Source organism: Streptopelia decaocto (assembly GCF_964273445.1).
Source record: "Streptopelia decaocto genome assembly, chromosome: 6".
NCBI lineage: Eukaryota > Metazoa > Chordata > Aves > Columbiformes > Columbidae > Streptopelia > Streptopelia decaocto.
This window is the reverse complement of record NC_138660.1, coordinates 25942874-26007722: the sequence shown is the minus strand read 5'-3', so window position 1 is coordinate 26007722 and position 64849 is coordinate 25942874. Positions and strand designations below refer to the sequence as shown.

Genomic DNA, 64849 nt, shown 5'->3' with positions numbered 1-64849 from the left:
TCCTGTACCTGTGGGGTGGAAAGGGGATAAAACAGGGCTGATGGTTTTGATCAGGAAAAGAGGGAGCACCAGACTGACATTTGGGAGCAGGAAGACGGGATTATCCTCGTGAACGTCCCTGAAGCATTCAGTGCGTGTGCTGGCGGCATCATCGCTGTTCTGGTCTAAACAAGCTCCGTTCTGAATTCCCCCAGACGTCACCTTGTCACAGACCCGGATTTTTTTGTCTCCGGCATCACCAGCTTTGGAAAATCCTTTTTAACCCGGGGCTGCGCTGGGGCGAGGGGATTTTTGCTCTCCCTGAGCAAAGGATGCTTATTTTGGAGCAACAAGATTTTTGGGGTGGAGGCTGTTTGGTATCTGCTTTCCCGCAAGCTCGTGGGAGAGCAGGCAGGTCCCTGGAAACATTGAACAGCGGAGGAAAGGGCTGTGCTGGAAAACACATCCCAGGCCAGGCTGGACGGGGCCCTGAGCAACCTGAGCTGGTGAAGATGTCCCTGCCCATGGCAGGGGGGGCACTGGGTGACCTTTGAAGGTCCCTTCAACCCAAACTATCTGTGATTCAGGAACATCGCAAATCTAAGCGTCCTCAGAGCAATTTTCTCCTGGCACCCGTCGCTTCTCCCCTCCCGTCTCCACCGCCTGTCTCTCAGGAACAGAAAAGTTTAGATATAGATAAGTGCTTTAAAATAACAAGCTTTTTGGAAAAAAAACACCACTGTGCTTGCTGAGAAGTTCCCATGGAGAAGAAATGGCTGTTTGGGAGCATTTTCACCCCCTGCCCACACTCAGGGATGCTCTGGGCAAGAAGTAAGTCAGGATTTGTTCCCTGCATGACTGAAACTGCAGCGAACAAACAAATCAGGCCAGGTCGCTCCTCAGGACCCACATACCCAGCGTCAAAACTCCTCAAAAGTTCCCTATTTGGTCTGGGATGGGCAATATGGCTTTAGGTGCAGTGATTTCTGGAAAAGCAGTTCTGAGCTGTTTGCACCAACATCTACAGCCACAACCTCCGAGGGGATCAAACCCCTTCAATTCAGAAATCACGATCTCATTTTAGCCACGCAAGGACGTATCCAAACATCCTCTTCTCCAACCACCGAGGACTCCTGGAAATACATTCAAGGCCAAGCGCTTTGCTGGAAGAACTGAACACCGCGCCTCCATCTAAACCATCAACAATCCTTGACTTGTGCGAGGATTCGGGGTAAAAGGGGACGAGGAAATTATTTGATCCAATTTAAGCTGGAAATAAAGACAGGATTCCCAGCTCGGAGGTTTCCACCTTCAGGATGCTACTTGGTCCTGAGCGTTTATCGGAAATAAAGGAATCTGTGTGTGCTGCGACTCACACCAGCTTGAGGTGATTGGAAGAGGGGACAGCGGGTGTCATGGCCACCAAAGAGCTTCTACGTCCCCCTGGTTGGGCAAACACCTCCTGACCCCCTGGAAGCTGTGGAACTTTCTTTAGGCAAACAGCAAACCCGAAACGAGTGGAAATGTTGGAAGGAGACGCCACTCGGAAAGCCCAGTGGCTTTGTCTGAAGGGGGGAGAAGCGGCAGACACGGCTCCGCACACCGAGACGGGGAGGAAAATGGAAGGAAACAGGGTTGTTTGCCCTGATTTGGGCTTTGCTTTGCTGTTTTTCTCCTCGCCCCAGTACGAGCTGGGGCTCTGAAGCTATTGTTGCTGTTCTGCATCCCACGGGCCTCGCCGTTCATACCCACAATGAAACAACAAAAAAACCCAACCACAGGAAGGAAAGGAATTAGCAGGGAAAGGAAAAGCAGCGGCAGGAACAAGCGCTCATGCCTGAAATAAACGCGCTGCTGGGGGTGCAGGTAACAATCACATCACCTTCTCCTGTGCAGAAGTCAAGACTTTGGGGTGAAATCGTGGCTTTTTGGCTTTATTACCGCAGGTGAGCGCTGGTGGAGTGTCGCGGGCCAGCAAAAGGTAGAAAGGGAATTGTCAAACAGAGCCCTGAGGGGCTGGGATAACAGGAACCAGGGAGACCGGGTTGCTCTAAAATCTGAGGTTTCTTAGAAATCCAAGTTAAGGAGGAGCGGGTACAGAGCTGCCTGCAGACACTGGGGAAGTTGGTCACCAAATAGGTAGCGGCTGCAATTAATGGCCAATGCTTACGGATTTTGAGGAAATGAGTGTTGAGGTGAAGAGTTTGGCGCCCCAAATTTGCCTCGCCCCCCCGCTCTGAGCTGTTCCCAAAGCCCCCGCTTTGCTCTGCCAAGGCAAACGTCCAAAGGATCCAACAGGAAACCTTCCCGGTGCTGCGGCTTCCGCTGGAGCCCAAGGGCTGGGTGGGACGTGGCTGGAGCGAGGGCAGAACACAGGGGCTCTGCAGCGCTCCCTGCTCACATCGGAGCTACAAAAGCCCACAATGGAAAAAAACAAACAACAAAGAGCAAAAAAACCCCTACCTCAAAAAAAACCTACCTTGGAAAAAGCTACTTGCTGCTAAGTGGAGATGAGTCTCTGGCAGGGATGCTCAAAGCTTCATGATGGACACCAGAGCAGCACAAGTGCCCTCGGTTCACAGAATCCCCAAGTGTCAGGGGTTGGAAGGGCCCTGGAAAGCCCATCCAGTGCAGTCCCCCCATGGAGCAGGAACACCCAGATGAGGTTACACAGGAAGGTGTCCAGGTGGGTTGGAATGTCTGCAGAGAAGGAGACTCCACAACCTCCCTGGGCAGCCTGGGCCAGGCTCTGCCACCCTCACCCCCAAGTTTCTTCTCATCTTTCAGTGGAACATCCTGTGTTCCAGTTTGCACCCATTGCCCCTTGTCCTGTCACTGGTTGTCACCCAGAAGAGCCTGGCTCCATCCTCCTGACACTCCCCCTTTCCATATTGATCCCCAGGAATGAGTCCCCCCTCAGTGTCCTCTTGTCCAGCTCCAGAGCCCCAGCTCCCTCAGCCTTTCCTCACACGGGAGATGCTCCACTCCCTTCAGCATCTTGGTGGCTGCGCTGGACTCTCTCCAGCAGTTCCCTGTCCTGCTGGAACTGAGGGGCCACAACTGGACACAAGATTCCAGGTGTGGTCTCCCCAGGGCAGAGCAGAGGGGCAGGAGAACCTCTCTGACCTACTGACCACCCCCTTCTAACCCACCCCAGGTACCATTGGCCTTCCTGGCCACAAGGGCCCAGTGCTGGCTCACGGTCACCCTGCTGTCCCCAGGACCCCCAGGTCCCTTTCCCCTATGCTGCTCTCTAATAGGTCATTCCCCAACTTACACTGGAACCTGGGGTTGTTCCTGCCCAGATTCAAGACTCTACACTTGCCCTTGTTCTATTTCATTAAATTTTTCCCACCCAGCTCTCCAGCCTGTCCAGGTCTCTGATGGCAGCACAGCTTCCAGTGTCAGCCGCTCCTCCCAGCTTGGTGTCAGCAGCAAACTTGCTGACGGTCACTCTGTTCCCTCATCCAAGTCATTGATGAATATATTGAACAATACCGGTCCCAGCACCGACCCCTGAGGCACTGCACTAGATACAGGCCTCAACTGGACTCTGCCCCATTGACCACGACTCTGTGCTGGAACGAGCAGCTCTTGTTTCACCCCTCACAGCAGCTCAGAGCTCAGACCCCTGAAGGGACTGTTCCTCATGTGTCCATCTTGCAGGTCTCCCAAGGTAAATGCTGCCCAAACACACAACCCGGTCATTTTTGCCATTCCAACTCAAAACTTTATTTCTGTGCTGTTATCATCACCCATCCTCACAGAGGACAGAGTGCAGGAGGTAAGTGGACTCTTCTAGACAAGCTCCTGGTTACATTTGGGGGCAAAAAGGAGCCAAGGCCATGAGGAACCATTCCCATTATTTTCCACATATCTCACCGTGAAAGTCTGAGGAGTCTTCTTGCCACTTGAAATTTAGAACCGAACATTAATTTTTGGGACAAGAGGACTACTTGGTAGTTAAGAGAGTGCACAGGAGCCTTAAGAGACCCTTTTCCTCTGTTTTCCCAGCCATACGTGGGGTCCAACATAATCCACGCCAGCCCACTCCCAACAGCGACCACCCCAGAAACGCAGACTCTGAACCAACCCCACGCTCTGGACTTGGATGGGAAGGGAAGGAAAGGCTGGGATTAACAAAAAAGCCCACCAAAACCAACGGGAACTTGGAAAAGACTGACACAAAGGACATAAAAAGCGGGAGAAGCTATGAAAATATGTTAGGATGGTCAAGAAAAGTCACATCAAAATATTTAAAAACCAGAGATTCCAATCTGCATGGAATTTAAAACTGCTTTCCCCACCTTTTTTTTTTTTTTCCCCTCAAGGAGTCTCTTTGTTGTTCCAGGATGTGGAACATGATAGGCAGCACCAGTTGTGTCCTGAAAAGGGTAGTATTTCCAACTCGTTTGAGCACTTCCACCATTTACAAAGAAAATAAAACTTATATAGACCTCAACAATTGCCCCACCCTCCCTGTTTTCCGTCCTACGGTGGGCAGGAGAAAAAGACTTGCAAACACATCTGACTTTTCACGTTAAGTCCCGTTTTGCCACAGGTCAATAGCCCTGCAATCCGTTGTACACCTTCTGCACCGGTCCTTGCTTCAGCAACTGTTTGAGACCTGCGAGAGAAAGGAAAGCGTTAGCGGAGAAGGGCTCTGAGTTTGTGGTACTCTGAGAGCATCGTGGAAAAGATGAAAATGAAAGGAAAAACGCCCCCAAACCCAGCGGTGCGACAGATTTGCTCCTGCTCCTTCGGCACCTCATCTGGGTGTTCCTGCTCCGGCGGGGGGATTGCACTGGATGAGCTTTCCAGGTCCCTCCTCCTCCGCCAGGGGAGATTGAGGTTGGATGTGGGAACAATTTCTTCCCCAAAGGGCTGTGGGGCATTGGAACAGGCTGCCCAGGGCAGTGCTGGAGTCACCATCCCTGGAGGGTTGGACAGACGGACATGAGGTTCTCAGGACACGGGGCAGTGCCAAGGGTGGATTGTGGTTGGACTCAATCTTAAGGGTCTCCTCCAAACAAAATGATTCTATACGGCCACAAAGCACTTAGGGTAGAAGATGTAGAGGGGAACAACCTTTCTCCTGATGCTGCCCAACACTCTTTACCCTTGATGGATTTTCACAAGTCTCACCTCCAAGAAAGTGGAAACAGGAGCTAGAAAACAGCTTGTAATCCCATCCCAGCACAGGCAGCGCAGAGAGAGGCTGAGCCCAGGACACCGTTCAGCTCAGACAGATGGCCGGCAACGAAACAAAGCGCCTGCAAACCTGCCAAGTGCTACATCCCAACCTAATCTGGTTCCCTACAACAGATTCCTACAAGGAGTAATGACACCGAGGTTACTGATGCTCTTCTGGCGCTTTCCTATACTTTTCGGGAGTATTTCCAGGGTCTAATTCACACAGCTCATCTTCCCAGCAGCCCAAGAGGATTCTGCTCATACAATGGGGAGAAAGCAACGTTTGAGTCCTTTGGACTTTCCAGCTCCAGAAACCCAGAGGAAGAATTAGAAAGCAGAGGTTTTCACACTGGAACAAGGTGCTTGGGGACACTCCTGTCCACTGAAAGCAACCCCTGAAGGCAAGTAAGAGAAGCAAACTTATTTGTGTGTTTAAGTATCCTACTGAACACTTGAAAATCTTCAGTCGAGATGACTTTACAAACACCACCTACCCCAGCTCTCCAAGCCCATTCATAAAACATTTCAATGAACCGGCTGCCCTGAGGTCCTGTGGGTATCAAATTCTTACCAGAGCAGAGTGAGTCAGCCCTTCAAAATGTAATATTATTAATAACAGCTCATCTCCTGGGGTCAGCACTGCCAGGGAAGGGCTGGCAAAGGGCTTCGCTGCTGCTTAAAGGGCGAATCCGCACAAAGTGGAGGAAACAGGTTGGTAAGAAGGGATGTATCACACTGTTTTTCCAGAGATAATCGGAGGGGACTCCCTTGTTAAAGTCAGCATGGTCACACACTGGACACGGGGTCCCTTGGGGCACAGCAGCTCAGGCCGGCCTTACAAAGGGCTCTCAGGAACCAAAACAGAGAGAAACACTCTCATTTTAGTTGGAAAACACCCTCAAGATCAAGTCCAACCACAACGCACCCCTGGCACTGCCCCATGTCCTGAGAACCTCATGTCCGTCTGTCCAACCCTCCAGGGATGGTGACTCCAGCACTGCCCTGGGCAGCCTGTTCCAATGCCCCACAGCCCTCTGGGGAAGAAATTGTTCCCCACATCCAACCTCAACCTCCCCTGGTGCAACTTGAGGCCATTTCCTCTGCTCCTGGCACTTGTTCCTGGGGAGAAAACCCTAGAAAATACCACAGCGGTTGTTAACTTTAAGTTAACACAGGCAGGGATAGGGAAGATCAGTAATTAAATCAACCAATCTGTTGTATATAAAAACCCCCAAGCTTCCAGGAAATCCAGCTAAAAGAGAGTGTGTCTCGCTGCAAACCTTGTCCTGCTTGTCTATCCTTAAATCATTCTGGCTACAAATGTCCTTTAAACCCACCAATTTGATGCATAAGGTTACGGTAGCCTCGTTAAAATACTGGAAAACTGTCCTGGAGGTCATCACTGGAACCAAGATGGCTCTTTGCCAGGCAAAAACTATTGACACCTCTTGCTTGCTGCCCAGAGATTCCTGAAGAGGAGAATCTCCTGAAGAGAATCCAGAGAAATCACTTCCCCCCCAGACAAAGGAAGCTCCAAGTCACTTCCCGGCTGACAAGGACAAGGATGTGGCTCCTGCATGTGCAGTTCTTTGAAAGGAAGGACATAGCTGGAGAAAGGTGAGCTCCAGGAACCCTGAAAAAAGCAGGATTCGCACCATTCCCGTACCTCGTTTCCTGCTAGCGAGCTCTAAGCAGTTGCTTGCTGGCCTGAAGGACACACTCATTAGCACACAGGATATTTCTGGTGCTCCGTCAGGAATTCCAGGCAGGATTCCTGATATTTGGCACTACTGCAGCCTCAGGCATTTTTTACTAGAGCAAACGTCAAGAATTTTCTAACGCTACCAACAGATGAGAGGTTACAACCCAGCCTGGACACTTTGCTGCCTCACTGAACACCCCAGAGTTAAAGCTTTGGATCCAAAGCTCCAAAAAGAAAGCGATAAACACATGGCAGTAGAGATGAACGGGGGATACGTCAAAGAGAAAGTCACCTCTGATCAACAGGCAATAAATTCCACCATGTCACACTGGCAGGAAAACAAGCATATTATTTCCCTGACTCTAAAGCTTCGGCTGACCAGAGCGGTGCCCTCGGAGTCAGAGTATCTTCTGACTGCCCCAGGAGCTGCACATATGGTGGGGAGATAAGAAATTAGGACCACCGCCAACAATAAGAAAAAAGGGATGTTTTGAATTGTGAAGCTTGCAGCCTTCCTTTGAATGAGTACGCTGAGCTGCTCCTGTACAATGTGGACAGACCTATTCCCTCCCAAAAACTCCTTCCATCGCTGGATGTTTGGAGGTTTTCTAGCACACAGCTGGCTGCCCACCCTGTTACCATCCCCTGGGACGTGGGGAATTGCATCAGGATGGGGTGAAACACCCAAAGGCTCCGTCTCTGAACGCACTCACGCCTGTACTATCACCTCTCTGTTTCCAGGAGATCTATAAAGGTGTGCAAGTGGTTTTCACAGACATTCAGGCTTATGTTGCTGCTCTTTGCCCAGTGGATTCACAAACCATCAAGAGCAACAGCTGGAAAAACCTCACATCTGTTTGAAAGGTGCTATCAACTTACAAAGCTTCAAGGAGGGCAGCAGAGCCTGGAATGGGACTTCACGCTGATGCCATTGTCGGGCACAACATGCTTGTGACCAGGAGGAAAAGCAACAGGGGCCAAAACACAAAGCAGGTTTACTCCAAGCACAGCCCAGAGGCACAGAACATCGCTCAGCGCTGGACAACTGATCTCTGAACAGTATCACAGTGTAACCAACACAGCAGAGAGTGTCACAGGGCTGAGAAAAGCTCACCCAGGGCTTGGCTTCCCTCTGCAAACACCAAGAGTCAAGGAAAGCTGCGTGTTTGCCTCTTTCTACCAGGACAGCTGCCAGAATCCACCTTTGGAAGAACAAAGTACAACAGGCCTGATGAGCAGGAAGAAGTTCTGGGGAAGGTAACTTTCCGAAAAGCTGCACTGGTACATGCCAGGAAATTTCTTTACCCTGTAGCAGAGGACATGGCCCTTGATGGCTCCTCTGGTGCCTTGCGCAGAGCAGCAGAACCTGCTGCAGAGGCTGCTGCAGCAAAGAGGAATTTCCAGCTACGAGTACAGCACAAACCCTCCTCTTAATTTTAGGATTTCCGTGCAGTTCGTTGAGTTTTAATTGACTGCTGAAGCTGAAGGGCAGATCTCTCCTACCACACATCCGCATTGTGCCCTTCTCCCAAGTAGCAAGTGACAGGATGACAGGAAACGGCCTCAAGTTGCGCCAGGGGAGGTTGAGGTTGGATGTGGGGAACAATTTCTTCCCCAAAGGGCTGTGGGGCATTGGAACAGGCTGCCCAGGGCAGTGCTGGAGTCACCATCCCTGGAGGGCTGGACAGACGGACATGAGGTTCTCAGGGACACGGGGCAGTGCCAGGGGTGGGGTATGGTTGGACTCAATCTTAAGGATCTCTTCCAACCAAGATGATTCTACACGGCCACAAAGTACTTAGGGTAGAAGATGTAGAGGGGAACAACCCTTCTCCTGATGCTGCCCAACACTCTTTACCTTTGACAGTAGATCGATTTTCAAAAGTCTTGCCTTCAAGAAAGTGGAAACAGGAGCTAGAAAACAGCTTGTGATCCCATCCCACCACAGGCAACACAGAGAGAGGCTGAGCCCAGGACACCGTTCAGCTCAGACAGATGGCCGGCAACGAAACAAAGCGCCTGCAAACCTGCCAAGTGCTACATCCCAGCCTAATCTGGTTCCCTACAACACCAACAGCCGACCTCGCTCGCTTCAAAGGGAAACGGAAGTTAATCTCAGGGCATCGGCCAACTGTGTTATGTTGCAGAAGGGGCACGGGGGAAGCAGAGCTCCTCCTGAGCGCAACGGGCTGCTGGTTCCGTCGTGCCAAATTCTTATCAGCTCTGGCGAGAGGTCTGTGCAGCCCCACTGCTGCGACGGAGCTTTAAAACACCCACCTTCCCGCTGGTCGTTTGTCAGCTGCTCTTTGGGGAACTCCACATCAAATGTTATTATTAGGGAGCCTTTGATATTATTGTTATCGAAATTTGGAAGACCTTCTCCTTTCTTCCACAGTTTGGCCCCTGGTTTTGTGATTTTATCCCGAGCAACATGAACCTAGAGACAGGAGAAATTTCCAATGTTACTAGTGTTGTGTGTGCACCCAATACCCCTTCCAACCCACCGAAAAGCTCTCAACTGATGTAAATTCTTTGCCAAAATCAATGATATTCAAGGGGCCCAAGCAATAATACTGTCAGGACACATGAGAACTAACAAAAATCACTGCTGTGACAGCTTTGTACCCAGACCCACATTGTGCACCCCTTGTTCTGAGCCTGTTTTGGATCCATGGAACTGGTCTGGAAGTCTCTAGCAAAACCCTCAGCACAAGAGACCTGCGGTTAAATCGGATTTACACACAACCCCTTGCCTCACCTTGTGCCCATCCAAGTGGGCGATATCCATTTCAAAGCCTGTAAGTGCCTCGACCAGCGAGATCGTCACATTTGTATACAAGTCATCTCCTCTTCTTTCAAAGACTGGGTGCCTGGGGAAATAAGAGACATTGGAACTTTCCTCCTTCCCCATAGGAAAATAGGTCCTTTAGCTTCCTCCCCTCTATTTTTGAGCTTGGAGAATTCACAAATTGGAGAGGAAGTGAAGAATGAATGATATTTAACTTCATTTTCCTGTGTGAGATATATACTACTAATAACCTTTCTATTTCTAGGGCCATGAGTGGTGAGGCGTGTCAAGAAGTTGTGACTCACACAGCTTCTTTAGTAGTGCATTTCCTTACAAAAGAGAGATATATGTTGATGGAAAAAGGAGATATTCCATGTGATTCACACAGGAGCTCCTTCTGCATGTCAGAATTCAAGCCAAACAAAATAAAAGCGGAATTATCGCAGCATCTTAAGACTGCTGAATCCAGCTACTGCAGCGGCATCAGGGTTTAACATCCTGCACAGCCCTGAGTATCAGACTCGCGGCTGCACCGAAGTTGCTGAAGGATAAAGCTACGTGAGAAACACTGGCCAGAAAGTTGCTTGCAAGCTTCCTTCCCAGTAAAACCAGAAAGAAGGGTCTAACTGGGCCAGTTACTTACTTAAGAACTTTTATTCGGAAGCGCAAATCACCTGGCTCCCCATCCACGTGGGGTTCACCTGTTGAAGAGAAAGAAAAGCTCTGTTTAAAGGAGATAGTTGGCAGCAACTGAAGAAACAAGCAGCATATTAAACACAAGAGAGATTTGCAGCTCACGTGCTAAAGGAAAAAAACAAGTTCATCTTCACATGACTAAAACCTGCCTTACACATACCTGTTATGAAAGAACCTAGGTCTTGGAGTATTTACTCACCGAGCTCATACCTCTCTGCTGTTCTAAAAGACTTGCCTGCATATTAATGATGTCCTTTCCATGTTGAAGGACTTGATCTCCTTGGGCAGAGGGGATTCCCTCACATACTCAACCCTGGAATAGATGTTCCTACTCAAGAGTTATCTAAACCATCACATTTAGAGCTTATTTCTGTGTGTGCCCTGAGTACCAGCAAAGGGAGTGGAACTTGGAGCGTCAATCAGATTAACAAAGAATCACAGAACAGTTTGAGGTGAAGGGACATTCCAAGCTCCCCCAGTGCCCCCCCTGCCATGAGCAGGGACATCTTCACCAGCTCAGGTTGCTCAGAGCCCCGTCCAGCCTGGCCTGGGATGTCTCCAGGGATGGTTCATCCACCACCTCTCTGCCCAACCTGGGCCAGGCTCTCTCCACCCTCAGGGACAACAATTTCTTCCTCATGTCCAGCCTGAACCTCCCTCCTTTAGTTTAAAACCATCGCCCCTTGTCCTGTCACAACAGGCCCTACTCAAAAGTCTGTCCCCATCTTTCTTATGGGCCCCTTTAAGTCCAGAAAGGCCACAATAAGGTCTCCCCAAAGCTTCCCTTTTCCAGCTGAACACCCCAGCTCTCTCAGCCTGTCCTCCCAGCAGAGCTGTTCCAGCCTCAGATCATTTCTGTGGCTCCTCTGGCCCCTCTCCAGCAGGTCCATGTCTGTCCTGTGCTGAGGACCCTAGAGCTGCAGGGGGTCTCAGCAGAGCAGAGCAGAGGGGCAGAATCCCCTCCCTCAACCTCTGGAATTTCCAAAGCCTGCAGAGGACACAGCACTTAAAACCAGCCGTGCTGACAGGTGACCCAAAGCAGGGCTTGGGCACTTTCACTGCTATAAAAACCAGCCTTGCGTGATGGAAAAGGAGCAAATCCAAGCTGAGCAGCTGTGCAGAGCCCACACACGTACCTTCCCCAATGAAAGGATACTCCATCCCATCCCTCACGCCGGGCTCGATCTCCACTTCCAGTGTCCGCTCCTCATTCACCAGCCTGTGAAGGGGAAGAGCAAGTGAGCACTAAGATCTCAACAGAAGGTGGACACACCAATTTACATCATTGGGGTAATGAGAACACCCCCACAAGTTAACACCTACTCTCTCCTTGCTCACATCTAAATCTGGAGGGCAAGTGCTGCCTTTCTTGTCTGCTGATACTCACCTAGTAGAGAAGGAAAAGGTTAAGCTCCTAAATGCACATTCAGCATCCAGATGTGCGACTGCACCACAGTATTCCAAGTCCAGCTGTTCCCAGCTGGGAACTCTTGGCTTTCCTGATTTTGCTTATTCACATTCAGTTGTGGAACTACCACTGGAGTTGTTCAAGGAGTAAGAGGCTGAAAGAGCAAATTGGGGAGCTCTACATCTAACAAAGCTGGCCATCTCTAAGAACAAAGTCCAGCTCCTTAGAAATATGAAGCTTAAGTTCTTCCAAATTCCCGGGGTCTTACTGGGAGTACAGATACTTTCCTCCATCTAGTGGCAGGTTTAGAATAAACACCCACAGAGCAGTAAAGAGCGTAAAACTCACTTGACGTTCGGACATTCATCACAAACGACTTCTTGAGTCATCTGGAAGCGTCCCGGACCCAACTGGGTGGTCCTCATCTCCTGCCGGCAATTGCATTTCCGCTTGCCGGGCGCCTGTCTCGCCACCGGCTTGTTCCTGACAACCTGCGGGGAAGAGGACGAGGTCAACACCAGCACTCCGGGGTCTCCCCAATGCTCTGGATTTCTCAAACAACCTGAACATCATTTGGTTTTGCATGTGCTGCCCCCATAGTAGCTCCAAACAGCCTCAGTGAAGCATTCTGATATTTTTCACCTTGCTGATCACACATTACATACCAGAAAAACTCTTTCCAACAGCACTATTGGCATTTTGTTTTTCCTGGACCTTTCTAGATAGGAAAGGTGACACTAAGATGAAACACCTCACACTTTGGTTATGATAGTTTCCTTGTCCCACATGACAGGCAAAATTATCTGGAGTTCCCCCATTAACACAATAAAAACTCAACACAAATTCTAACATGCAGAACAGCAGGGATTGTCAGCAGCAGAAATGTAGCTTGTTTAAAAAAAAATAAATTAAAAAGCCACCAAACATTTGCCGAGTGTGTAATCCACAAATTTACAGTGACACATTTGGCCATATAAAGAGGCCTCAGAAAATCTCAACAAGAATTGCAAAGGGAATTTGAGGCTTACGAACGGGCGCTCAATTATCACTGAGTTCTAGAGAGAGAACAATTACACCCTTTTCAACTGGGCTACTGCAATAAAAAAAGCTATAGGTGGCCACTGACAGCCAATTGTCACAAGAAGCATCTTTTTATAGAGAAATTGCCACATAGCACAGGTGAATAAATGTATTGCTGTGTGTTATTTGCTAGGAATAAACAGCCTCCACTGCCACTGCGAGGTATTGAGAAAACAAACCTCCATTTTTGCTCTGTTCTTTAGGAGAAGATATCGTTTCGAGCATGGCTAGGCATCTCAAACCTGAGGACACGCTGGGGACAGTGACAGGCAAGAGGTCCAACTTACTTCTACGAAGTTTCCTGAATACACCTCCTCCAGCGTAACCTCCAGGTCCACGATGATGTCGCTCCCTCGGGGAATGTTCCTGTCTTGTTGGCGAGGGTTCCCTCCAAACATGAACCCAAAGTCCCCAAAGAAGCTGTAGTAAAGCACATCAATTAGTTCAGGAAGGAATTTTGATTAAATAAGGTTTTGCTGAAAAAAGACAGCCAAGGCAGCAGCAATGTACTACTCGGCAAATCCTTCTAGACCCTGATAGAGCAGCACAAAAACACTGTAGTAAATCCAGATCCCACTTTTTGCTCCTCGAGGACACCCGCTAAATGCCTTCAAACAAAGCGGTCACTTTGGAAGAGTTTTCTGTACTAAAAAACCTGAATTTTGGAGCAGGACTTGAATGCCAACACGTCAAAATCTGCCCATGGTCTAAGGGAAGTCGTGTCCGTGCTGCAGTGTGGCTCAGCTACCAGCACAACGTGCAAACTCCGAGTAGTGCGTCATCTAGTCAATACTAACAGGTCAGTTTTCAGTAGTTTGAGGACAAGGGGGATGAAAATAAAACACCCTAGCAAGTCTGTGTATTTTTCCTCAAAACACATCAGAAGATTCTGCAAGTTCTCACCCAGAAGGACGACAGGAGAAGAGCAACTTTAAGAATTGTTAGTAAATTTGCGCCTAGCAGAACCAAAGGAGCCTTAAACAAACAGAAGATCAGTTTCTGCCTGAGCTACGTGCAAGTGCTTCCAGGTTTTAACGATCCAAAAATCTACAGTTGCTCTGAAATGTATTGCAAGTCGCTAAAGCATTACTGAGCAAAAGAAAAAGTGACTCCCAATGCGCACACATGATGTGTGACAACACGTTAAACATCAATTACACACCAGAGAACGGAAGTTCCTACATGTTTAATGCAGCTGCAGCACCTGTGAACTTGTTTCTTGAAGATTAGTGACTCCTCACTGCGTAAAAGCCCTTAACGTTGATTTTTGCCGGCGTCAAACATCATAAAATTAAAATTCCAATTGTAAGAAAGCCCTAAAGTGGCAAAAGCTCCTTACTGGGAGAAGATGTCTCCATGGGAGCTCTGGTGTCCGTCCTTCAGTCCCTCCTCGCCGTACGCATCGTACTGCTTCCGCTTCTCCTCGTCTGACAGCACCTGGCACAGGGAACAAGCAGACAGGACCTTAGTCTATTTAAACGTTAGTTTATTGAAGCAGCAGAAGCAACACAAAATATTAACAATACTGAGTTTATCTTAAAGATTAAAAAAGAATCTGAAGGCATAATTCAAACTGGTTCCTACAAAGCTGGACGTGCTGAAAACCCATATAATACCACCCTTGTTTCTCAGTTTGTTCTTCACACACACACAGAACGTGTATTTCTCTGGCTCCTATTTCGCAACAATTAGCAACGATGGCAAGTTTGCTACGAAGCTGAACCTACTCAGTATGGTAACTCTGCACCAGTTTGACTGCTGGGCCTCATTCCTAACGGCAGCAAAAGTTACAAGTAACTTCAGCACTGAGGCAGAATAACACAACCCAACACGCAGGGCTTTCTAGACTGTAAAGCTTTGAGTTTAATTCCTAAGTCTTGATCTCTGCTCTTTCCTCCCCCAGAGATTCAGAAGTTTCCCATCACATTTTGTCTTCCTTCCCCTTCCTCTCCCATTGATCGTGTTTGCGAAGGTTACAATTGCCAGGTTAGCCTTCAGGAGGCTAGAGAGGAGTGGAAAAGCAACTAAACAGGTGGAAAAGATGGTTCAACAATAAAAACCAGCCTCAAATTGTAAAGATTACAAGTTCTAGCAACAGGAAAAAAAAACCAACAGTGACTTTACTCGCTCCATCTAGTAGGTAAGAGCTCAATTCTCCCTTTGTCCCTTCAGGTTTTGCATTAAGAAGCACATTTCCCAAAACTGGGATAAGCTTTTCATTCCGTGATCTCTTGGTGTCAGAGCAAAATTCTTCCAGCAGAGTCCTGCACAATCCTGGCGATACCACTGGCAATACAACTAAGACGACAAAATATTTGCTTTTCCCTTCATTTTCCTTCTTCATGCAGCCTGTTGGAGATCACTACTCCAGAACACGATCTAGAGTATTTTGAGGAGAGTTCTTGTTTCTTTTACATGAGGTTGCCTTGTAAGTAAAGCTACCACAGCTTAGAAAAAATACCCTGGAAACTCCATCCCCAAAGCACCCTGAGGCTATTGATTGTACGTAGTGGAGTCTCAGTGCCCTCTCATGGGACTTGTCTCCTTTTGGTGTTCAGACCAGGGTGGAAATTCCTTTGGCTGTTAAAATGAAGACAGAGTAGTTTAATTAACCTACTTTCCCCACAATCTATTTGAAGGCTTTGCTAGAGATTTACATCAATACTGGATTTTAATATTCTGATGCATGTCCCCCAGCAAAACACACATGAATAAAGAATTTAAAGGGAAGTTTCTTAGTTTAATTTTCATCAGCACCTGACAAGAGCTCATTGCATGTGTTAACACAGAACTCCACACTCTATGTTGAACAAGGATGCTGTTGTGCAGCAATAATACCCTGGTTAGGGGGACGCAGATATGGTTATTGTGCATAAAATGAATATTCGGCTATTCCTGCCACCACAATCCCTACTGATTGGATTTTAGAACCACTTTCTCCCCAATGTTTTTAATAGAAAAAGTACTCTCAGCTGTTTAGACTTAAACTGGAGCTTGAGTAAGAGGGAGAGAAACACTCCCCATGCTTTAAATACTGTCAGATATGACAATCCCAACTCACAGAAATGACACCACAGCTTTGAAGTAAATCACATGCATCAATCTTTAGATGCTGCAAATGACAGCTGGCAAACACTTTTTTCCACCAAAAGAAATTCTTTACCTTCACCAATTTCCCTGCCAGAGTTCAGCCAGATAAGTCTGAACTAAAAAGAAGTCCTGGCTCTGATATAAAAATAAAGTGAATACAGGTTTTTTTTCCTGACCAAAGAGGAAAGCATTCAAGCTGTTTCTCTCACTTCCTCATTTATTTTATATTTGCATATCTGAGGAGCGTCAGGGATGGAAACACAAGCCAGGCTACAGCTGTGGACCGAGAACAGAAACCCTTCGCTTCGGAAGCTCGACTCCTTCAAAGGGACTCTATAAGTGATTTATATGCACTGGGCTATTAGTGTCAAGTATCATTTGTACACTACTATTTTATTATGCGAACAACAGACAGCCTCGTGCATTTGTGATTAACCTTTATTTTTCCCATCTTAACACCTTCTAAGAGGCAAACCAACCACCTTTCCCCTCCTATCAGCTCAGACTTACAGCCAGGCCCTATACATGCCAATACTTACAGTTGACACAACTCTATTTCTTCCCCAAAGAACTATTAATAACTCATAAATAACTTTAACTTGCTACCTTCACTTTCTCCTGGCTAAGTGAACTGAGGCCTCTTTTTGTCCGCTGACAGAAAGAGCTCTCTCATCAGCCTGACAGCCTCCCTACCTTTGTTTTTCACTTAGTAGAATGTCTGAAATTCAATATAAGGGAAGGAGGTATTGTGCCTGCACCTTATAGAAAGGTCTTTATATTTCCTAGAAGCTCTCCTTTCTCCTTCCCCAGAGTAAAGCCTCACGAGACAACTCATTGGGCAGGCTCAGCTTCATGCTGACAACATGTTTTACCATGAACCCCGTCCACCCTCCACAGCTTAAGAAGAACTGGGAGGACTTAGGGTCTCCAAATTCCTTACAACAGGGTCATGACTTCACTCTTCTCCTTCCCCTCAATGTTATAAAATAAAGCCTCACGACACAAGTTGATGGCCAAGCTCAGTTTTGTGTTCCCAGCATGTTTTATCATGAAGCGCATCTGCTCTCCACAACCTAAGAGCTGGGAGGACTTAGGGCTCTCCAAATTCCTTACACCAGGGTCATGACTTCTCTCCTTCCCCTGGATGTTACAGAGCCAAGCCTCATGGAACGTGTCATTGGCCAAGCTCAGCTTCATGCTCACAGTACATTTTATCATAAACCCCATCTACATTCCACACCTTGGGAAGGGTTGGGAGGTCTGGGGCTCCCCAAATTCCTTCCAACAGGGCCACAGCCTCAGCGCTCACCTTCCCCTGAACACTATATAGTGAAGCCTCATGAAACAAGTCATTGGCCAAGCTCAGCTTCATGCTCACAGCACGTTTTACCACGAACCCCGTCCACCCTCCACGACCTGGGAAGGGCTGAGAGGACTTAGAGCTCCCCAAATTCCTTCCAACAGAGTCACGACTTCACCCTTCCCCACAGCCCCCCGCAGGCGGGGGGGATCCCGCCGCCCCCGGCCTCACCTCATAGGCCGCCCCCAGGTCCTGGAACTTCTCCTGCGCCCGCGGGTCGTCGGGGTTCCTGTCGGGATGGAGCTGCAGCGCCAGTTTGCGATAGGCCTTCTTGATGTCCTTGATAGAGGCGCCGCGGGACACCCCCAGGATCTTGTAGAAGTCCCTCCTGAGGAGGGAGAAGAAAGAGAGGGGAGGGCAGCGGGGCCCTGTCAGCGCCGAGCCCGGAGTGCGGGCCCAGGCCCGGCGCTGAGGGAGGGAACACGCAGGCCCGGCGGCGCGGCCCGGCGCACTCACCCGGCGGCGGCCTCCTGGCAGAGGCAGAGCAGCAGGAGGCAGAGGCGGCCGAGCCAGCCGGGGGCCATGGCAGAGCGGCCGGACCTGCCCGGGACGGCGGGGCTGAGGGAAGCGGCGGCTCCAGGCGGGTCCGCGGCGCCACAACCACCCGCCCGGCCCGGCCACCATCAGACGGGAAACAGGGCCCGGCCAGCGCCGCCGGCCAATAGGAGAGCGGCGCGACCCCGCGCGCCGCGGGCCGCCACCCTATCATCTGCGCACACTTCACCACCGGCTCGACGCCGCCAGCCAATTGCCTGTCGGGGCGTCGGTTTGAGGCAGCTGGCCAATCGCGGTTCGGTCCGTCACGCCGCTCTCTATCCTATCGCCGTGCTGGAGGGTGAGTCCTCCAAGCGGGAGGGAAGGGCCGTCTCGTTGGTCGGCGCCTGGGCGGGCACCGGAAGCGGGCGGCGGTCGTCATGGAGGCGGCAGTGGCGGCGGCGCCGGTGCGGTTGTGGGTGCGGACGGAGCCGTTCCTGCTGGGGGCCCTGCCGGCCCCGCCGCCCGCCCGCCTCGCCCCGCACTACCTGCGGAAAGTGGCGGCGTACGCCCGGGCGCGAGCAGGCGAGGGCTGCTTCCCGCGGCTGGCGTGGCCCCGCTGGCGGCACATCGCCTGTGGGAAGCTGCAGCTGGGCCGCGGCCTGGCCTGGCTCTACTTCGAGCTCTTCCACAGCCTCCACCGGCGAGACCCGCACGCCAGACTCGAGTGGGCTGAGGCCGAGGCGGCGTGTGGCAGCGCCGAGGAGCTGGAGCAGGAGCGGAGCAAGGCAGGAGCTTGGGCGGGGGTCGGTTTAGGGGTGACCGGCCTGGCCTGGCCCAGCCTAACGTTTTGTCCCCTCTTGGCCAGCTCTCCGTGGACACTCTGCAGTTCCTGCTGTTCCTGTACGTGCAACAGGTTCACAAGGTGTCTCTGCGGAGGTCTCTGATTGGGGAGGAATGGCCCAGCCCCAGGACTAGGTCTCCCAGCCTGACTGGAAAATCTACCGGGGAGAATAAGGTATTTGCAGCTGTTGGATTCTTTCTTGTGTGGGAAACGGCAAAGTGCTGCCTTGGGGTGGGTTGGAAAGGGGCTGGTTTGTTCCTGGGAGGGTGTCACTGCCTGTAGTACAAATTGAGCTGGAATCACATTTGAGACACTTCACTTGACAGTAAATGAAATTAAGTTTACAGAATCCCAGAATGTCAGGGACTGGAAGGGACCTGGAAAGCTCATCCAGTGCAATCCCCCCATGGAGCAGGAACACCCAGATGAGGTTACACAGGAAGGTGTCCAGGCGGGTTGGAATGTCTGCAGAGAAGGAGACTCCACAACCTCCCTGGGCAGCCTGGGCCAGGCTCTGCCACCCTCACCTCACTGAGAAGAAGTTTCTTCTCATCTTTAAGTGCAACCTCTTGTGTTCCAGTTTGTACCCATTGCTCCTTGTCCTGTCATTGGTTGTCAGTTGATGTGTTCTGTCTAAAAGGCATCCACAGGAATTCCCCAGAGTCCAAAGGCAACCTGTGAAAGTTCTTTTAGGGCATGGGCAATTCTCTTTGTAAGAAGCAGCTGCCCCTGTGGTTTTTCTATTGCTTTTCTTACTCTGGCAGCTGCTTTCCTGTGATCCGCTATAGGATCCCAGGATGGTCCCTCCATTAAGTTATATTTCAGAAAGGGGGGTTGTTTGGTCAGCTGTGCATCAACCATGTCAAAAATGCCACTGTTTCCTTTGAAAATACTGACCAGTATTTTGAAAGAAGAGAAGTGAGTTGGATGTATCAGTTGCAGCTCTCTGTGTTTTAGAGTAAATTCCAGATTGGCAGCTGCAAAGCTGTGGGTTTCTATCATGATGATGTCGTTGTGAGCTGCATGAATTAGCGAAATGCAGCTTGGGGCACAGTGAAATAATTAAAAATAGGGACTGGGTAACTTTATACCGATTGAAGAAATGAAAAAAGAAATGAGAGGAACTTGTACAGGGTGGCTGTGGAGAGTCCAGCATTATTTAAAAGCTGATGTTAAGGTCTGCCATAATTCTAGCATTCTTTTTTTTAATGGTCTGGAGCCCTTTTAAGTGTGAACTAATGATTCCCTCAGAGGTTGTTTGGTTTATTGGTCTGCTTGCCTGGGAAGAAATGACCCTCCGCTTTTCCCCGCAGCGTCTCGGAAGGCAGCACTTAATCATCTCCGAAGGTCTGGAATAGACGCGGCCATTTTTCCAATCGAGCAGTTGTGAGACCTTGACTGTCAGTTATTGATTTGTTTCCAGGAATTTGTGTGGGAAGGGTTGTTGGCGAGTCTGTTTCTGCTTTCTAGAATGAAATATTTAGTACTTGGAGCTAGAATAAAATGTTTTCTCTTTTTTGCGGGGAGGTTGCTGATGAGTCCAGTTCCATTTCTGTGTTTCAGAAGCAGTGAACAGGTGACAGCACCGTGTTTTACTCACTTTCCCTCTTTTAGACTGAGTGTAAGCAACGATACATTGTATAATGTCAGTGCAGCTTGTCAGCTTGGTGAGAACTCATTTCCTTCTGTGTTTTTCTGCCCGCTAAGAACTGGAATGATCAGGAGCACCGCGCCTTTGTGCAGACCCGCCTCTCGGAACTGCTGGAGCTGCTGCTGGAGCCGGAGCAGCTCACGGCCTCGTCCCCTTCCACCCGCAGCAGCGTGGTGTCCTACGAAGCCGTCTGCGCCCTCAGCTTTCTCATCGAAGGGACCGTGACCAAGTCCAGGACGGTCCATCCCCTGCACGAGCTCGCGCTGTGGCCGCCCTGCCAGGCACAGAACGGCTACTCAAAGGTCTCCAAAACCTTCGCGTTCCCCAAGCTGGAGAGCTGGCTGCGGGCTTGCCTGACCACAAACCCTTTTGGGATGACTGCCTGCCTCAAGTCTGGGAAGAAACTTGCGTGGGCACAGCAAGGTAGCTTGATTTTCAGAAATAGTTTTCCAGCCTTGGCTTCTCTTGCTGTCCAGGATCTGGCAGGGGCCTGGGGAATTATTACCTTGTTTTCCTCCTGCTGTCAGTGTAGTGGACAGAGTGACAGTGTGGGGGCGAGTCTGCGGGACTAGAGGTACTGCGTGACACCTGTGTGTGTTTTTCTGGTCCTTGGAGCACTTCTGTGAGCAAATAGTAATGACTTTATTTTCATAGGTTCCCCTGAGTGAGGCCAGTATCGCTGTCCTCATTATTCAAGTAGAGCTGGACACAGAAAATAGATAATGTGATGTGTTTGTGGCAAACTGAAAACTGGTATGGGTTTTCTTGCCTTGAATCGCATTCCGTCACCCACAGGGATGTGACACCTTCCCCCTTAAGAGGAAAAAGGATCAGGTTAATGTTTTATTTCCTCTGACTGCACTAGTGCAGGAATGGCAGCGCGTTATGTAGGACAGGGAGGTTGCTCAAGGGTTGTACTGTAGAGGGAGCATTTTGCTGTCTTAAAATGTGCAATTCTTGTAAAGTGACAAAATTTGATGATACTGTCCTTGAAGTTTTGGGCTGATTATTTTCTTGAGGGATGTGAACAGTGAGCTATCATGTCTCTGTGTAGTCTTTTTATGCTTTTTAATTTTAAATGCATTGGTGAACTTGATTTTGCAGTTGAAGGAACAACCTGGAGAGCAAAGATTGCCTGCAATACTCGTGTGGTGCCCGAGGCGCTCCCCATGGTGATCATGAGCCAGGTTTACAAGCAGACACTGGCCAAGAGCTCGGACACCTTAGTGGGGGCTCATGTCAGAATTCATCGCTGCAACGAGTCCTTCATTTATCTCCTCTCTCCCCTCCGGTGAGTTTTAATTCTTCTGGGACACAGCTGGATGTGTTTTCACAGAATCCAAGAGTGTCAGGGGTTGGAAAGGACCTGGAAAGCTCATCCAGTGCAATCCCCCCATGGAGCAGGAACACCCAGATGAGGTTACACAGGAAGGTGTCCAGGCGGGTTGGAATGTCTGCAGAGAAGGAGACTCCACAACTTCCCTGGGCAGCCTGGGCCAGGCTCTGCCACCCTCACTGAGAAGAAGTTTCTTCTCAAATTTAAGTGGAACCTCCTGTGTTCCAGTTTGTACCCATTGTCCCTTGTCCTATCATTGGTTGTCACCGAGAAGAGCCTGGCTCCATCCTCCCTTATATATTGATAACAATGAATGAGGTCACCCCTCAGTCTCCTCCAGCTCCAGAGCCCCAGCTCCCTCAGCCTTTCCTCACACGGGAGATGCTCCACTTCCTTAATAATCTTTGTGGCTCTTCAGTAAGTTTGTTGAAGCACTAAGTTCGTGTTAGATGAAAAGTCTTGGTTTTGCTGTTTCCTGCTCACCATGTCCTTGTTTTGTTCCGCAGCTCCGTGACCATTGAGAAGTGCCGGAACAGCACGTTTGTCCTCGGCCCTGTCCAGGCCTCTGTTCACGTCCACAGCTGCGACAACGTCAAGGTCATCATGGTTTGCCATCGTTTGTCCCTTTCCTCCACTGCTGGCTGTACTTTTCACATCCTCACGCCCACGCAGCCTCTCATCCTCTCAGGGAACCATGCCATCAGCTTCGCCCCGTTCCATACCCACTACCCGATGCTGGAAGACCACATGGCTCAGGTGGGCTTGGCCACGCTGCCCAACCACTGGGACAACCCCATGCTGGTGTGCAAGGAGAGCGGTGACACCGGTGTCTTCCGCCTCCTGCCCCCCTCGGACTTCTACACCTTCGTGATTCCTTTCGAGATGGAAGGAGACACCACGGAGACGCCAGGGGGTTTGCCCCACGCTTATCAGAAAGCGCTGAGCCAGCGGGAGCAGAAGGTGCAGATCTGGCAGAAAATGGTGAAGGAGGCGGGTCTGACCAAGTAAGTGCGGCGCCCCGATGGCAACCTGGGAGCTGCCTCCCAGCTCGGCCGTACAAACAGGAGATTAATTTCATGTCGTTCAACAAAAATGCTGTACTAATGGGTTGGTTTGCATGAGCTTTGTCTTGCACGCCATTTCTAGAGTTGTAGTAATTAGCAGTCCTGGGATTCTGGTCTTCCGTATGAATATAGTGAGGAGAATAATGCTCAAAACCGTAACTCTGTGATATTGCGCTTTCCTGGCTTGCGAGGCTTGAGGAGACGCCTGGTTAGACGCTGCTGAGCGAGGAACTCACACCGCCCTTCGCGCTGCTGCTGCCTCTGCTGTCTCTGTTCTGCTCCCAGTGCTGCAGTGGGTGAGATCTGGGCGCGTGCCCTCAACAGCTTGACCTGTTACTGGCCTGTGGCTGATGGGTGATCGCTCTTAGCACAACCTTTACGTTGCGATTGAAGCTTTAAATTACTGTCCTGTCTGTTGCTGAGGTGAGCTAAGAATGGACTTGTGAACCGAGTAGATCACCTCATGGGCAGCAGCTTTTCAAGTTCTCTTTGTTAGATCGCGTGGAATCCTCTGCCCAGCTGTTTTTGTCCTAGCTAGGCCTGTCATAGCCTGTCTCACGTACCGATGCATGTCTGTTTGCTTTCCCAGTACCTGCTGCAGAGTTCTGGAAAAGTTTCCCTTTACTTCCTTTGTCACTGTGCTTTCTTCTGCAGCCAGCCAGGTCAGACAAGGGTGCAAATCTCTCCTGACTTCAGTTTAACTGCTTTTATCTTTTTGTGAACCTTTTTCGCTGCAGTAACCTGAAGAACCTGGCTTCCTTTGCGAATAAGAATGGGGACAGAAACCCAGATATTAGATTGTGAAAGCCTGAAGAGATGAGAACAGGTTTTGTTCTCTAAGCTGTGCTAGAGCCATGTAGATTTTTCTTTCTGTTCTGTACACATTCGATGGCTTGTAACGGTGCGTAACTGGGGGCTGATAAGTGGTGATCTCAGGGGGTTTATCCTCTGGAGAACACAGAATATGAAAACCTCTTGGGTCAAACTGTCAACACTCCCCATCACACCAGAGAAAGGCTTCTGGGGCAGGATTTTGGGAGGGTGGCCAAGCAGTAGTGACCCAGCAGGGGTGACAGAGTCATAAAACCTTCAAAACTCTGTCTTTGAGTCTTGAAAGGCAGCGGGAAGGGAAGTTGTGGCTTCAGCCCTTGTGTTAGTGTCATCTGTTGCGTCTATCAACCTCATCTAAGGTGTTTCTTTGCCCTCCAGCCGTGCTCCTCCCAGGGCTGCTGCTTCTCACCCCAGAGTTTTGCAAAGGCATTTGGTCTGTCAAAAATCTTCCTGTTAAAGAAATACGAGGTAACACGGATGATGTGCTTAGATTGAACAGCAGTCACAGGAGGTCAGGGCTTGGTACCGGAGTGGATTATTTCATGAAAGGGGGAAAACTGTGCCAGGTTCAGAAGCTTGCTGAAAAAGTGGGCAGCTGACGGTGTAAAATGTCTCTGTCTCCTGCAGGCAGGGAAACAGCGAGAGAGACAACCAGGAGGCTTAGAGCAAACAGGATATCAGGCTTGTAGAAAGAAAAAAGCTGCTGTGCTTGAACTGGGAGGTGAAAGAGACGGTTAGAAATAAGAAGAATGTCTTTCAAGAAGTTGAAGTTGTCTGAATGAGGAAAGTGGGGCAAAAAAAGAATGTAAATCCTGCCAGGCTGAAAGTAAAAACCCCGTAAGACAGGCCCAGTAAGACAGCTTGAGGAACAACTTGCAAAAGCATAAAATCCTGTTTATTCATTTTCCGAGCATATCAGACAGAAAGTCTTTCGGGGTCAGCAGCAGATCAACGTATATAAAAAGCACTCGGAGAAGATAAAACCCGAAGAGAAGAAAGAAGCGTCTGCCTTTGTGTTCACATTCACTGGGGAGGAATTTAAGTTTCTCTCCTAGAACCCTGTTTTCTGGGGAATGTCTCAAATGGAAGCGATAGTACAAAGAAGAGCCTTTAACTTGAGAAAAAGGGTCTGGGGACCCTGAGCCTCTGGGAAACCGAGTGGCACAAAAATGAATCTGGCTGGTTTGCTGCTTTTCCTGGTATGGGATGGGATCAGCACATCCAATTAGGAGTGAGTTCAAAGCAAAACCACTTGAAATGTGCACAGGATATTGAATATGTTCATGTTTTACATATGTCCCAAATGGAATCACGTAAGCTTATAGAAAATAACATGCAGCAGGAGTTAGTCAATACTCATGGTACCTTTGGCTTAAGAAATTCCAGAGCTGAGCTGATCCCAGTGGGCTGGGATCAGTTCTGGAGAAACTCTGTGAGCTGTACACCCTGTTAGTACTGGTCTTAACCAAAACCACCCCAAAAGTTATTTACCAGTAATGAGAATTATTTGAGGAGTGTTTAGATGCACATTTTGTTTCCCGATCTCCATCCTCTCTCAGACGCTGTCAGAACAGAGTTTAGTGTCTTCAGTGCTTAAACGCTGGTTACTAATCTTCTTTTTCTCCCTTTTCAGTCAGTTTTTAATCTGTGCTCTGAGCTGGGTTGCTGTGCCGGTGGGATGAGGAACTTTGTGTGACTTCTCTAATTCCGCCAAGCTCAGTCTTTGGGGTTCATTGTCATCACATTTACTTGGTAAAAACCTTCTCTTCCTAGAACAGGAAGTTCAAGAACCAAGCCCAGCTCTTAGCTGATATATTTGGAGCCTCATTTGGATACCAAAGGTGAGGTTTAGAAGTATAATATAATAATTAACGTGAGCTTGACATCCCTGCCGATCTTCCTTTGGTTTCAGGGATCAGAGGAAACAGTTCCAGGTGCTGGTAGAGAACAAATTCTACGAGTGGCTGGTTCAGACGGGGAACCGTCAGCAGCTGGACAGCCTGGTCCCCCCCGCCGCGGGCTCCAAGCAGGCAGCGGGGTAGCATCGCGGTCCTGGACAGCAGAAGGAAAAGAAAGGGTGAGTCAAGAACACATTTTGTGTGCACAGCCCAGGCAGAGGTGGGAGAAGCAGCCGGCTGTTCAGTGGACGTGCTCCCGAGAGCCTTGCATTTGATTTTTAGTTCTTATTTTGCAGCCAAAACCTCTTTTCAGGGTGAATCTGTTCACTGTGTACTCAGCACCTCCCTTGTTCTCCGCAGGTGTTGTGTTTGATTTGCTGGGGACACCCGTGTGCGCCTGTGCAGGTGCATTGTGCAGAATCTGACGGCAAAACCTATTTGAACAGCTGCTCTTTATGTATTTAAATCTGTTCTTACCTGCCTCACTTTGTGCTTAACAGAACTGACTGAAACTTCAAATAATTCTTACTTTGTAGCATCTTTCTCTTCCCAAGTAAAAGTGGTTTAGGAGTCGCAGACAAGCGCTTACTGGGTTTTTCTACCATTGTGTGTTTCAAACCATTTGAAAATTGATGTTTATTTTTTCTTTGGTCTTTGAGTTGCTTTTCCTTTGCTAGTGCTGGGAGTAAAATGTGCTCCTCTATTTTGTTACAGAGCCCTGGGAACAGGCAGCGTTACACCGAAAACAGTTGTCATTAAGACCGAACATGCTTGTCATGGACCGGCGACCGTCTGTCTGTCCACGTTGGGGTTTCTGATCGCCGCCACTTTCCCTGTAATGGCCCTGTTGGTGGGGGAGCGAGTGTGTGTCCATGAAGACGCTGTGTTGCAGATGCTGTAGTGGGGAAGCTGCCATCGTGGTTGGTGTCCACAGGGTGCAAGTATCCCACCAAGGAGCCCTTCCTGGCGCGAAGCCACACACAGGGCTTTGTGGTACGATCCGGCTGCGCTGGTTTTATAAATGTGACAAAGAAATTGTTGATTTATTTTTTTTATTAATGAATTGCAGTGGATGTTATTTTATATGAGATGGCACTTAAGCAATGGGATTTTATGGAATTAGCTTTATATACATTTGCGGCGTTTTGACAAATGTCAATAAAACGGAGTTCTGGGCTAAGCCTGGCGCGTGTCCTAGGGAAAGGGCTTTACCTGTGCGGCGGGTGTTAGTGGGACACGTCTTTACTGCTGAGTGAAATATGAACCAGCCAACTGAGATAAAACTGCTAATTTAGCAACAACCGTTGAGCTGGAGGTTTTCAGGCTTGATAGAAACACCATTTAATGTTTCTTGTAAAGAGTATTGAATTAAACAAGTACCATTCCCATGTGTTGGTGGAGCCTGTTTTGGGGAGATGCCCTCATAGCTGAGCACATAAATTAGGCAAAATGGGCAAAGGCATCTCTGTGGGGACCAAAGGCAGCAGCTGTGTGTGACTTGAGAAGAGTTATCCAAACTGAGAGCACTTTTAGTGCATGATATTGTGTTGCTAAAACTTTTCCGAAGGTCTCTGCTCCTGGGGAGGCAGGGGATGCCATACAAGGCGAGTTTATTCTATTTAACCCACTTTTCAAGGAGGGATGTTCAAATTGACTGCTGCGGAGCTTGGAGATGTCCCACTGAGTTGTCTTTCGATAGGACCCAGGTTATGGTTGGATTTCGATCTTTCTAAGGCAGAATTTGAATTAAAAAATGTATATCTATATGAAGCGGCCTCACAGCTTTGTAGCAGAAAGAGCTGTAAGCAGCAGCGCTGGGCGATTCAAGACGCCTAAAATGCAAGAGGCTGAGGTGCTGATGTCTCGCCGTGCGTGGAGCCGCTGTCGCGAGACTGCTTGTCCTGAGGGATTTGCAGCGGGCTCTGTGCGTTTCGGGCGCCGCTGGGCTGGATTTCGCGTCCCTTTGTGTCGCTAAGCCTTGGGGCCAGGCAGCGAAGAGCTGCAGAGGTGGTTTTATTTCACGCCGGGCTGGCGGGGGGTGCGGGTGGCCAGGAGCCAGCGATCTTCACCCTCCCCGCTCAGCAGGGCTGAGCATGGTTCAAATGAAAACTCTGTCAAACCGCAGGCAGCACTGTGAGAGTTTTGGGTTGAATTTGTGACACTGGCAGATTTTGTCGGAAATTTGAGCATCGTTCCTTACCCTTCGATGTCTGGAATTGCTCATTTTGGGGGTGTGTGGCCAGACATCATTATTTTTCTCGACATCAGGCACCATTTGGAGCGAGATAGCTCAAGCTGAGGGCGTGCTGTAAAAATCCACAGCCTCTTTGCTGTTTCCACTCTGTGTTTTTTGAAGCCGAAGCTGTTCTTTGCGAGCCCATCTGAGCATGTGTTCCCTGTTTTGTAGCTCCATCCTTCGCTGCGGGGCAATGTTCTCTGATAAATATCGAGTCTCTTCCTTACAAACGGCGCTGGGCTTTTAGAGCCAACAAGGATTTCTCCTTGTTTAACATGCTTGAAAGGGAGAGAGCAGCCAAATCGTCCCCCGTCTTCCAGGACTTGGCAGGGGGCTGCGTGTTTTGAGTGTGTTTTGGCCGAGTTTTGGTGTTCTGACTCAGCAAATGGTAACAAAGGAAGGATGGTGAAGCCTTTCTTTATTCCATAATCCTGTTTGCTTTTCTGGAAACGGGCTATAGCCTCAGAATCACTGACTCAAATTTTGGATCCCATTCTCATGACGAAGCGGCTGTCTGGTTTAAAACAAGCCTGTTATAAAAAGGGCGCCTGAGATCCTGGCTGTTTGTAACAGCTTCTGACGTTCCTCCAGCACCGGGGAGCTTGGCTGGAACGGAAAATGTCCAGAGCTGGAACCAAGGTAAGTTTATTTGCAGCCTATTCGCGATTGGGGCTCGGAGTACAGAATTTATTGGGGGTAAGTTGTGGAAAAGCTTGGTGGTTTTTGTTCTGCTGACAGCTTTCCCCTCTGTCAGTCGCTTGGCAAGAGGAGGTGCCCGAAACCCCTCCTGGGGCGGAGGGAACCCAGAGCTGAGCCCTCCCTAGTCTTTTCCCAGATCCTGGCTGTTTCCTCTAGGTCTGGCTCTGCGAGACGCTGGAGAGGAACACAGTGACTGGTGAGGGGATATTTTAAAATGCAGCAGGACCTGATGCCTTGTTAATTTGATGGCGGAAGCTTCTGTGCCAGCAGCGAATGTGATGAGCAGAGTCTCGTGGATGCTTCCTCGAGAGGAACCGAGTCCTGATGCCAGCAGCAGCCGCCACATCTTCGATGATAGAACAAAGGGTTTGCTACAACAGAAAGATGCCTGAAAACGTTCCCCGAGAGATGTGAACCGGCTTGGTGATGTGGTGGCATCGGCAGAGCTGAACTGGAACCGGAGCAGAAGGCAGATGAGGAAGCTCGGCTGCAGTTAGCGATGCGCATCAGTTGGGGATCCTGCTCCGATGCCGCGGTCTCGAAGTTCGCAGAGCCGGTTGGTCACGCAGACCTTGCTGCAGGTTGGGCTGGGCCAAATGGCTGGGAAAGAAGGGGGAGAACTTGGGGCTAGTGGCCAATTTCTCCTGTCAAATTTAAATAAGAGTTAAGAGGTTGTGGACAGATGTACATCTTTTTTTATTAGTTTTGCTTTTGGGTTCTGTTCCTTGTAGCCTGTGTTGACTGTAGGACCCAAGGGGCAGAGGGGTTTTGCAGATGCCGTGGAAGATCTAGATTCAGTCCCTGCTTCTCTACAGCTTTTTTCTGTGATCTTGGCTCAAAGCGATTTGGCTATTTCTGAGCAGGCGCTAGGAACCGAATGCAGTGTGCTGCTCCCTTCCGACCTGGGGGCTGTAGATCACAGTGCTACATTTTTTATGTCCCTGTACATAAGAAGGCGCTGGAGAAGTGCAACTGGTTCATGCTCAAGTCTCTTGTCCGCTTAAAGAGACTTAAACCTGTCCTATCTTTATCCTGCTGAGCGCCAGGTCCCTGCTGCAGGGAATGTGTTCACTATGTGCTGCTGTGGAGCAGCAAAATGTCCAGGAGGAGCAAATTCAGTGCAAATCACATCTTTTCTCTGTGCTGTGCTCTTGCCTCGCGTGTTCCAGGGAGAAGAAAAGGGTGAAGGAGAGAATTAAACGTTATTAAACGTTGTTACTGAAGGAAGGTGATTTGCGTTGGGGTAAGAAGTGACTGAAACAAAGCAATGAATCTGGAATTGAAATGGCTGGTTCATAATGGGAGATCCAGCTCTTGAAAATAAGAGGAAAATGTGAGGGAAATGACATTATCTAAATAAAAGTCTGTTAACAGGCCACAAGAGCAAGGACATAAATCCTCTGGCATGATTAGTCTGAGTCCCCAAACGCCTGGTCAGGCTGGTGGGACACGCTGACCAACCAGCTCTAAGCAAACTGCGGCTAAATTATTTATTAACACAAAGTGAATGGAAAACAAAATAGTAAGAGGGTTGTCTTATGTTGGAATTTGTCCCCTGGGTTGAAGCGGTGACAACGAACAGTGTTTTAACAGCACTGATGTTAGAGCAATGTCGGCAGCCAACTCACGTAGGTGACGTCCAACCAGCCAGGATCAAAAGGTGTTTGGATGTCTTAATGCTCAAGCTGTGGGAAAACTATGGGAAAACCGGATTACGAGGTTCTGCACGTTAGATGTTTAAATCGTGGTGGCTAGGGAAATTCTCTTGGCAAGTGGTGAAACGCTGTCTTGAGCGCGCGCTGCATTGGATCAACCAATTTTTACATCAGTTGAGTCAATGCAAGACTCTAGAAGATGCTGGAGTAATTAATGAAACTCCTGCTAAGCTGGAAGATGGGTGGGTGATTGGGTGCAGGTGAACGGGATCTGTTGAGATGAATTCATAGAATCATTTTGGTTGGAAAAGAGCTTTAAGATCATAGAGTCCAACCATTAAACACAAGCCTGGCACTAACCCATGTCCCTAAGAACCTCGTCTCTACGTCTGTTAAATAAACTATTGTAATTTCTTGTATGATCCGGCATCACAGTACCACAAGCAAGCAAAGGATAGAGTCAAAATAGACATGATGGTTCAGGATGCCTTATTGCGAAGAGCAGCTCTTGATGGTTAATTGTCATCTGGAAGGACGTGTGAAGGACCGGTCTGGGTCTAGGACCTAGCAATGTTTCCACAAAGGGCTTTCTGAAGAAAATGCGTCACCTCTCAGGGCTGGCTGTTTTGGTGATTCCTCGGCAAGAGGAATGGGGTTTCCTCTTGAGATCATTTCAGACTGGTTGTGAGCAAATAGGGAAAAAGTGTCCCTAAGCCAAGGGTGTTGCAGTCAGCTCTTGGGCAAGAAACATGGTGATGGGTCAGAAGTCTGTCAGCCGTATCACAAGCTTGCCGCAACCAAAGCAGGAGCAGCAAACACAATCTTCGTGTGTCTGAAGACCTGTGCTATCCACCATGTACCTGGAATGCTCCTGCAGTTTTATGTCCAGTTTTGGCGTTGACTTTCGAAGAAGCCAACTGGGGACCATTAGAGTGGGAACAAGGAGAATGATCAGGAGGCTGGAAGACAAGGCCCAGGAGGAAAGAGACACTTGGTAAAGGTCTAACTGCAAACGCTTAGTAACCCAGACTAAGTGAAGCTCCGCTTAGTACAGTCCATTGGCTACTCTTGGCTCCCTTGGCCATAATTTAGTGACTTCTGATCCTAGAGAAGGTGGGAGGTAAATGATTTCAGTGTTTTGCTGCAAAGAGGGCAAGGACTTCACCAAGGGAGCTTTGCGTTGGATTGGGATGGAACTGGGTGCTGCGAATTGTTGGCCGGGGTTTGTTGGTCCTGCTCAGTGGTTGGGCTTGGTGAGTTTTTGACATCTCAAGGGCTTTGTTTTCAGATATTTCACACTGTGATGTGGCTAGAATATGGATACAGGTGCGGGGTGATGAGGAAACTCCCTGCTTCCCTTCTTCTGCTTGTCTTTAGGTCACCTTCTATGAAGACAAGAATTTCCTAGGCCGTTACTATGAGTGCGACAGCGACTGCCCCGATTTTCACACCTACCTGAGCCGCTGCAACTCCATCCGGGTGGATGGAGGCACCTGGGTGGCCTATGAGAGACCCAACTTCTCTGGGAACATGTACGTTCTGACGCACGGCGAGTATCCCGACTACCACCAGTGGATGGGCCTCAACGACCGCCTCGGCTCCTGCAAAGCCGTCCAGATAGTAAGTGTGACCTCTTCCTGAGGGATATCTTAACTAGACACCTGTCATTTAAGGATTTTAGTGTGCTGGTGCAAATAGCAAGGCGTTTGTAACATGGAAGGGTTTGGTCTCTTCTCCCAAGGAACAAGCACCAGGACGAGAGGAAACGGCCTCAAGTTGCACCAGGGGAGGCTGAGGTTGGATCTGGGGAACAATTTCTTCCCCAAAGGGGTGTGGGGCATTGGAACAGGCTGCCCAGGGCAGTGCTGGAGTCACCATCCCTGGAGGGGTTGAAAATACACAAAGATGAGGTTCTCAGGACATGGGGCAGTGCCAGGGGTGGGGGAACGGTTGGGCTCAATGATCTTGAGGGGCTTTTCCAACCAAAGTGATTCTAAAAGTGGAGAAGATAAATTTCTTCCACTCTTATCACAGGTCCCTCAGAGCACCTTGTAGGTGGGTTTCTGGTAACAGCAGCAGTTTTATCTGCATGTTCTTCCAGAGACCTCAGTGTCCGGGCAAGTCGCTCTCCGGTTTGCTGCTGCTGACTGATCCAAATCTGCTGGTGGGAGCAAGGCCTGTCCCAGCGGGATGTGGGTTTTGCAGGAGCACTCAGACCAGTTTGTTCACTTCTAACCAGCCAGGGCTCCTTCTGACACAGGGAACTGAATGTGAGTGTCCCCACGTCCTTCTGGGCAGCATGGACATGGGGAGAACAGCCCTGGTGTCACCAGGAGTGGGAATGACACTTGAAACCATCCCGTTCCAGGGCTCTGGCACCTCCCAGCAAAGAAGTTTCTCCTCATGTTCAGATGGAGCCTCCTGTGTTTCAGTCTGTGCCCGTTGCCCCTCACCCTGGCGTTGGGCACCACTGAACAGAGTCTGGTCCATCCTCTGGCACCCACCCTGAGATATTGATCCATTGATCAGATCCCTCTCAGCTTCTCTTCTCCAGCTCAACAGCCCCAGCTCTCTCAGTGTCTCCTCAGCACAAAGATGTTCCAGACCCCTCAGCATCTTTGTGTCCCTGCACTGGACTCTCTCCAGTAATTCCTTGTCCTTCTAAACTGGGGAGCCCAGAACTGGACACAACTCCAGATGTGGCCTCACCAGGGCAGACCGGAGCGGGAGGAACAACCTCCAACCTCCCCCGACCTGCTGGTCACACTTTTCTTGATGCACCCCAGGTACCGTTGGCCTCTTGGCCACAAGGACACATTGGTGGCTCATGGTCACCCTGTTGTCCCCCAGAACTTCCAGGTCCTTCTCTGCAGAGCTGCTTTCCAGCAGGTCCCCCCCCAACCTGTACTGGTGCCTGTGGTTGTTCCTCCACACATCACTGACTTGAGCAGCACAGCTGTGGTGTCCCAGGTTTCACAGCTGGGAAGGGGTTTTGCAGGGACCATATCCAGCAGGTGCCTGGATTCCCCCCATGTTTGGGGGTGTGCATCGGGACCCCCAGAAAAGCTGCAGCATCAGTGCCTGGCTCTGAGATCCCCCACAGAGCTGGGCTGGGGGAGGCGGGGGGGAGATGCTGTCCAGGCAGCTGCAGATTAAAACCGCCGCGAGTGCCTTCAGGCAACACAGCGCTTCAAAACACAGTGGAAAATACCGGCGCCGCGTCCACCTGGAATAAACCCAGCTGGGGTCAGCAGCTCATTAAACTCCTGGTTGCCTGGAGGAGTGGGGAGCGGAAGGGGTCCCGTCTCTCCCGATGCTCACGCAGAGCTGAAGGGTTTGCGGCAGCAGCGGGACTGAGCCCAGGACCCGCTGACGTGGCCTCATCTCCCCCTGCAAAACTGGGGCCGTGCTGGGGCTTTGAGCCCCAAATGCTCTGGGGCTCAGTACTTTAATGCTTTCTTTGCACGGGAATTACTGCAGGTGCCTCCCCACCATGCTTTTGGGGGCTGTTCAGCTGTCCTGGGGCAGGGGGGGTGGTGCCTGGTCCCAGTCTGACCAAGCATCAGCTCTGCTCCCACCCGCTGATGATGGGCAAAGCTGGGGACACATTGATTCCGTTTTTCTCCTCCCTTTTTCTAGCCAAGTGGAGGCCGGGGCCACATCCAACTCTTTGAGAAGGGTGATTTTGGCGGGCAGATGTTTGAAGCCACCGAAGACTGCCCTTCCATCATGGAGAAGTGGCACATGAGGGAGGTCCATGCCTGCAGGGTCCTGGAGGGCGTCTGGGTTTTCTACGAGCATCCCAACTACCGGGGCCGGCAGTACCTGCTCACCAAGGGTGAATACCGCAAGCCCGTGGAGTGGGGGGCGGCCAGTCCCGCCGTCCAGTCCTTCCGCAGCATCGCCGAGTGAGGCAGCCCGGGGACGGGGCTGCTGGGGGCGTCAATAAAGCAACTGAGTCACTCAGCTCCGCCTGTCCTGCTTGTTCCTGGGGGAGACCTTATTTCAGCCTTTCTGTACTTAAAAGGGGCCGATAAGAAAGATGGGGATGACTTTTTAGCAGGGCCTGTTGTGGTAGGACAAGAGGTGATGGTTTTAAACTAAAGGAGGGAGATTCAGGTTGGATAAAGGGAAATTGTCACCCCTGAGGGTGGTGAGAGCCTGGCCCAGGTTGGCCAGAGCGGTGGTGGCTGAACCATCCCTGGAGACATCCCAGGCCAGGCTGGACGGGGCTCTGAGCAACCTTAGCTGGTGAGGATGTCCCTGCTCATGGCAGGGGTGGCACTTGGGGAGCTTTAGAGGTCCCTTCAACCCAAACTGTTCTGCGATGATTCTATGAGGAGATCTGCAGGCGCCTGAGGAGCAGAGGGAGCTGTTGGCTTCCCCAGTTTGCCCCAATTTGCCCAGTGCCGCTAGATGTCAGGCTGGGCCTGTGCCACAACCATGCAGCAATAACCGATGTTCTCCTGGGGACCTGCAGCCCGTTTGCATATCGAGCCAAGGGCCCTTGTGCTAATGATGCTGATGCGGCAGCAGAGCTGGTCCGGCCGCGCTCCCCGGGCTCTCCCTGCTGATGTATGAGGTTATTACGGAGCGGTGAGGCACGTTAAGCGATGCTTGTCAAGCTGCAGTGCCGTGACCCCCCCGGAACGCAGCTGCCAAGAGGGGCAGCTCCAGCCCCATGGGCTTCCCCTGGCACAAAGATGGGATGAAGAGAGTCGCTTTCCTCCTCCTGCACTTGAACCCTCCAACCTCAGCCCCCTGCCACATTCCAGCCCTTTGTAAAGGGGGATGCATCATCTCCTTGACCAGCCTCTGTCCCCCCCTTGCTGCTCTCCTCCATCACGGCTTGGTGGGCTACAGGATGCAGATAATTCAGCGTTATGGTTGGGTTTTGGTGCATTTTTTCCCCCAAATATTTCTCCAAAGCTCTCCAGGCTCTGAGGGCTGTAAGGCACCAGCTTGAGCATGCCCTAGCTGCTGTTTTTTGCGGGGAGCCTGTTACCATCCCCATTTTTGAAGGAAAACATCCTGTAGGTAGGTATACTCTGGTTGGTACCCTGATTTTGGGGGGATGTTTACCTGGGCAACTCTTTTCCCTGTCTTACATCCCCCATGGTGGGAACTTTCCATCCCCACGCTGGGATTTGTCCCTCCCTGGGGTGGGATTTGTCCCACCACTAGACCCACAGCTGGCAGATTTGGGGTGCTGCACTCTGGCGCTGCTGGTGAACACCCACTCGAGCATCGGAGGAACCAGACCTGGTTCTGGTTTGTCCTCACGGTGACATTTCCTCCCTGTGTCCTTCCCTTGATCTACCCACCGCAAAAACACAATTATCCCAACTCTTTTCCCCCTCCTCCTCCTCCTCCTCCTGCTGGCTCTTGCCCTCTGGTGAATTTTACATTGTGCCCCGAATGTTAGCAACCGAGGCGAACAACAATAAAATATACTAGTTGGGTGGAGTTTTTAAAAATTTTTATTTTAATTTTAAAAAAATTATTATTCTAGATGACATTTTCCATTGGGGACCCCCTTGTCGTGGCCACACGCCGAACGGGGCGCAGACGGACCCGAGCGGGAGCGCAGGAGATCCAAACCCAACGCGCCGCCGCCGCTTTTCGCTTGACAGCTCATTTCCATTTCTCGGTATCAGGGGGTCTGCTCCAGTAATTGGCATGCAGATTGTGTCTGATGGGCCTGGTACACACCAGAAAAAGGCTCCGCTCGTTAGAATAAGCCAACCCCAGGCTGATGGATGGGGCGTAAGGAGGTCATTGCGAGAGAGAACGCACGCACACGCCGACGAAATTTCATATTTTGTGCCCTCCCCCCTCTCCTACTTTCTTTATCCGGCAAACTCTAATCTCTCCTATTTCATTGAGACAAATCCTGCTCCATTTCTCTCTCTTTCCCTTTTCCCTTTAAGGGAAATGTGATGGAACCCACTCCTGGATTTAATAAGAAGACGGTGCGGCATAGCAGGAATTAAAGCGGTGCCATGCTTCATTAACAGCTGGGGATCGCACCGAGCCGGCCCGGATGTTAATTACACTTTGGGAATTAATTGCTATAAGGCGTTCCTCTCCTCCATCAGCCGCAGTCCGGTGGGTGTGCAAGGATTTTTGGAAGCAGAGCCCACTGTGCTGGGTCTATCCCCCCTCCTCGGCGCCAGCTGTGACCGAGGGCACGAAATCTTGAAGCCGCCTTGATTTCCATCCCCTCGGTGCCCAAAACCCGCTGCTGTTTTTCCCTCTTTTTCTCCCTGTGTTGCTCTTCTCCAAACTTTTTCTCCATCAGCCGCGGAGAAGCGGGTCCAGGTGGGACGTGGTGATATTTGGAAGGAGGACATAGTGTCCCCTTCAGAGCTGGATGTCCCCAGGGGACCTCAGGACACACTGGGGGTGGTGGTTTCTCTTTCTCCTGCTCCTTGACCCATCTTTGTTCTCCTGTCCCCTTCCTCTCTGGGTATGGGAGAGTCTCCCCCTACCCCACAGCATCTCCCTGCTGCCGAAACCCCCCAAATTCTCAAAATAAACCGGTCTCTGGTTTCTTCCCTCCCCTTTTCCACCTTCGATTCAACCCCATGAAATATAAAAGCTGCTAAAAAGGTGGTGGTGGGGGGACTTTTTGCCAGAGGGCAGAAATGACGTGCTTGGAAATGAAGAATATTGCTCTGAATGCTGCTGATTTGTTCCTTTTCGGAGCCGGTGGGTGGCAGCCCAGCGTGGGGCACGGTTATCGCTGCGCCAAAGCATCGTATCTGCCTGGGTTTGGAGAGATTGCTGCATGAATTCAGCTTTGTCCCCCCAAAAAATCCCTCCCAGGCTGGGCTGGAGCTGTCACCACGGTGCGTGTGACATGAGCAGCCCGTGCTCCAGTGTTCGCCCTCCGCTTTTGGGCTTTCCAGCGGCGACGCTCCCGGGTTGCAGCAGAAATTCTGGCCCAACGTTGCCCATTGGGGTTTTCTGGGGCTTCTCTTCCGTCTAGAGCCATCAGACAACTTGATGGCACCTTGATTGGCCAGCAAAGGTCATTCATGTCACTTCAGTGCAACACTTTGTTGCTGTTTGGTCCCCTTGGAGCCCTTCTCGCTGAAACCAAAGGCTCTGTGGGTTCAGCTACTTCTTCGGACCGGACCTGAAGGTTATCATAGGACCTGGTGGTTATCATAGAATCATTTTGGTTGGAAAAGCCCCCGAAGATCGAGTCCAACTGTTCCCCCATGTCCCTGAGAACCTCATCTCCGTCTGTTCAACCCCTCCAGGGATGGTGGCTCCACCACTGCTCTGACCCACGCTTTGGTTTTGCCAGTGTGACCCTTTCAAAAATCCTCTTTTCTTCTGTTTTATGTGCAAACCACCCCTATTGGCCCCTGCTGAAGCACAGAGGTTACACAAAGTGTTTCAGGATGAGCTGGTCCCTCTGGTTTGAGCTCATGCGCCAAGTCCGGCCCAGCTCAGGGCACACGGAGCTGTCAAGCTGCAAACAAGTAGGAGCTTGTTCGTATCTCACACGCATCTACACACCCATAAACATGCCCTGGAGACCCCTCCGGTGTCTGCTCACCACCGTGCACGTCCTCTTGGCCAGATGTGGTGGCCACAAACAGACGTCATGGGCAAGAGGTGACTCTCTGAGACATCTGGGTGATGATGGGGGGTTGCTGCTGTGCTGGCACCCCAACCTGCGGCTCCCCAAAAACTGCGGAGGGAGAGGGAGAAGGAAAGCAAAGCAGCACCCAGGGATCATCGTTCTCTGTGCCAGTCCCCAGCAGAGGGCAATAGAAGCAAATGGAAGAGATGAGACCTTGCAAGAGGAGCAGTTTTCAAGGCCCAAGAGGGGACGATGCGCAGCAGGAGCCATGTGCGGTGGGACGGGTGTTTTTGGGGTCTCAGAAGGTGGTCAAAGCACAACAGAGCAACTAAAAGATATTTTGACAGGAGTTAAAGCAAAGCGATGCTTGCAAGAGTTCAAAACTACCAGGTTTGGGTTTGGCTGGAGAAGAAAGGGGAGATAGTTAACCCTTTTGGTTAAACTTGCTTGATTTTAGGTCTGTTTTAAAGTGAAAACTGAGGGTCATGGCTGAGCAGCTCCGGTGCGGGGCGATGGAAGGAAAAGCTCTGAGATTTCCCAGTGGTGATTCTATTCCATGTGGTCAATTTGTGTGACCGACACGAGCTCAGTCTCTGGGTCTCTGGATGCTCTTGGAGAGCAAATTCTACCATAGGCAGAGCAGGTTTCATACCTGAGATTTTTCAGCTTTTCTTTTGTCCCAAACTGCTTGGGCTGTTTCAGCAAGGAGAGCTTTCCAGGGCAGGAACAAGAGGCCCACCCAGCCAGGACAAGACACCTGCACAGACCCCATAGGGATGTCTTTCCTGAGTGCAGAGCCGAGACCTGATCTATTTTGGGGAGGGAAAAAAGCAAGATTTCAAAAGGAAGGGCAAAATCCCTGTGTCAGTGAGCACCCTGGATGACGGGTGCTCAGGGGGGGCCGGACACCCCACGGGGGGTTATTTGGGCAGCGACCCACGCCATTCTATGATTTTTTGGGGCGGGCTTTTTGTTGAGATGCTGCCGCTTGGAGAGGGCACAGCCCCAAAGGAGGGGGACGAAGGGACTGCACCACCTTTGCTCCGCATTAAACCCGTCCTTGCTGAGTTGCAATCTCCCCATCTCGGTGTTATCTCCCCATCTGCCTCCTCTACTCTCGCGCTTCCAGATGCTCCTTATCTCCTCTCACCTTCCCCAGAAACCCTGACCGGAGGCAGAGCCTCTTCCACCCACCGTCTCTTATCAGCCCTCTGGAGTTTTGATTCTCAAAGTCAAAGGGATTTTTGGCAGGGCCGGCGCGCCCAAGGACGTCGGCGGGGACGAAGTCAGCGACCGCGCTCTTCCCTCCACCCTATTCTCCAGGTAGCGCCTATCCCCTTTATTCTCCCACATTATCAATTACATTGGGATTATTATTACTCAGCGAGTCGGCAGACAGCGATTTCCTAATGGGGGAATGTTACAGGCGACTTATTAACGAACAATGCGTCATTAAGGGGGGAGAGCTTCAAAGGCTCCTAAAACGCCGTTTCAAAGGACACAATGCGAGCGGCGCCTGCCATGGCATATCTGGGGGACATGGGCGAAATTTGTAACAAGGAATATACTGGGCCCAATGTAATTAACTAATTCTCGATCAAAGGGGTTTTAGAACTGAATGGTCAGGGAATTCAATTATGGGTTTCCTAATGAAGCGCTGTGTGCCAAGGCGGGGGGATGTTTTCTGCGGGAGAAGCAGGGCTGAGGATCAGGGATTTGCAGGGAGGTTTGGGGAGAGAAGCACCAAAAAAGCTCAATCCCCAGTGGATTTGGTACGGGGGGGACCGAGCGATGCTCCACGGGGGGGAACACACCGTCCCGGTCCCCTGTGACAACTGTTTGTCCCCAGGATGGCCCAGGTGGTGGGACACGTTCACCCTGTGTCTGATCTGGGGCAGACAGACACATCTTTTGGAGCCAAGGCTGGTGGAACCGCCTTGGAAATCCAGGTTTCCTCCTCTGCCCTCCAAATCCAGCCTCCCGTACAAAGAACATCATCCTCTGTTTATGAAAGGAGCATCTCGTCCTCCACTACTTTCTCCTATTATTGAAAGTTGGTTTGCTCACTTTACAAAGGCAAATATATTATGAATTTTCCCTTCATTCCCCCCCCCTTTTTTTTTTCCCACGTCGAACAACCGATTTGTGTGTTGCATGAAAGTTACACAGTTCTTTAGATGCATTTGCTATTTTATTTTCTTTCATTCAAAAATATGTCAGTAATCTTTTTGTTAACATGAAAGATAAAGGATTAGTAATGCAAGATGCAGTTTTCTTGTAACCTTCTTGAAAGCAGACTATAGTTTCTTATCTGGCTCTAACATTCATTTTCCTGAAATGAAGAAAAAAAATAAAAAGGCTTCTTAAAATGAAATAAACTACATTCAATTCAGACGAGCGGCGTTAGTGAAGAAATTTATTGCAGCCGGCAGAACGGAGCGGCTGTGGAGACGTTTCTGTCGCAGCAGCAAGGACCTTCCCCAAAAAATCGTGTACACCATGTGGAAAACGCCACTGCCGAGACAGCGCCATGGCCAAATATCACAAAAATATCCCCAAATGTGCCTGTCCAAGCAGCGGTGGCACTTGCCCTGGGGACATCCGTGAGCAAGACCCTGTTGTGTCCCAAACTGGAGGTGTCCCCCTTAAAAGGGACCTGTAAGATCAGGACAGTTTTTAGGGGGGCGTGTTGTGATAGGACAAGGGGTGATGGTTTTAAACTAAAGGAGGGAGATTCAGGCTGGACATGAGGAAGGAATTGTTGCCCCTGAGGGTGGTGAGAGCCTGGCCCAGGCTGGGCAGAGAGGTGGTGGATGAACCATCCCTGGAGACATCCCAGGCCAGGCTGGACGGGGCTCTGAGCAACCTGAGCTGGTGAGGATGTCCCAGCCCATAGCAGGGGGGGCACTGGGGGACCTGGGAAGGTCCCTTCACCCCAAACTATCGTGACGAGTCTATGAGGAGCGCAGTTGATGCACCTAGCGGCCCTTCAGCACCCCCTGTCCCGCTCAGGAGCCGGCGACTCCTCCCCCGGCTGAAGGGAAAACAGGAAGGGCGGGACCTCCGGTTAACAGACAGGGCGCTCAGCCAATCAGAGACCCAGGCGCAGAGAAGCTTCTGGAGCGGCCCGTAATGGCCGCAGCGGGTCCCACGGGATATAAAATGGCGGTCACGTGGTCGTTGATTCCTTTGGAGGGGTGTTCGGGGAGCAACAGCGGGTGAGCAGAGACCTGCCGGAGATCAGGGACCATCTAAGGAGACTTCCAAGGACTGAGAGCTCTCACGTCTTCTTTGGCGAGTGTTTTTATTATTTTCTTATTTTCCTGGAAGTATGTTTTAGTGTGCCCTTGTTTCCCCCGTCCCACACAATCGATTATTCCTTCTGGTACCCTTGAGTATAAGCGGCCTCTAGTTCCGCTTTTTTGTGAGTGATTGTGTGCACTTTGTGGGTTGTAGTTATTCTTATGAGGTGGTGCTACAGTAGTTTCCTCAACTGGTGTCTGAACCTGTGTTTTGTGTTGTTGGAGTACTAAGTAATTTGGATTAAACCCTGGTTGTAGTTGGCTTCTTGGCTAAACTATTGTCACCAGAATAAAGCCTGTTTGGAGCTCATTGCCTGACTGAATTGCCTTTTGGGGTGTCTCTGTGGTATGTGGCAAGCTGAGCTGTGGTGTAAAGTTATTTATTTTTGCTTTTTTGGGGCTGTCTCTGCCATTCCCGTTAGACTCCAGCAACCTCCATCTCAGCAGCTTCCTCTCATGAGCAAACAGGGGTTTGCAGCCCTGCTTGGCTTCTCATTAATTACATTGTAGGATTGTTTTGGTTGGAAATTACCTTTAAGGTCATCAAGTCCAACTATAATCCAATGCTGGTACTGACCTATATCTCTGCGAACCTCATCTCTGCATCTGTTCAACCCCTTCAGGGATGGTGATTCTGCTATTTCCCTGGTGCACTGGGTGGAAAGGACACAGAAAAACACCAAGAAGGGGGGAAAAAAGAGAAAAGGGGAAAAAATTGGGACAGGAGTCATAGGTGTGGGAGCAGTTGGGGATGCTGTGAGGGGCTACCAGGGGCCAGCAGGTCTGGGAGCATCACCTGCTGAAGCGAACGACTTAAATTGCATGTGTAAAAGTGGAAATTGTCTTTTTGTAGATGCAGAGAATGAAAGCCCTCTGCAACCAGTGACAGCTCCACCAGGGTTAAATCATTATATAAACCGCTGGATTTCTATGGCAATTAGCTAATGGGCCCTCAGCATGTAAAACAAAGTACTTTCACCCCCCACTGTCAGGTGGATTTGGTGAATATTGACTTGGCATAATAAGGAGCTGGTGTTCACAACTTTGTTTATAACCCCATTTGCAGGGAATAGGTTGTTTTGCTTGGGAGAAACTTGATCTTTTTCTGTTGCGCACGGCATGGATTGTGTTCTGCTCCTTTGCAGGGCTGAACAATTAAAATAAAGAGCGTCAACTTTTGGGCTTAAATCTTCACCTTTAAAGTTTAATGGGTCTGTTGTCCTGTGCTGACAGATCATGGTTTCATTTGAGGAAAAGTGTGTTTTCATATCAAAGGAGCCCCCCCGCACTGACCCAGCCTTCCCTCCCCCTCTCTCTGCCCCAGCACACACACTATTTTAATATTTCATATATTTCATAAGCTTTTATGCCTCTAAAAGAGAAGTGAATTTGTGGAGAGTTGAGCTCTCCAGAGCTGTACTTCAGAGCTGGGAAGTAATTCAGGGTGAAGCCTGTATTAATCTCAGGTGAGAGAGATATTTAAATTCAGGCTACCAGTGTGAATATAAAATGGGGATCTCTTTACAAAAATTTTAAATTGTAATATGCAAAGCTTAAAGAAAAGAAACCCCAAGGGAACAGCTTTCTTCTAGAACATTTTGTTCCAACCATCATCTCTTTGCCTTTATTTTTTTATTTTAAAAAACCCTCCCTTTGCCATTTTGTATTTTTTAAATGAAATCTTTCAGTTTTTCAAATGAAATTCCTTATTGCTGGGAGATAGTGGTGGTGGTGGGGGGTGGAATATAAGTACCTGGCTGTGGAAAAAAATGGTGTATGGGCTCAGATTTTAGCAGGAGCAGAAGGGGAAATAAAGCCCTTCGTGGTTGTCCCCAGGAATGTGTCCATGTCACCTCCTGCAGCATCCTTGGGCTGAACTGCTCCATCACCATCTGGCGCAAGTTCAGCTTTCCTCTTTAAAGCAGATAAAATGTTAATATTGATTTGTGATTCTGGACAGCAGGTGGTTAATTTGTGTGTGTTTTGGCAGGGATGGGGATCAGCTTGGGGACGTCTTTACCTGAACCCCATGGTACCGCTCCTGGGTTTGCGTCCCTGGCGAAATCCTGAGGCTGCAGCCAGCTCCCGGGTCAGGAGAAATGGTGACAGATGACATGCTATTATCAGCTGTGTCAATTAATTAAATTATACATTATGCTTATGAGGGTGATATACTGAGCCACTCTAGATTAAGTGTCTCAATTAAGTCTTTAATTTAGATTTAATAAGTAAGTTATTATATGTTAATAAAAGATCAATTAGTTGCTAAAAGAGCATTGATCCAGGTACAGGGAGTGCGGCAGGGAGACACGGAGCTGACAGCGAAGACACGGGGAGATTGCCTGAACAACATGTGTACAATTAAGTTTTTAATATGCTCCAACGGGAGTGGACACGGGGCATCTGGCACTGTATATAAATGTGTATAACTGGTGTATCGCGGTGTCTTTCCACAAGCATGATGCATAGCCCATCCAGACCCTCTTTTTTGGTGATTTCGGGCTAAGGTGGCTCATTCCCATGGGCAAATTTTGGGGGGTGGAACCTGTAGTTGGGCTTCCAGAGGGAGGGGAGAGAAGCGCTGGGCTCCGGTGGAGCCGAGATTTCAGCTGAATATGGATGACATCATTATACGGGTGATCCTTTCAGCAACAGCGAGCCGGGTTTTAAAGTAGCGACCTACAGCATACAAATGATGGGTTTAAAGGAAATAAAAAAAGAGATGATTTGAATAGCATACATTTATAGAAGAATAAGCCTTTCCCCCCCCTCCCTGCTTCAATTTCTAATATCTTTCTATGGGGCAGGCGCTGTGCATTCGAAAAGAAATTAAAACGCTCCTCCTAAATACACTCCAGGCAGTAACAATGGCAAAGTTAAGAAGGTTACGAGACTTAGTTGTCCCAGCAACATGTCATCAAGTTGAAATGAGCAGGAAACATAGATAACGTAAGAAAGGGGAGCGGGGGAGAGGAAGAATAAAACCACAGGAGGAAAAAATGCCAAGAGATTGAGAAAGAAAAGGGAAAACCCTTTTTATTTGCTGTTTCATTAGGATGAATCTGATTTTGTAGTCTCTAAAAGAGGCTAAAATATAATCTCCTTTTGTGTAATGTGCGTGTTAGGAAAATGTGTCATCAGCAATTCTTCTGTACACTACAGCAATATTCAAAAAATTAGCAGGGATATTCAAGGCGAGCTACAAAGAGAAACAAACAGACGACTCACATTTCAAGCCTGAGCTGTCATTTAAGAACGTTTTCAACTTTTTATTAACCTTTTTGATTGTCCCTTATGGTTTTTCTCTGCTGCAGCAAAAGAGCTCTGAGTTTCCAAAGGAAGACAAAGCAGCCTAGAGAAGGAGGTTTGAGATGCAGCTCTGGTGAGCCTGGGGCTCTCCTTGCTCTTCAGCATGGAGGTTTTTTTTGCTGTATGTGGGCACAGAATCTTCGATTAGTGAGATGTTTTGGGGTGAAGGGAAGTTCCCAGCTCCCCCAGTGCCCCCCCTGCCATGGGCAGGGACATCTGCACCAGCTCAGGTTGCTCAGAGCCCCGTCCAGCCTGGCCTGGGATGTCTCCAGGGATGGTTCATCCACCACCTCTCTGCCCAACCTGGGCCAGGCTCTCACCACCCTCAGGGACAACAATTCCTTCCTCACATCTATCCTGAGTCTCCCCTCCACCACTTCCCTGTGCATCGTGTATTTTGGGGTGCTGCAGTAGGACGCGTGTCCGCTTATTGACTTGACATTGTCATGTCCCCCTGATGTTGCAGTTTGATCCCTGGCTAGAGTTACTAGGCAAAACTCTAATTAAAACAGCGATTAATCAGAAGAGGGAAAAATTAAAGCTGATGGTCAGTTCCTGCTGGCAGAGCGAGGGGGCTGTGGAGAAGCCCCTCTAACAATGCACCAAACACAGCATCCCCCGACTGAGCCACAGAGCTGGTTTCATGCTGAGTTGGGTGAGTGATAAAGAGGATTAAAAACCAGTGTTGGCCATGCTGTGGGGGAATGGCCTTCATGGTCCCAGGGAGCTTTTCTAATTATATGTCCCTAAATGTGGACTAAGGAACCTAATTTTATGTACTACTTTTAAAAATCATCTTTGTGTGTGTGCCTCCAAACTCATGACAGCCCGAGTCCCTCGGCTACATTTTAAAACCTCAGTGGTATGTCTTAGCGTGTTCCTTGCTGAGATATTTTTAGTGCTTGTACATTCCATGTAACTACCCCAAATTATTCTGCTTTCTGATAACAATCTCTCCTCTTTCCTTCCCACCCTTTTCTTCCACAAAAATATTTATTTGTTGTGCCTCTTTTTTAATTGTCTCTTGCTGTGGTTTCTTGTTGTGGATTATATTTTAAAGCAAGGATTGATTTAGATAATTGATGGAGAGCTTTGCCTGTGAGGATTTCATAATCCTTGCTATTTTATCTTTGCAATAATTGCTGTGTTTGCGATTATTTCAAAGGACTAAGAAAAAGCAAGACAACAAGAAAACAAGCTCATCCACTCCTGTTTTGCAGCTTCTTCAGGCACCTGGGTGGGCTTCTCCTCTGCAACATGTTCTGTGTGCTCAGGGAAGACAACCAAATGATGCAGGGGGTGAGATGCTGGGGAATGTGAGGGCCTGGGCACCTGGGGCAGGCAAAGCTCTGTCATTAGGGTCACTTAGGGCTTTGGTGGCATGCTGACACTGAGGATGAAGCCCATCCTTCTGGGGGACAATGGGATAGAGCCACCGAGGAGACCCTGGGACCCATATCACAACCACACTTGGCCATGGGTGGTGTGTAACTGCACCAGGGTGAAGGGCAGTGGAGGAGTTGTACCCTTTCATGTCACCTTGCTGCTGGGATGTCATTGTCACACCTCACATGTCCATGCAGCTGGGGCAAGGGCCTGTCCCATGCGTCTGGACCATTTCTGGACAGGTTTGTTCCGGCCCACGCAAAGGCAAGTGTGATCGTGCTGTTGAAAAGCTGCTTTTTTTTTTGGTAAAAAGGGTATTGTTTATGTCCTTCTGGCTTTGGGCCAACTGTGAATCCCTGTGGGCTCAGATCTGCTGGAGGGGACAACGGTGACACGCTGTGTGAATGCAAAGCCATGCTTATGTTTGCTATGGGACTTCGGATGTGAGGCCATGTTGGTATTTGCTGTGGGACGTCAAATATGAAGCCACACCAGTGTTCGCTGTGGGACGTTGGACGTGAGGCCACACTGCTGTTCGCTGTGGGACGTTGGACATGAGACCACACCGGTGTTCACCATGGGACGTTGGACGTGAGGCCGCACCAGGTTTCACTGTGGGATGCTGGATGTGAGGCCACACTGGAGTTCACTGTGGGTCATCAAACATGAAACCAGACTGGTGTTCACCGTGGGACATTGAATGTGAGACCACATCGATGTTTGCCATACGATGTTGGCCCTGAGGCCAAACTGGAATTCACTGTGGGCCATCAAACATGAAGCCAGACTGGCGTTTTGCTGTGGGATGCCAGACACAAAGCCACGCTGGCGTTTGCTGTGGGACGTTGGACATGAGGCTGCGCTTGTGTTTGCTGTGGAACGCCGGATGCGGATGTTGTTTGCCAGCTGGCCGCTGGAGGCTGCTGCTGGCTTTGCAGTCACTGGCAGCTGCCTGCGGTCCCCCAGCACCCACTGGCAGCTGCCTACGGTCCCTGAGCACCCACTGGCAGCTCTGCCCGGCAAACACGGGGCTGAGCGGGACAGCGGAGCATCCTTCTCATCTTTCTTTCCTTCATAGGAAGGAAGGCAACAGGCTGGGAAGGGGTCTAAGGATGGGAGAGGGGTCTCTGTACCACTCTGAAGAAGCAGGGTTCTAATTTATCAGTGGCCAGGTGTATTCTTATAAGAAAGCTGGAGTTTTCAGTGTTCTGTGTGTTTTCTTAGCTTTAGAAACCATTTAAAAAAGGGTCACAGCCCTGGTGTTGCAGACATGCCAGGGCCCTGAGTGCACTAATAGACTTTAATTAACTTGAGCCGGCTCAGCTGGGACTCTCACCCACATACCCCTTACTCTTAAGACTCAGGAGCCGCATTTAAGCCCAGACCTGGGCCTTTACTCCTGGCCTGAGCTCTGCTGTAGATGTGCTTGTCCCCAGTCTTGCCTTTGGCTTCTCTTCTGGGTGAGTCTTGAATGTAAATTGTATTTGGCTTGTTTCTGCCTCCCACCTTAAACCTGCTCTGTATGTGAGAGACCAAAACACATTCTAAGGTGTTTTCCTAACAATTTGTCAGTGACCAAAGGTGTGCTCAGAGTTGTGACTCCACTGTAATCAGAAAAAGGTGATGCCCGTGGTGTTGCCCAGGTCATCTTGAGTTTTCTGCTGTTGTCTGGAGAAGTAAGAAGGGAATGATGTGCTGATTTTCAAGAGTTTGCATAGATGTGATGAGTGCAGGGCAGGTAAATCATTAAAATCATATAGTAATTGTTAGTAGAGGACACAAAGTCCTGGAAAGATTTCATAGCTTGCAAGGGTGCTAGTAACTTGCATTTATCTCTTTGACTGTTGGGATAACGTTTTCCCTGTGGGCTGAGAGAGACAGTATCACTGAAGGGTATCGGTGCATGCAAGGAAAACACTTCTCTAATTCTCCAGATTTCCTTTGAATTAGTCCTCTGGGCTTTTTCGCCTGTTCTAATTTGATCCAAGGCCTTGGAATACATGGAAAAGCACCTTAAATTACACAGGTCCCACATCTTGCACCCAAACGATGTGAAGTCTGCCAAGCTTTCAGCAATTGCAGGGGATGTTTGTCACCCAAGTGCTCTCGATCTCAGCCTCTCTGCAGCATCCTGCTCTGGTTTGTACCCAGCTCCTCATCACCTTGTGTGCCCCTGATGTGCTGGGAATGTCATTGCTGGGTGGATGCTCAGTGGCACTGAGCAGGAGGGGGCACGGTGGGATTTGGGGGCTCTCCCAGCCCCTCTGTGAAGCAGAACTGTGTGGGGATTGAGAGCTCAGGACGCAGGAGGGGGCCTTGAGCAGCCTGAGCAGACTGGATTAGCTCCTGGCAGTTCTTACTGGGTCAGTCCCCTCCTGCTGCTGCTTTGGATACATGTTCCTGGTGCTCAATTCAGGAAAGTAAAGTCTGGTGATGCGATTGCAGGAACGGAGCTCAGCTTTGTTGGTTCCAAAGCCCACTTGCTCAAGTCCTATGTTTTTCCTAAACCTGTGAGAGCTAAAATTGCTGAAGACACTCCTGAGTTTAAGACTTAACACCTGGACATCTGTGCATTCAAATCAGCTGCTGTACCTGGAAGAAAGTAGCATCAGGCTTATCTTTGGGCCCTAATCTCAAGATCACCTCCCTCAATGTTGGGGAAAGAGGTTGAGTCAACTGTTGGTCACAGCTCTGTGTGAGACAGGACTAACAAACATGGCTCTAACAAGAAAAGCTGATGATCTTTTGAGGTCCCTTCTGATCCCTAACATTCTGTGATTCTCTTGATGTACTAGGATGCCTCTGTTCGGAGTTTTGTCAATGTGCTTTAGGAATCAACCTCAAAAAAACCCCAGGTGTTTGGGTACTAAACGGTGAGAATGGATGCTGTGATGCTGCAATGTAGAGGCTGAACTGGGGAGAGAAGATGGCTTTTGGTAATGAAGAGGGATGGTATTGGAAGAGAGGGGGGTGCCTTGGAGTGTAAATCCCCAGGGCAAGGGGGAGAACAGCTGGGGTTGGTTGGATATTCCTCTTTAGGTCCCACTCAACGGATGGACATCACCAAGGTCCTTGATTCCAGTTCCTCCCACTTAACTGCAGATGGATCCCAGAAGTATTTAATCCACCGCAGCCTCTCTTACATGCAAACTTGGTTCCAACACCTGTAGTGAATAAGTGATGGCCACATTTCTGTGCACTGATGGTGACCCCCTGAACTTCTGGCTTTGCTCCTGAAGCTGAGCCTGACTTGGAGGTGAGCAGGGAGAGCTTTTTATGAATAAAAATCAAATAAGCTGCTGGAATCTGTGCTGAGAAAGACTGATCATGACAGAGAGGTAGTGGAGGCTCATGCAGTAGCTCTGCCAGCATCATGAGAGACTCGCTCCTTCCAGCATCTCTTTGGCATCACAGAACTGCTCCCAGTAAGAAAAACCTGGCATTTGAGGCAGCTTCTTTTCTGGCAGAGGTGTTTTATTTTCTTTTTTTCCCTCAGTGGGATGAATTTATATGCAAAATGCTGGCTACAATTGACTCCTTGCCTTTAGGCATGTAGGTAATAGCTAAAAGAGATGCAGAACACAGGAGGCAGCGAGTGTGGAGCGATGCGGTGGGCTGAGATGTAGCACTGCGAGAGCAGCTTCCCAGCAACTTCATGTTCCCAGAGGTTTTGGAATCTGGGGTCTCTTCCAATACGAGGGGCCTCAGATGACTCTAGGAAAGAAACAGATTCAAAATGTGTTTGCACAGTGTGCATTTAAGCTGCTGGGTGATCATCCGGGGTGTCCTGGGTTTTCTGGATCAATTCCTGTGTGACCCTAATGCTAAGCAGGGATGGCATGGTCCCTGCTTGGTCCCAGTGGTATTTTGAGTGTCCCAGAGCTGCAAATACCTTTTGTCTTGGCACATAAAGAGGGAAAAAGTGCATTGCATTCCCCGGAAGTGCCTTTCTTTTCTAACCCAGGCTCTGACCCCACTCTTTGCGTACTGGAGTCCTTAATGTTTGTCCTGCTTCATCTTCCTGGGCTTTGCATCTGGCACTTGCAGCGTTGAGCCATTTCCCAAAAGCCTCAAGCACTTGGGCAGCTGTTTCCTGCGTGTTTCCTTCCACTCCATTTCCTCCTTGGTGGGTGAGCGGTAGGGGATGGTGGAACCAGCACTGCTATGGTTTGGAAGCAGGGGTAGAAAACTGTTTTTCATCCCCAGGGGCAGCCCCTCCATCGCTTTTTTTACACCCTGGGGAAGGAGGGGAGTAGGGAAGGAAACCTCATTAAAGCCCTTGCTGTTGAGTGGCTCATTAGAGTTGGCAAAATGACTCGTTTCCTCTCAGTAGGTTTTTTCTAGGAACTCTGGAGAGAAGGAGTTCATTTAAAAACAAATATACGTGCCTGCAGGGCACAATATTCCAGCACAGGGCTTCTATCCCATTGCCAAGGGAAGAGCTTGACGGTCATTTCTGAAAGGGAAACGGAGCAGTAGGTGTTGGGCTTTGGATTTGGCTGTTGCTTCATTCCTGTCTCAAATCGTGTAAGGAATGGCTGGGTCTCTGCTGGAAATGGTGTGGAAAGAAAAAGGGGAGGAATAGGTAAAGTGTGGGGGGCGAAACTCCTTTCCCAGCACACGCGATGGCTGCGGTCGTGCTGCTCCTGCCAACAGAAACTTAAAGACGGGGGGGGGGGAGAGACGGCGAGAGACAGCGAGCGTACTTATCAAGTGGCTTGGACCGTAGCCGATTTGAAATATTACTAACCTTGCATTTTCAAATTTGATGCACAACAACCAAGATGCTAATACTTTCCTTAGTTTAGAAAAAAAAATCCTTTCACCCATCTCTTCTAGCCGAAGATTAGGAGAGAAGCTTTAAGAAGATTTAAAAAAAAAATCAACTTCTGAGCAGCGGAAAAAATGGTTTGTGATTCAGGGGCTCCGGGCAATTCATCATGGAAATTGGGTTTCTTAGCCGACATCATGTGAATCCTTTCGGCCCTGTCAACTTTTTAATACATTACATTGAGAATGTAAATCGTGTTGGTGAGGGGGAAAGAAGAGGGGAGAGAAAGAGAAAAAAGAGAGCTGCTTCATTTTGGGTTTAGAGGGGAGGCAGCTTGAGGCCTGTAATTCATATTAGCTAAATAATAATGCTTAAAAAAAAACCCACCTCTTTAAATATACAGATATGTATATACACCTAGGGAGGGAGGGGGGAGGGAAGTGAAGGAGACAGACCAAAATTGAAATCATTTTATCCTTTTGAAGGGTGAGTATTTGAAAGGGGTTTGTTATGGATTTATTTTTATTTTCTTTATATTTCTTTTTATTTGGGTTTATTTTATCCCTTTCTCTGCTCGAGCTGGTTCTATCAAAGAGAGGAGCAAAATGAATGTTTTGGAGGTGGAAGAAGATGGAGGACACGGAAAAGGGGGAAAATGCAACAGCAGCCTGGGATCTTTTCAGAGTTGGGCTGTTTGCTTTGCTCGTGTGCTGTATTCTGGTGATCTTGATTAACTCTTTAGTGGCTGGTGAAAGCTAATGCAAATTTATTGACATATTCCAGAGGGTGAAAGGAAAGCAGCGGATGGCGAGGCTGCAGTAGCGCTGCGGGATCTCCGAGACAGGGCTGCATGTACATTGAAGCATGAAGCTTGCAGAGCGTTTTCTCTCCGAAGGCGTCTTTTTGGAGGTTCTATCTGAGCTACACGCAGCACAAAGGCTCTGCTTAAACCCCTGGGTAGGGCTTAGCCGCTGTACAGGCTCCCAGCCAGCTGGGCGATGGGGAATCCTCACCAAACACATACTTCTTAGAGCTGGTTGCTTCCCCTGTGCCTTGAAATATTACTAGAAAAGTGGGTTTGATCATAATCTAAAAGAGGCTGCCTTTATTTTTTGTCATTGGATGTTGCAGCATGATAGAGAGATTTTATACCAGTCATAAAATAATTTAGGTTGGAAGGGACTTTTGCAGGTCTCTGTGGATGTCCTGCTTGGAGCTTGGCATCCAAAACCCATGTGCAAGGGCAGCTCTGGAAGAAAACAGTGAGACAAAGGTGTCAAAGCAAATAGGACAAAGAATTGGCTGTTTTCAACACAAGTTCTGAGAATCTAGAAGGCTACATAGGAAAGTTGTTGCAAGTGGGAATTGTAGCTGGAGCACATCTAGAAAAATCAGGAAAATGAGCTCTGCTGAAGACTTCTTGGTGAACATCTGGAAAGATTAAACTGTTAGAAAAGCCGCATGTGGCACTAGGCTTGGGGAAATGCTCTCAGGTTTTCAGACAGATCCAGCACCTGAGTCGTGCTTAACCAAACCGCTGCTTCACAAAGGGCTGGTTAGGACGTGGGTGTGTTTTAACCAGTGTTTTCAGCTCCTTCTGGCTAATGACATCTAACAGTTCATCTCCCCCATTGTGTTTCAGCTGTAATAGGATCAAGGGAGCGCTCTCCACCTCTCCCACGTGAGAACTGGTTGATCTGCCTTCCTTGCTCAGCGTGCGCCTAAGTCCCGAGATGCTGATGTGAAGCTGAACCTGTTCTCTTGACTGAGAAATGTGATTTAATAAATGCAATTTAACTCTTATTTGAATAGTGCCCTAAAAAAAACCCTGAACGCTTCTATTAGTGTTAAGAATCCTCAGTGTTATTCTAGAATCAGGTGCTACTCTATGCGCGTAGCTCAGATTTGCAACATAACTGCTTGCAAATGGTGATTCTTCCATTTTCTTAGAGACATTTGCAGGTAATTTGTGGATACATATGTGTAGACCGTGCAGCATGCGAATCTGGAGGGGGGTTGATATTAATAATGCACAAGGAAGAGGTTGTGTGAAGGTGCTTCACGCAGTTGTTATTTTTATGCACAAGAATATTCCTGAGTGCTGCATGTGATTTTACTGAATACCAGACTATAGTCAAGCAGCTGATATCATCAAGGTATTTTTTAGCTGGTGTCTGCAGTTGAGTACAGCATTTCCAGAGGGATTTTCTGGGCCTGGTGTCCTTCAGAATGAATTCATTTATCTTTTTTCTCCTCCCAGGCCTGTGCTTCTGCACAGCTGCAGTTCTGCTCTTGGAAAACAACAGTTATGTCTCTCTTCCATTTGGGTTCTGCACCCAGGCCCAGAACCTAATCCTGGATGTCTCTCTAAATCCTGCTCTGTCCCACCATTAAAAAGCCCCAGAAGGGTGAAATCAAGCCTCTGTGGTAGTACACTAACAAAATATTGGAGTAGGTGGAAACTTTCTTGATGGGGTCACCTCTGAGAGTCCAGGTAAATGATTTGCAGCCTGTCTCTGGGTGGTGCAGAAGGGCCAAATCTCAGCAACCAAGAAGGAGATTGAGGTTTGACCTGTGAGCGGTGAAGGTTTTATGCAACTCCACTCAACCTTGGAGACATCTTTGCCTGAATGCCCCTGCGCAACCCTTATGGTGGCTTCCAGACCTTGTGCATCCTCACAGATGAAGGCACTTGTTCCCAGGTTGCTTCTAGGGAAGCTTGAGGCAGGTTGCTTGGGGCTTTTTTTTGCCCCCACTCCTTCAGTCCTTAATCACCACCTGCTCAGGTCTTGGAAATGAATTGTTGAGGCTGTCAGGACTGTAGGACACATAATAAAGTGCACGCACCTACATATATACATATATATGTGGGCTGGTTTACATTGTCATGCTTACAGCTTAATTAGGACATAATTCAGACACCTGGGCCTATGCCTAAACTGGAGGGTTTTCTTTATTCTTTCTAGGTTTTCTCATTTAGGTTTTAGTCAGATTCCCAAGTGAAAGAAACAAAAGGCTAATTGCTTTTGGGTTTTAATTACCACTGCAATACCTGGGCTTATTGTATGAATTGTGTCTTATAGGTGGCTAAAGGACACCACTAGCAAGTGACAGATTCTCAGCTGACAACAGCAGTGTTTAAACCAAAGTAATTCATTGCAGTGGGATCCAAAGGACAGCACACATATTAATTTGCTAAACTCCTAATTTTTTGTTGTAGAATGTAACTTCAAGACTTGGCTGACTTTTAAACATGATATAATTAAGCATGCCTGTATTTTTTTTTAAAGACAAAAGTAGAACCACTTTATAATCCAGAGTGTTAAGTCTCTTCAAAATTCCTTGAGTAGTTACATTTCTGCTTTAGTTTGGGGTGGCACAGCACACTCCTAATTTGTAATAAATGACTCTTCACACACAGTGACTCAATTACTACAGCTGTTGAGTTCATATCTAGCTGTTTTTAATGCCTTAACCCATATATGCTTCTGTATGCTTCTTACTTAGCCAGGTGGGTTATTCCACTGATTTTTAAGTATATAAAATGCAAGGCAAATCCTCATTCTCCATCCACTTATTAATCCTAAAAATACTTGACATCCTGCTTCTATCCATCCATATTTTCTTGTTCGTGGTGTCCTGATTGAACCATTGCAGGAGAAAAATTATTTTCTTAAAATATTCCTGAACTTTCTTTTTGACCAATCAGAAGCTTTAGATTTCTGGTTCTATTGGTGGCCAAAGGGAATGGGAGCGGACAGGTATTTTTGAGAAAGTCAGATGGTGTATTCCAAGTATACTTATTACAAATATCTCAGCTTGGGAGTAATGTTGAGTCTTCAGTATCTTTTCAGATAGTGAGCCTTGAAAACAAGTAAAGTAAGGAAGACCAGGAGCCTAAGCTGAAGGATTTTGAGGTTTGTACTTCAGATTGAGAAGAAACAAGAAGTGAGCTCAGAATTACATGAGCCATCAAATCCTGACAGCCCTGGGGTAGAAATGCAGTGTGGATTTGATGGGATTTCTGATGTTCCAAACATATAGGTAGAGGTTGGTGGAAGGACAAAGCATCTTTTGAGTTGAGACCCTCTTGGAGGTATCCTCATGGGTAAGCTAATCATCATTTTTCAAGGCTTTAAAGTTGATCTGTAGGGAATTCAGAAAAAAAGGGTCCTATGGATTTGAAGCATGGTGGTTGCTTTCAGCAGAAATCTAGAAGTCTTGCAAACCACTTTTTTTTTAGAAATTGCAGTATGTAGTACTAAAAATTAACCTATATGTCTCTTCAGAGATCTGGTGTGGAGAGCACGTGTCTGGGACAAGCTAAATGCTTCATCACCTGGTTTTATTTTGAGCCTGGCAATGAGTGTACACTTAGCCATGGTCAAATAACTGTTTGCTTGCTTTGTTGTGCAGCTCCATGATTTATGTCCAGTGACTTTGGCTCTTTGGAGCCCGTAGAAATCTCCCTTCTCTTCATTGCCTTTTCTGTGATTGTCCCAGAAAAGGATATAAACTTCTGGTTGTCCCAGTTTCTGGTTTCGGGCCAGAAGGCCCAGGCTTGACAGCAGCTTCTCTGCTGACTTGAGCAATGTATGTATTTAAGGACAGAAAAAAAGACCCTGGAGCCAGGGTGGTGACTTGTGTAGCCACCTCCATAGTACTGAGGCACCAATGGCCTCCCCGGTGGTGTCAGGTTGGCCTGGGCCTTGTGGGCACCATGGGCTTCTCAGCTGTACACAAGCCCCTACAATGATACCGTTGGTTCGGGGAGCCAGGGGGAGATAAATTATGATCACTTTTATATCATGTACGTGACCTGCTTGGTTCTGCCATGACAGGAAGTGTGAGGTAAATGGCAGCAGCGCCCTTGGTGTTCATAGAATATCAGGGATTGGAAGGGACTTCAAAAGCTCATCCAGTGCAATCCCCCCATGGAGCAGGAACACCCAGATGAGGTTATACAGGAAGGTGTCCAGGCGGGTTGGAATGTCTGCAGAGAAGGAGACTCCACAACCTCCCTGGGCAGCCTGGGCCAGGCTCTGCCACCCTCACCCCCAACAAGTTTCTTCTCATATTGAAGTGGAACCTCCTGTGTTCCAGTTTGCACCCATTGCCCCTTGTCCTGTCATTGGTTGTCACCGAGAAGAGTCTGGCTCCATCCTCCTGACATTCCCCCTTTCCATATTGATCCCCAGGATTGAGTCCCCCCTCAGTGTCCTCTTGTCCAGCTCCAGAGCCCCAGCTCCCTCAGCCTTTCCTCACACGGGAGATGGTCCACTCCCTTCAGCATCTTGGTGGCTGCGCTGGACTCTCTCCAGCAGTTCCCTGTCCTGCTGAAACTGAGGGGCCACAACTGGACACAAGATTCCAGGTGTGGTCTCCCCAGGGCAGAGTAGAGGGGCAGGAGAACCTCTCTGACCTACTGACCACCCCCCTTCTAATCGCTCCCAGGTACCATTGGCCTTCCTGGCCACAAGGGCCCAGTGCTGGCTCATGGTCACCCTGCTGTCCCCAGGTCCCCTTCCCCTACACTGCTCTCTAATAGGTCCTTCCCCAGCTTACACTGGAACCTGGGGTTGTTCCTGCCCAGATTCAAGACTCTGCACTTGCCCTTGTTCTATTTAATTAAATTTCTCCCCGCCCAGCTCTCCAGCCTGTCCAGGTCTCTGACGGCAGCACAGCTTCCAGTGTCAGCCGCTCCTCCCAGCTTGGTGTCATTGGCATACTTGCTGGTAGTGCTCTCTATTCCCGTGTTCATGGTCAAAGCCAAGGATGAGGCACAACAGCAGGCCAGGAACAGGGTGTGCTGTCACCAGGCTGTCCCTTTACCAAAATATGGGCACTGAACAGCCAGAAAGTGACACTGGTCATGATTAACCTCTGCCCAGCTGCAGTCAGGCCACCCTGTGCCTCATGAGTGCCTTGGGGGAAAACCCAGAGTCCCACAGGCCACCAGGGCCTTTCGTTTGACTTTTGCACTGGGTTGTGTTTTCACCTGGTGGGTTTTAGTAGAAAAAAGAAGACAGGCTTGTCTCTAAAATGTCTCTTTCCACCTCCTAGCTCCTTGCAGCTGTCCCTGAGAACCTCCCTCATTTCTCCCACCACCATGTCCCATCACCAAACCCAGTGTGGGATTGCAGAATTCACAAATTACTCTGTGATGATGTAATTAACACATTTGGGGGTTTATTCCTTTGGGAAAATGTCTCCTTTTATAACCTCAGTTGCTGGATTCTTTGTGACCAAGGGCAGTGTGAGAGCTGACCCGGTTTGTGTCGAGTGGATGAACTCTGAGACTAAAACATATGATGACCCTTGAAGAGTATTTGATGAGCAGGTATGACTGAGTGGGCTGTTGGAGCTGCGCACTAAACTGAGAAAGAAAACCACCAAAAATTACGTGACTGTGTTAGTGCTTCTCAATTAAATTGCATGAAAACAGAGCAGAATGTCAAGGTTTAAGGACAACATGAAACATCAAGTCTTTTTAATATATTAGGAAATAATACTGAAAAATTGTTTGAGTGTTTAACTCAAAGGTGGAGCTTGTTCTGAGGCAGAATTAGAACAAATTTTGAAACGTTTAAAGCTTCACTGAAACAAGTTTCTCAGCTTTCAGCAGAGCTTGAATGGAGCTAAAAGATCCTAAGTTTTATTTGACAAGACAAACCTGTTGCTAGTAACAGATGTAATACATTTATGGTGTTCTTATATTTGCAGGATATAGGCTGGTAGGAGCCAGTGAGATCTTTTGCTTGTACAACCACCTCAGTTGGCCTAGTAAAAATGAGATCTCAAAGCTTTGCTTATAGAACAGTAGGAATTTTTAACAAAAAGCAAACATTGCTGTACGGGAAAAAGTCTCCCCTAAAAACTGTTCAGTGAAATCATAACTTTCAGTTAAGAAAAGTCTTTGGGAAGGCTGGGACTTACTCAGCTACCACTCCAATTGGAGAGAAAAAGTGGTTTTGTAAAACTAATTTAGGCCATATGAACTCATAAAATACATTGGTATTTCCAAAATGGTGAGTTGCAAGGTTCTGTAACCCATAACTAGGTATTGCATCAGTTCAGTATGTTTGGATTGTGGTCTTTGAATGTGTTTTTTTTATTCATGGAATGGAAAGAAATTAGACTTTGAAGGCAGTTGATGGTATGACAAGTAGAGGTTCGGAGAGATCCCTGACACAGCCATCTGGATCTCGTGAGCTGACACAGATCAAACAACATACATTTGTAAGGCCAAATATTTAGAAACAAAAGATGTAGGAAGCGCTGATGGCCTGTGGGATGTTATAATTTAGATAAATCCTGGGAAGCAGTGAATTTGAAGAGCTTTTTGTGTTCTTGTAAATAAGCAGCTGAATGTGTCCTTCCTTTTGTTGTCCTGAGGCACGAAGGGGTTTGTGACACCTGAGATACTGATTTGAAGCGAATAGGTGATATTATTTCCACTGATGGAGCTGGGGAGATTCAGGCAATATTCAGTTTTGGTCTTTGCACTTTAAGGGAGGGCACAAATGCATTTAAAAGCTGTAGGTTTAGCAAACACCTACACAGATGTAGTAATCAGAGTGTTCAGGCTACCAAAATAAAGCTTTAGAGGGTGGTTTGGCTGTGGTATCTCAATGTCAGCACCTGCATCTGGTACTAAAGAGGTCTTTGCTCTAATAGACCCATCACTTCTCACCAAACTCTAGGAACAAAGTGCTCAGAAGATGAGCACTTGATTGGACTTAAGTGTGATAAATTCCAAAGGAAAAGAAGATGCTGACAGTGAGAGCAATTAACTGCTGGAACAGCCTCTTCATGAAAAGCGGTGGATCCGTCAGGACTGCTCGCCTCTTAGTTCACAACTAAACGGCTTTCTGAAAGGTTTGCTTCCCTTCAGAAGGTGGAACTCCTTAAATTGCCATACCTGGGGGTGAACCCTGTGATGGTTCTGGCCTTCTCCAGCCCCTGCTTGTGCTCATTTCACTGTAATCAGGCACAAACCTGTGCTTCTCTTCACACCTTTGGCACAGCTATTCCCTTTAAACTGGTAAGGATAATCTCATTAAAACTCTGTGATTAATACAAAATTATTTACCAGATCCTAGGTCTCCCACAATTCCTGAGTGAAAGATTCTCCCATTCCATTCCAGTTTAAAACTTAAAGGACACAAGTGGGCTGCGACCCTTGTTTGTCCCTCAAAGTGTGAACACCGAACACGCTGGGTTCCTTATCTGGATTTAAAACTTGGTCTCCAGCCAGGAGAAGATGATACATCAGCCATGGGAAGTTGTACCTTCCAATGCCACTTCTACACTCATTGTCCCTCAGCCTGGTGTACTGGCTTGGAGACAAGTGTTTTAAGTTCTTTTTATGAATCTGGAGGGTTTTCTGGCAATTGGGATGAATCCTGCTTAACGTAATAAAAGCAGATTGCTCTTTTTGAACTTAACCAACAGGTCTGTGCCTGGCAGCTGGAGCAGACTCGCCACAAGCTGGTGTAAGCAGCTCTCGGCTGTGACCAAATATGCAGCAACGCATGAAAGGTGGGCAGACTGAGGCATCTATATACAAGAACAACTTGTTAGTGCTTTGCCTACAATTCTTTCATTCCCATTTCCTCATCACTTGTTTTTTCCTTTATATTTATTTCCCTTTTCCTCTTCCTGCTTCTCTCTTCCATTATCTTCCGTTCTGTCTCACATATGTCAGCCTTTCTTGCCACAAGTCAAACCTATTAGGAGCTCCAGAGGGATTCTTGCCAATGTCCTCTCTTTGTGAACTCTCCGGCTTTTTTGTTGTTGTTGCTAATCTGCAGTGTTCCGCATTATATTGCCATTGATTTAATAGACCACCATGAATTTTACTACCTGTCAAACAACACCACAATTCTTTTGAATTCTATTGTGGCAGAGCTTGACACCCACCTCTGGATCACTTTACACTTTTCACCCTTGCTAGAGCGCACTTGACAATTAAGGATAGGATTATGTGTGATTGTGGGATGGCATTTTGTTACTGTTTTAATTTGGTATATGGGGATTGAATGAAATGGCAGTTGATGGATTCAATGACTCCCACCTACTTGGATCCGCAAATGTCATGTGGAACGTGGACACTAATACAGGGTGCTAGAAACCCAGACCAGTTTCCTTCTTCCCTCTTGCTGCCCTGGATATATAAGGTGGGAAACACACTCATCTTTATGGTCAGTTCATGGGCTGATCCTGAAAGTTTCCAAGCAGGATGCTGAGATTTCTCTCTTGCTGGGTTGGCCGCACGTGCCTGGAGACGTGTTCCCTATGGGCAGGTAAAAATTGTCATGTACTTTGAGAGCTGAGGTTGGCACTCACCAGTGTGCAGGATATTTCTTACGTGGAACAATGAGTGGATTACATCTGCATTAAAATAGAGAAAAGGCTGGTTAATTCAGGATGAATCAGCCCTTTGTATCCCATTTTAAAGAGCTCTTCCTGTCATCTTGCATAACCAGGATAAATTGTTTTTCAGATGACGGGAACAACAGATTGAGTCTGCATCGTTCTCGGGGCTGTACACATGCAGAAAAAGACTCCCAGCAACTTGTATGCACCCTGTGAATAGATTAAGATAGCAACAGGTTGCTTGGTGGAAAGTGTGGTCAAAGAATTGGATTACTTGCCCAAGGTCGCACAGCGAATATGTGTTAGGCCTGGGATCTGTTCTCCAGTGTCTTAAAGTTTTATTCCAAGCTTTTTCCTTAGTTTTTTTTTTTTTTTTTTTCCCTTGCTGAATGTGGTCCTTTCACAAATAAATGTTTTCCCTGCGGTCTGAAGCAGATGGTTTTGGACTGTGAGCACAGACAGTTATTTTGGTAACAGTGATTGGTTTTGGGAGTTGTAACAGCGTGGCTTTTCCTCTTACGCAGCTTTCTTTTTGCCAAGGGGGAGCCCCCGGTTGAGTTCAAGGTGTAGTGTCAATGTGTGAGGATCCTCGCCCTACTCCATCTCTGACTTAGGGCTTTGGGAGATGTTTGTTCCATCTCCTCTCTGCAGAGCGACACCCGCTACACAGAGATGTAATTGTTGACCCGGAAAAGAGCTGCTGGCCCCTGGGCATGAGTGGAGAGCTGTCTTGAGGCCACCAAGAGCCAATGGTCAAGCCTTCCAAGCTCAAGCCAACCTACTCTTGCTTTGGTTTGAGAGAGCAGGTTCAGCCCCTGTGACAAGTAATGATCCATATAGATTAAAGAGGAGAGACCTTATGCTTCTAGATGTACTTGGCCTTGCAGTAGAGAAGGTGTACTATCCTTTCAGTAAGGGTTGTTATTATTCCCTTTCAGGAAGCTAGCAGGATGGTACAGACATCTTATAGAATCACAGAAGGGTTTGGGTTGAAGGGACCTTCCCAGTTATGTGTTAAGTTCGTTTTGGAGATCCCATTCAGACAGAATAATTAGGTGGCAACACAATTTACTGCCTGCAGCTCTCTAAAGCTCGGGAAGCGTGCTTTCAGCCCTCAGCTGGTATTTAATCAATGCATCGTAACTTTTATTAAGCCTAAATGCAGTAGTTCTGAGATCTAAAGTGTGCCTGGAAACTCGAGCCATTTTTGTTGGATTTACATACTGCAGCATCATGCAAACTGGGGGAATGGGATAACAAGGAGCCTGGATGACAGTCCTGTCCCTGGGGATGCTTCAGAGATGTTTGTCCTGCCGTGAGACCTCCGATACATCAGATATTGGGACAGTGGGTTGTGGGTTGGAGCCTTTGAAGCCCCAGCTGCTCTTACAGGTTACGACAGGGCAGGTGAGTGCAAGATCTGTGTGTGACGGTGGCTTCAGCTGCATTTCCAGGAGCACTTCTGGCTCCTTGTGGAGATGTTTTCTGCAGCACAGGTCCGTAGATGGGGAAAAATGCTCACACCCTCCCTAGGATGTGAATTCCTGCCTCTGGAATGCTGTAATGGTACACTGGGTATCCTCTGACACCTTTCTGGGGATGTTTTGGCACCTCCTTTGCTCTCCCCAATACTGGTCCAGTCTTCCCGGTGCTTTTATAACAGGATTTCTTCCTTAAGACGGGCAGGCAGTCCCTGCAACCAGCAAGAAATTCCAGTGGCATCGGGGTGCCAGACACCCAGAAGAGGTAGTTGCAACCGTGCTTGGCCAATTTGTGCCCATACCACACCGATTTCTGCATTGGCCAAAGTTCTGTGAGCAGCGTTAGAGCTGCCTGCCACAAGGCGGAATGATGGGATGTTCCCATTTCCAGTTGTGATGGATTGGGAAGAGAGTAGGAGTGAAATTTCACCCTGGTTTCTGAGATCTATGAGAAAACTCCCAGGCCAGCCTGTTGACACTGTGTTGGATTTGACGCTCCAAAACTTTGCCAAATGTCGGAGACTGGCTTAAAATGCTAAAGACAGTATTTAAAACCCATGGAAATTCTAAAACAAGGTTGTTATTAAAGTGGAATTAAGGACAAAAGAGTTGCTAATATCTTCAAGAAAAGGGAGAATAAGAACATTTGGACTTTAAATAGGATTAGAATATTAGCTGAAATCTAGAAATAAGGTTTATCTGGAAAGCATTGTATCTAAGAAGGTTTCAATTAACATATGAGATACTAGCTCATAACGCGTTTTCTTGTGCCGAGGTTGTCCCTGTGTGTGCAACGCAGGTTGTTGCCACCGATCAGCTTGGAACTTGTTCTCAACCGTTGGCATGTGTGACGAGGTACTTGCAAAATGTGCTTTGCCCCATCTCCCCAATATTGGAACATTTTTTGGGGAATATAACTTGTCTGAAGTCCCGTCCCCACTGTCATCAGCTGCCAATCCTATAGTGGGTGTCAGTGAGTCAGGAGTTGTCCATTAGTATAAATAATAATCATGGAAACTGCAAGAGCGAGGGTTTTAAACCAACATAAATGACTTTTGGAGTGTGAATCCTCATGTTTCGAGGGAAAAAACACTTTCTGAATATTAGGGGTTGTGAGGATGTTGCCCTCCGGGTAAACGTGGTTTTTTATGGGAAGCTAACCTGCTGAACGTCTTTGGTTTGATGTTGTCCTTTCTTTCCTTCACAGTGATACGGGTTGATGGTTCTAGAGCTGGAACCAAAAAAATATTCCGAGAAAGAAGAGGTTTTGCCAAAACTGATTTTCCTTTATATTGATGAAAAATGGTGTGTGCAGGGCCATCCTCTTGGGCTGGTGTCACTGCACCGAGCTGTGGCTGGAGGCGCGGAGGGCGGAAAAGACGTTGAAGAAAGCACAAAAGGTGAAGAAAATGACTCACCGAAAGTTTGAAACAAATGAAATAAATATTCCTCCAAATCCAGGTGAGGATAGAAAACTTTCAAAAGGACAAATGCTCTGTTTTGGGCAGTGAATTGCTAACCATTGTTAAACTTCATTATTGCCTGCTTGGTTTCTAAACTGTGGGTGTGGAAGGCTTAGTGAAACTTTTTTTTTCCCTCTGAAATTATAACCATTTTAAAACGCTGGTTTTCCTGCTTTTGTGAATTAGTTATGAACGTTTTTGCAGTTTGTTGGTTTTTATTTTAACGCTTATGTAATAAAATTAGGAACTTTAGCAGGATAATGTTGCCTTCTAAGCTTGCGTAGGGGCTGATTGCCTGACACCCAGCTCTGGTCCTTGGGCGTAATTGTGTTTATAAGGCACAGTGGTGTTTATAATTATATACACACAGCGGTGCGTATATAATTGTGTTTATAAGGCTGTTGGTCCCATAATACTGTCATGGGCAAGAGAAGGGGACATCCCTTGTGAGGGCACATCCGCAACACTGCACAGTTCAACAGATGCTGACAGGCAAAGCTCCATGAGGTTGTTGTGAGGACTAATGAGGAGAGAATGAAGGTGCTGGGACAGGGAGCAGAGAACTGGGAGAATTTTAATCTTTGAAGATATTTATCATGTGATATTTTCTTCTTTGAGGTTTTGGAGGTGGTTAGAGCTGCAGTATGTCTTCATTGATTTACATGATTGTGTGCACTTGCCTGCAGGTCGCTGAGTGTTAGGACAAGCAGAGACTTGGTTAAAACTTGGACTAAACCCATTGAACTCAATGGAGTTAACTCCCAGTTTGGTGCTCCACACTGTGAATCTGGAGGCACCTGCCAATTGAAAAAGCTGTGAAAAGCCAGATGGAAAAAGAGCCTTTAAGAAGGAGAACACTTGACACATGCAGATTGTAGCAAAGTTTTGGTGGGTCTGTTGAAATTTGTGTCTGATATATCCTTTGTGTTCATCGCAGGTGACATCAAGATGCAGGAGACTTGCTTGCTGATGATCGCAGAGGACCAAAGCATCTTGTAAAACCAAGAAATAGTTCTCCCAATGCCTGGGGGTGTCTGGAGATGGAAGGAGAGCAGAGCAGCCCTGAGGCTCATCTGAAATGCTGGTGAAGGCAGAAGATCCAGACCTGGAGGCCGACAACAGGCGATGTGAGGCCACGTCTGGCTCTTCTCGTCGGTTGGAAGCCTTTCCTGGTGAATATCACTGGCAAATGCTCTTATCATTAAATATATTCATTAGCACATGGCTGGTTCTGAAACTAAGCTATAATTATTGGTGGAGCTGGCAGTGCTGCCTGTAATTAAGGTTGCCAGACATTTCCCATTAAAAGATTCTGTTTTCCAATGCTGTGTCCTTGCCAACATGTAGCTGTTCAGGCTGAAATTTTCAGTTGCAGGCCGTTGGCTTGAGTTGGTCTTTGTGTATATGAATACATGTGTGTGTGAGAAAGCAGGAGTAAAATATAGCTTAACCAGCTCCAAGAGTGCGATATGGTGAAAAGGCCTTGTGTTGTAGTTATTTAAGAGCAAAAAATTCTGACAACTGCATTCTTGAGAAGGTCTGACGCTTTCATGTTTTTTTATTTTCGTAGGGACTTGAAATTTGGCTTTTTGACAGGGCTTCTTTTTCTCCTTCAGACTCCCCATCCTGGTGTTGGCCAAGTCAGATGGGTCTGTACATCTGTCAGCTTTAGCACAAGAGGTTTGCCCCGAAGATTGTCTGGAGCTTGCGCAGCCCAGGGTTTCCTCCTTCCCAGCACAAGTTAGCAGCCTGATATGTGCTTTGGCTCTGGAATAATGAGAATACAGCTTGGATTTCCTGTACCCTACGTGTTTCTCCAGCCGGCTCACAAAATAGGAAGGAAATAGCACATGCGCTGATTTTATGGGGTTAAGATTTTTCTACCACCTGAGATCAGAAGTGGGTTGATGCTTCCTGAGAGCAGGAACTCCTTTCAGAAACCACCATGACAAGCAGCATTTTTACCCCAGCTCCAAAGCTTCCAGTTAGAGCTTGGGAAATCCTTTTCTTTCCCAAAGCGCATCAAGTCATGTCAAATTTGCTGACTTGTTTTGCTTGTAATGTCAAAAATTATTTCCAGCTAGAATACTTTGTTTAGGTGTTTGGTTTATTTTTGTTTAGCTCTGCAAACAAAACCACCTCGCTGGAAAGAATTGGTTTTGTACTCAGTGCAAGGCT

At 48.4% G+C, this 64849-nt stretch overlaps 4 protein-coding genes across 6 annotated transcripts in view; 3 read left to right on the top strand and 1 right to left on the bottom strand.

The window, feature by feature from the left end:
* Positions 1-4179: 4179 nt before the first annotated feature.
* Positions 4180-17948, bottom strand: DNAJB11 (DnaJ heat shock protein family (Hsp40) member B11). The gene is made up of 10 exons (XM_082057151.1): positions 17753-17948; positions 17468-17624; positions 14186-14283; positions 13134-13266; positions 12115-12257; positions 11495-11577; positions 10306-10363; positions 9633-9744; positions 9152-9311; positions 4180-4606 (listed from the first exon to the last, which is right to left on the bottom strand). The coding sequence occupies exons 1-10, from the start codon at positions 17818-17820 to the stop codon at positions 4542-4544; spliced, it is 1077 nt and encodes a 358-aa protein (XP_081913277.1). The 5' UTR covers positions 17821-17948; the 3' UTR covers positions 4180-4541.
* A 220-nt stretch (positions 17949-18168) lies between these two features.
* TBCCD1 (TBCC domain containing 1) lies at positions 18169-27091 on the top strand. Its single transcript, XM_082055132.1, has 7 exons — positions 18169-18558; positions 18639-18788; positions 20322-20688; positions 21370-21556; positions 22108-22605; positions 25409-25573; positions 26109-27091. The coding sequence occupies exons 1-6, from the start codon at positions 18211-18213 to the stop codon at positions 25536-25538; spliced, it is 1680 nt and encodes a 559-aa protein (XP_081911258.1). The 5' UTR covers positions 18169-18210; the 3' UTR covers positions 25539-25573; positions 26109-27091.
* A 794-nt stretch (positions 27092-27885) lies between these two features.
* On the top strand, positions 27886-33941 carry CRYGS (crystallin gamma S). 2 transcript variants are annotated; one of them, XM_082055134.1, is made up of 3 exons: positions 27886-28269; positions 31362-31604; positions 33624-33941. In XM_082055134.1, the coding sequence occupies exons 1-3, from the start codon at positions 28249-28251 to the stop codon at positions 33894-33896; spliced, it is 537 nt and encodes a 178-aa protein (XP_081911260.1). In that variant the 5' UTR covers positions 27886-28248; the 3' UTR covers positions 33897-33941. The 2 variants fall into 2 exon arrangements, with proteins under 2 accessions (XP_081911260.1, XP_081911259.1); XM_082055133.1 differs by lacking the exon at positions 27886-28269 and adding an exon at positions 28297-28885.
* A 17950-nt stretch (positions 33942-51891) lies between these two features.
* The window catches only part of LOC309441288 (uncharacterized protein), a 28394-nt gene continuing 15436 nt past the window's right edge, over positions 51892-64849 (top strand). For both annotated transcript variants that reach the window (XM_082055924.1, XM_082055922.1), the window contains exons 1-3: positions 51892-52123; positions 62416-62669; positions 63609-63843. The gene's annotated coding sequence lies outside the window, so the exon portion shown is untranslated. The remainder of the gene's footprint in view (positions 52124-62415; positions 62670-63608; positions 63844-64849) is intronic.

Excerpts from the sequence above, each read along its gene's own strand:
- TBCCD1 (XM_082055132.1), top strand. The coding sequence starts at position 18,211 with ATGGAGGCGGCAGTGGCGGCGGCGCCGGTGCGGTTGTGGGTGCGGACG. Across the intron at positions 21,557-22,107 it reads TATCTCCTCTCTCCCCTCCG|CTCCGTGACCATTGAGAAGT; the intron begins GTGAGTTTTAAT and ends TTTGTTCCGCAG. Across the intron at positions 22,606-25,408 it reads AAGGAGGCGGGTCTGACCAA|GGATCAGAGGAAACAGTTCC; the intron begins GTAAGTGCGGCG and ends CTTTGGTTTCAG.
- DNAJB11 (XM_082057151.1), bottom strand. The coding sequence starts at position 17,820 with ATGGCCCCCGGCTGGCTCGGCCGCCTCTGCCTCCTGCTGCTCTGCCTC. Across the intron at positions 17,625-17,752 it reads TGCCAGGAGGCCGCCGCCGG|GAGGGACTTCTACAAGATCC; the intron begins GTGAGTGCGCCG and ends CTCCCTCCTCAG. Across the intron at positions 14,284-17,467 it reads ACCTGGGGGCGGCCTATGAG|GTGCTGTCAGACGAGGAGAA; the intron begins GTGAGGCCGGGG and ends TCCCTGTGCCAG.
- CRYGS (XM_082055133.1), top strand. The coding sequence starts at position 28,829 with ATGCGCATCAGTTGGGGATCCTGCTCCGATGCCGCGGTCTCGAAGTTC. Across the intron at positions 28,886-31,361 it reads TCTCGAAGTTCGCAGAGCCG|GTCACCTTCTATGAAGACAA; the intron begins GTTGGTCACGCA and ends GCTTGTCTTTAG. Across the intron at positions 31,605-33,623 it reads CCTGCAAAGCCGTCCAGATA|CCAAGTGGAGGCCGGGGCCA; the intron begins GTAAGTGTGACC and ends CCCTTTTTCTAG.